Source organism: Oncorhynchus nerka, linkage group LG12 (genome assembly GCF_034236695.1).
Source record: "Oncorhynchus nerka isolate Pitt River linkage group LG12, Oner_Uvic_2.0, whole genome shotgun sequence".
NCBI lineage: Eukaryota > Metazoa > Chordata > Actinopteri > Salmoniformes > Salmonidae > Oncorhynchus > Oncorhynchus nerka.
The window spans coordinates 63,460,716-63,532,804 of NC_088407.1; the positions used below are offsets into that span (position 1 = coordinate 63,460,716).

Genomic DNA, 72,089 nt, shown 5'->3' on the forward strand with positions numbered 1-72,089 from the left:
TTGAAGGAAAGGTGATTTAATCAGTGCAGATTCTCCTTATATAAAACTCTCAAACAAGAACTTACTGTACTGTAGCCTATAGAAGAGATGAAGCCATTGCCATCGTATGTAACCTCAAATGATCTCTTTGATATAATTGTTGAGGACAATAACAGCAAAATCTGATGTGATTTGTGCTTTGCTCACACTGTATGGAATCAACTTCTACTACCCTTCTGCACCTTCCAACATCCTGATCGTTTTTGGCCTAATCACAGTCAAAATCCCCTCAGTCCCAGAGGTGACTCTCAATTAACCCTGAACTGAAAGTTGATCTTGACACCAGTGAACTAAGGTCCCTCTTTGTATACAGTACTGGGAATGGAAATCCTTTCACAATTGGTCGCCCATTATAATACTTACAGTTAAAGTTTACATACACCTTAGCCAAATACATTTAAACTCAGTTTTTCACAATTCCTGACATTTAATTCACGTAACAATTCCCTGTCTTAGGTCAGTTAGGATCACCACTTTATTTTAAGAATGTGAAATGTCAGAATAATAGTAGCGAGAATGATTTATTTCAGCTTTTATTTTTTTCATCACATTCCCAGTGGGTCAGAAGTTTACATACACTCAATTAGTATTTGGTAGCATTGCCTTTCAATTGTTTAACTTGGGTCAAACGTTTCGGGTAGCCTTCTACAAGCTTCCCACAGTAAGTTGGGTGAATTTTGGCCCATTCCCCCTGACAGAGCTGTTGTAACTGAGTCAGGTTTGTAGGCCTCCTCACACACGCTTTTTCAGTTCTGCCCACACATTTGACATGGGACTGAGGTCAGGGCTTTGTGATGGCCACTCCAATACCTTGACTTTGTTGTCCTTATTAAGCCATTTTGCCACAACTTTGGAAGCATGCTTGGGGTCATTGTCCATTTGGAAGAACCATTTGCGACCAAGCTTTAACTTCCTGACTGATGTCTTGAGATGTTGCTTCAATATATCCATATAATTTTCCTCCCTCATGACGCCATCTATTTTGTGAAGCGCACCAGACCCTCCAGCAGGAAAGCACCCCCACAACATGATGCTGCCACCCTCGTACTTCACGGTTGGGATGGTGTTCTTCGGCTTGCAAGTGTAACAGTATAGACTTTACTTCCGTCCCCTCGCCTCGACCAGGTCGCGAACCAGGGACGCTCTGCACACGTCAACAGTCACCCTCTAAGCATCGCTACCCATCGTTCCACAAAAGCCGCGGCCCTTGCAGAGCAAGGGGAACCACTACTTCAAGGTCTCAGAGCAAGTGTCACAGATGGAAACGCCACTAGCGCGCACCACCGCTAACTAGCTAGCCATTTCACATCGGCTACACAAGCCTCCCCCTTTTTCCTGCAAACATAACGATGGGCATTATGGCCAAACAGTTTCATCAGACCAGAGGACATTTCTCCAAAAAGTATGATCTTTGTCCCCATATGCAGTTGCAAACTGTAGTCTGGCTTTTTTATGGCGGTTTTGGAGCAGTGGCTTCTTCCTTGCTGAGCGGCCTTTCAGGTTATGTCGATATAGGACTTGTTTTATTGTGGATTTTGATACTTTTGTACCCGTTTCCTCCAGCATCTTCACAAGGTCCTTCCTTTGCCGTTGTTCTGGGATTGATTTGCACTTTTCGCACCAAAGTACGTTCATCTCTAGGAAACAGAACGCATCTCTTCCTGAGCGGTATGACGGCTGCTTGGTCCCATGGTGTTTATACTTGGGTACTATTGTTTGTACAGATGAACGTGGTACCTTCAGGCTTTTGGAAATTGCTCCCAAGGATGAACCAGACTTGTGGAGGTCTACAGTTTTTTTTCTGAGGTCTTGGCTGATTTCTTTTGATTTACCCATGATGTCAAGCAAAGATACACTGAGTTTTAAGGTCGGCCTTGAAATACATCCACAGGTACACCTCCAATTGACTCAAATTATGTCAATTAGCCTATCAGAATCTTCTAAAGCCATGACATCATTTTCTGGAATTTTCCAAGCTGTTTAAAGGCAGTCAACGTAAACTTCTGCGACCAAGCTTTAAACTTCTGACTCAATGGAATTGTGATAAAGTGAATTATAAGTGAAATAATCCGTCTGTAAACAACTGTTGGAAAAAGTACTTGTGTCATGCACAAAGTAGATGTCCTAACCGACTTGCCAAAACTATAGTTTGTTAACAAGAAATGTGTGGAGTGGTTGAAAAACGAGTTTTAATGACTCCAACCTAAGTGTATGTAAACTTCCGACTTCAACTGTAGCTATCCGTGATAAGAAAAGAGCAGTTCAATGCAAACATGAGGATGTGTGTGTTTGGGCGTGTGTCTCTCTGTCTGTCTTTTGGTCTGTCTGGTGAGTGGACTCCCCAAAAACATGACACTTCGCCCAAAGTGATTTTCGCAGCAGGTTAAGAAAGCATTTTTTTTAAACGAACCCTTTTCATAATCTTAACCTAATTCTCCTGCTGCCTAAATTCTCCTAACTTGCTACAAAAAAGTCACTTTCGATAATAGCTGTATAGAAATGTTTTTAGATAGTCCCATCTGGTGAGTGGGGTGAGCAGAAGGTCACAAGAGAAAAGAATGTGAAGTATTGGGGAAAGAAGCAGTATGTGTTAATTGTAGGGGTGCCCATGGGCATGATCCCCATGGGGATCAGAAGTGTCTGGTGCGAGAGAGGCAGGTTGAGTGTACCAGGGTTGGAGTAATGGAGAGGGTGTCCATATGCTGAGGCAGTGAAGAAAGTAGCGGAAGATGGGTCATTGGGGACGGATTCTGAAAGGATTTGTGTGAGTGGTAGATCTGTGCCAGTACAGAGGGATAGGCCAACGAGTGATATATGCTTCAGTAAGATTGGCTTTGTAGCATACATAGCAATGGTTATCAACTGTACCGCAAAAAAATAGAGATTGTGGTGGCAGCTGCAGGGAAGTATTTGGGTGTACGAGATTTGACTTCAAAAGAGTTACAGTTGAGTGGTGGTGTCCCATCCTTCCAGGCTGTTAGCCTGAGCTAGGACTAGATGGGTTTAAATATTGGAATAGGGTTAGATTACACATTATTTGATTTTTTTCCCCCTTTTCCCACTCAAGGTATAAGAGATTTATACCCCAGTCTAGTTGGTGGCGGTAATGCAACATTTATTGGATGCCAAACGCCGTTAAACCACGAAGAAGAAGAAGACTACTAAGAAGAAGAAGAGCGGGGTGGAAATTGATGGGTAGGCTGAGTTTGACTGTTTTGTCACAAAGTGCAAACATTGCCGAACCTAGTTGGAGCGCACGCCCTCACTTATTGTTGTGATTATTTTCTAGCCTCAAATGTTAGCTAGCTATCGTTGCTCACTGGGAACGGCACATTTAAGACAGCATTTTTGTATCTAAACAAATTGCTATACTTACTGTCGAAAATGAATAAGACAGCCGCTTAATTTAAAGGATAACCTATCTCTCCATTCAAAGGTACAATAGGTAATTTAGCTAGTTAATGTTAGCTAGATAGCTAAATTTAATGTAGCTAGCTAATTTTTTTTTTTTTTTTCTGACAATCGCCTCAGTAGCTAGCTAGCCATCCCATATATATGAATGCAGCTAGCGTATGTTATGCTGCTAGCTTGTATTTATGTTTATGTTCTTTGCAACCTTGCTGCGATAACGTTAGCTAGCCATTACTGTTTACATGTTTTAGTCAAGGTCAGTTTATACAACATGTACTAGTGTAGCTTTGCAATGTTATTGACCTGACTACGAACTTAGTCATCCGTGCGTGACTGACGCACCCAGGCAGCCAGCTCTTTGACAGCAGTTGAAAACATACCTAGCAAACCTTTTGACAATTATACATTACTGATGTTAGGTAGGTTTTCGAGGGAGTTTGTATAATAAAAAAAAATATATATATCCTGCAAGCAGCATTCCTTTTGTGGCAGACATATGACTCAAGCTGCCTCTTTGATCTTGTCCTATAGGATGACACGGATGCTAACTGCAGCCCCAGAAAGATGACCTGCACCACCCTAGGGCATGGTCAGGATGGGGCCAGATGTGCCCTTGCTCAATGAATACAAGCAGGAGTTCTGGAAGCGTTTCCCTCAGATGTTGCTGGGGGGTCCGTGCTTGAAGTTGGGCTACTGCGCCCGCCTTATATCTATGTCAACCAGGCGGTCTTGTTCTTGACACCATGGCTGTTGGGTGGCATTGGCACGCTGCTGTGCCAGCTGCAGGAGGAGCTCCACGCTGCCGTGCTGTCTGCTATGCTCATGATTGGGGCAGCAGTGGGTGTCCAGGCCCTGGCACTGTATGCAGCCCGCAGGAATGGCACGGTGGAGAGGTTGGGAGTGCCCAACATCCTGGCTGATGAGGAGGTGGAGTTCACCAACTGTGTAGGCCCAGAGACAGTGAGGTTCATCGCCCCAGGGAAGAGGTTTGGGCTGAATGTGGTGCTCCACACCATGCTGGCGGGGACCCTCTGTGGCCTGGGAACATGGTATGTGCTCCTGGGCAGGTTAACTACACTCTACGGCAGTGTGGGTGTAGCCTTGGTGGTCTTTGTCCTGAGCTGGGTGACTGTACGGCAGAGTACTCCCTTATCATCAACACGGACGCAAAGATGGCCACATTCCAGGCACAGGACACCTATGAGATCATCCCACTCATCCGACCACTCTACATATTAACTGTCATAGCTGTGGACCTTGCTGATAGGTAAGAAATAACAAAATTGGTCTTAATGACTGTTTTGAAACTTATGGATATTTTGATAGGATTGCTTACATTTTGTGATTTGCTTGTTTTTTTTCCCTATGCTGGTGTCCAGATTTACAGATCCAGTGCCAGAGTTCCAGCTAACCAGTCAGGTTCTTCATGTGGTGTTCCTGGTCCGGCCTCTGCTGTTGGCGCTGGGCATGCTGTCACCTCTGGACGCCCTCCTCCTTTGGGGCATGGAGCAGGCACTGGTGTTCGGTTTGGGCTGCTCTCCCATGTCCAGTAACCTTAGGTTTATTTTGCTTGCTACATCAGTTGTTTTTTTGTCAACATTTAGATGCTGTCTGATTATACTTAAGTCACTGATGTAGTTCCTTGAGCTCTTTACCATATGCCTGTGTGAGCGCCTATGATTCTGTGCTCTCTGTCCTTCCTAAAGGTTGCTGGGGATGTTCGCCATATCTGCATGTGTCACTGTTTGTACCTTCTTCATCCCGTCCACCGTGGGTGTGGTCGTCTTCTCCATGGCCATGGGGTTTCTGCTTAGTTTAGATCTCAGACAATTTGGGGCACATTGTAGAGGAGGGCCCAGGGTGACCCGTGGCGACAGTGGATGGCGTAGGGGGGCATCCTCTGCCAATCCCCGCTGGTTTGGCTGGCAGTTGTGCTGCAGGGAGATGCTGCTCTACCTGGGGCTACTGCCGGGGGCCATGGCTGAGGCAGGCCTCTTACATCACTTCCTCAGTCCCTCTCATTCCCAGAACCTGGCCAGGGGACCTCAAGCTGCTGTCAGCTACCTCATCCTCTTCATTGTCTGCTGGGCTCTCGGAGAGATCCAGGGAGCCTATGTTTTTGGAGGAGTATTCCTCAGCCCACTGTACCTAGGAGGAATGGCCAATGTCCGGGTGTTCAAGCAGCGCAGAAGGGGTCTCCCCGTGGCTGGGGCCATCAGGAGGGTGCTGCTCACCTTGCAATATAGTATTGCTTTGTGATTACTGAAACATACTATTCATGCATCTTAATACATTATATTTAACAGTGACTGTGTTTTACATTGCAGTGTCTCCCTTTGCAATGATTGCTTTGCTGATGCTGGATGGCGCTGTTCAGCAACTCCACACAGCCTCTCTGTGTGGGATTCACCCGGGGCTTCAGAATGGTACACATGGATTATTTTATGTATAACGTAAGCATGTACTGTATATCAATCAACCAGAGTGTCTCTCTCCGGTGACTTCATGACCATTGATCCTCTGTTATCAATATGATTTAAGTCATGTTGATTTGAGTAATGGGTCTCTGTGTTGTGCAGGTGTGGCAGAGCTTTGAGGATGCCCTGTTTTAGATGGTGATGTCAGTGAGGCTGGCTGCGACAGTATGGGCATAGGGGTCCAGCTCCTTCTGGTAACAACACATTTCAGCATTCATGACATAGGCATGATCTTTTTCCGGAAAAATATTTAAAGTTGAACATTGAAATTGAAGTCCTGGTTAAATCTTTAGTATCGCCCAAAACCAGAAATGCACAAAGTTTTGTCTTTCATTTGTCAACCCAGGTGGGCCTGCTGAGTGATAGGCTGCTCCAGTTCCTGTCCAAGCTGAAGTTTGCCCTGACCCTGCTGGTGACCTCCTGGACTGAGAAGAAACAGCGGCTTCAGTCGGCCGGGACCCTCCTGGCCCTGAACGCTTCCCTGTGTCCTCTGCTGCTCTCTGTGGTGTTCCTGTTTGCCATGATCTCTGCTCCTCTGCTGCCCCTCTTCACCCTGCCCATCTTCCTTTGGGCTTCCCTAGGCCTCAGCATAATTGGGTTGGGCCCGTGGGCACCGCCTGCCTCTGTCCAGACTCCATCTACTACCAGCAGATGAGTGGGAGCCTGGCCTTTGCTCTGAGGAGTACCTTCACCAGGGGATCACTTCGTTTGTGGGTGTCACTCTTTAGTTATTTTCCCCTGTTTCTTATTTGCATTTTCTTCCATTCATTGGTGAACAGTGTTTTCCACTAGCACTGGCTGTCGGCTAAACAGCCGACAGCCAGTGACAGGGAAACAATGCTGGCTTGACAGTGTGCTGTGGGCAGTGTGATTTGTGTGCGCTGAGGTTTGGTTGGTTTTAGTCAAATTTATTTACAAAGAGGAAGGGGAGAGCATGATGCTTTGAATGAATTTCAGGGCTCTACGATGTGACCATTATACTTGCATATGCACCAATAAGTAGATGCGTACGAACTGAAAAAGTAAGCTTAAGTATGAGCATGTGCGAGTTGTGATTTACAGCAACAACAAAAAATCCATCCGTAGCTATTTTCAATGTCTTTATGCAATTTTGTTTCATAGCTGGCAGCTAATCACACAAAGAACCATAGAAATAAGAATGATTTATTTCTATACAAAAACCTATGTAGAGTCCCATATATCCCAACTTGCACGCAGCAACAGTGCCTGGGGCGCTGTGCGCACTGAAATATACATTTTTAGAAGCGCACAACTATAGAAGTTGGTCGAATTTACCAAAAAGTCTACTGAAGTGTGACTTTGTCCTTGTGTTTTTTGGCTATTTACATTGTTTTGTTCACACGCTAGGTTGTTCAATGTTTGTTTGAGCTTGCTCAATTGGTACTAGCAAAGGAGAATCTGTCAGAGAATCCCACCGTTACCGTGGTAATGGCCCGCCCCTTAGAGGCAAGCTCAGAGACCGTTTATCTAAAAACCATCAGACTGCTGAACACTTGAACTGGACTGACCACCTGCTCTGATTCTCTGCACACAGACACATTTACAGTGCATTCGGAAAGTATTTAGAACCCTTAACTTTGTTACAGCCTTATTCTAAAATGAATTAAATACACCCCCCCCCCAGGTTAAGACATGCTTGTATATTTAATGTAAATAAGGTATGTTTTTTTATTTTAAAAGTATTCATACCCTTTGCTATGACTCAATTGAGCTCAGGTGCATCCTGTTTCTATTGATCATCCTTGATGTTTTTACAACTTTATTGGAGTCCACTTGTGGTAAATTAAATTGATTGGACATGATTTGGAAAGGCACACACCTGTCTATTTAAGGTCCCACAGATGACAGTGCAAGTCAGAGCAAAAACCAAGCCATAAGGTCTAAGAAAGTCTGTAGAGCTCCGAGACAAGATTGTGTCAAGGCACAGATCTGGGGAAGGGTACCAAAAAATGTCTGTAGCATTGAAGGTCCCCAAGAACACAGTGGCCTCCATTTTTAAATGGAAGAAGTTTGGAACCACCAAGATGCTTCCTAGAGCTGGCCTCCTGGCCAAACTGAGCAATCGGTGGAGTAGGGCCTTGGTCAGGGAGGTGACTAAGAACCCGATGGTTACTCTGACAGAGCTCCAGAGTTACTCTGTGGAGATGGGGGGGAAAATCAACCAGAAGGACAACCATCTCTGCAGCACTCCACCAATCAGTTCTTTATGGTAGAGTGGCCAGACGGAAGCCACTGCTCAGTAAAAGGTACATTACAGCCAGCTTGGAGTTTGCCAATAGACACCTAAAAGGACTCGGACCATGAAACAAGATTATTTCTCTGGTCTGATGAAACCAAGATCGAACTCTTTGGCCTGAAAGCCAAGCATCACGTCTGGAGGAAACCAGGCACCGCTCAACACCTGGGCAATCACATCCCTACGGTGAAGCATGGTGGTGGCAGCATCATGCTGTGGGGATGTTTTTCAGCAGCAAGGACTGGGAGACTAGTCAGGATAAAGATGAATGGAGCAAAGGCCAGAGATCCTTCATGAAAACCTGCTCCAGAGCACTCAGGACCTCCGACTGGGGCGAAGGTTCACCTTCCAACAGGACAACGACCCCAAGCATAAAGCCAAGACAATGCAGGCTTCAGGACAAGTGTCTGAATGTCCTTGAGTAGCCCAGCAAGAGCCCGGACTTGAACCCGATCGAAAATCTCTGGAGGGATCTGAAAATAGCTTTGCAGCAACACTTCCCATCCAACCTGACAGAGCTTGAGAGGATCTGCAGAGAAGAATGGGAGAAACTCGAATACAGGTGTGCCAAGCTTGTAGAGTCATACCCAAGGACTCAAGGCTGTAATCACTGCCAAAAGGCACATTTTGGCAGTGTACTGAGTAAAGGGAACAAAGTACTGAGTAAAGGGTCTGAATACTTATGTAAATGTGATGTTTAAAAATTATTTGCAAAAAAATATAAACCTGTTTTTGCTTTGTCATTATGGGGTATTGTGTGGGGATTGTACTTCAAACCCGGGAGGCTTGTTACTTTTTATTTGACTTGCGACTCCAGGTACTGGGTGAAGTGAAAGTACTTTGATATAACTGTTTAATTTCCAGACATGACTTTGTAACTTATGTACAATGTATGAAATGATAATGGTAAGGTAAACATTTACACCGGCAGTAACGTTGTCAGACTTCCTTATTTACCCACACTTTACAGTATAAATTACATACTGCATTAGGTGTTGGGCATATGTTTTCAGTTTAATCTTTAACCCCTATTGTTGGGAGAAGCCATTAATTTTCCAACCACAAGCAGTTAGAACAGAACACCATAGTGCACTCAGTGTTCCAGCTCCGTGTCCTTATGGTTGTTTTATTACTTACTGTGTATGTTGACTCAATCGCAGTGACAGTGAACTTTTAGATTGGTCGAGCAGTGAATGTATGCAGATGAAAGAGCCGGACGGGGGGAGCCTCTTATGGTTTCATATTAAGAGGAATGTTGTTGTGAGTTGCTCAGTAGAGACACCGGCAGTAATGTAAGCTTGCAGGATCCAGTTGTGATTCCCGAGAAGTGACCCGAATAAAATCGTTCTGATCTGTATTATTACATCCAAATGTTTCAACACCATTAACCTCATCATACTCTAAGTCTAAAGCCAGACAGAGCTTCTTCCAAAAAATGTGTTCAGTGCTCTATTTGCTGTCAGGAGGGGGGCAAGGAAGAAACTGAGCAAGTACAAGCTTAATTATTTATTCACTACTCGAAACAGAAATTGCTATAGTAATGTCATCACTCAATTTTGTTTTCTTGGCTAACTGGGGGTGCCTGAGCTGTGATGTTTAATTTAGGCTAAGCGCTTGTTGGGCATGCTATACCCAGTAGAACGAGGAGAGTTTGTAGTGTAGTGTTATTTTTTCTCTCCCTTTGCCCCCTCTGACATTGGCGGCTGTGCATCAGTGAGCACTGAGCGGGAGCGGAGAACGCACAGCGTGTCATTTCCCATCGCGAGGCAGCGTCGGTGACTATTCCGAGATGCCGCTTTAGTATATGACATTATCCTTGAACACTAGTCAAACTTAAACGAAAGCAACCATCGCTCTGCCACTACAACTTCACTAAAAATGTCTGTCCGCTCTCCCCTCTGTCGACCAAAAATGAAATGCCCCCTCGTACAAATTCCCCAAGTCTACTCCCATGAGAGGAATGAATATTTAGAGACTAATGGAAAGCCGAGGAATTCACTATTTAGATCTGTGCAGTCAGCCAGTTTAAACTGTATCATGACCTTCCTCTACAACTGAAATGGTAAGTTAATCCGACAGCCAAGTTATCCACAGCCGAAAAGACTCACTACTGATGCAAAATGAAAGGGTTCTGTGACCAGGGGGAACTTATCTATGTATATACTCCAAGCTTTCTCATCTTCAGCCCCCAGAGGATAGCATCTCTTGACTGCATGTCCTATAATAATAATTTACCACTGGGATGACTGTGACCAAGTATAACACCACTCAAAGGTTGCGATGAGAATATGCTATGAATAGGGACATGATGCATAATGGAATCAGCCTTACCCGAAATCTTAGCTGTGGATAAGTGTATGAAGAAGCTGATAGGCCTACATTTGATTTTTTTCCTTCCCTTTGAAGGTTCTCTGGCTCCTGGCTTCCACTTCCTGGGTTGCTTCCAGGACACTGCATGGTTTGGATCATGATCTTGGAGAGAAGTTATGGCTACTGCACGGTCAACATCAAGGTACTGGTTCATTAATGGTTATGTGTTTGAATCGCTCATTTGTGGTGAACTCATTTGACCATTTTGTTTCAGGGTCTGGAGCTGCAGGACACGTCGTGCCATACAGTGGAGGCTCGGGGGGTGGATGAGGTGTTTGAGGGGGCCTTTGAGCGGCTTGGTCTCAACCAGGGGTTAAACCTGCACTTGGGGTAACGCCCTCACCCCATGTGCTGCCCTGCCTGTCCACGTCTACTCTGATGCCCGAAATGTGCTCGCATGACCTGAGGAAGTCCAGGATGACTTCCTGAAGGCCCTGGTGTAGCTGCTGCTGAGGAACTCTGTCCAGAGACATAAGACTTTTACTGGGGACACCGGGAAAGGAAAGTAAGTTCCAGCCCTCCCATCTTGGCCAGTCAACTGTCACCCAGCCTTCAGAGGCTGTTATGGTGGAGTCCGTCTCCTCTCTCAAGTTTAGACGGGACAGCTCCAGTTTGACGACCTCCGGTGACTGGTCAGATGAGGATGACCTGTTTGGGGCTCAGCCAGCCAGGAGGACGGTGGTGCTGGTAAGTACAGAGGCCCAGCTGGGGGACACAGTGCTCCACACCAGCCCCTCACTGCCAGGCTGTGGAGATGGGCAGTAGGTTTGAAAACATGGCCCTCTCGTCCCTCCAGGCTCTATGTCTCCCGGCTGTGGACAAGGGCAGGAACCCTGAAGTACCCCCCACAGAGTCCTCCGGCATCTTGGCCCATGCAAACTTTAGCTGCCCCCACACTGAGCTGTTCAGTCTGCCCCCTGGGTGAAGGACATCCCCCTTATCATCCCGGTTGCAGCAGCCCTATGCTTTTGTTCCCCGAGTGGTTTCGGTTCACTCTGGGGCAGTTGGCGCTGTCCATTCAGGACAAGGCTTTGGAAGATGTGGCCAAAGCCCTGAAGGAGGATGAGGAGCTGAGGGACCGGTCATGCCTCATCTCCCTGGGGACAGAGTCTGCCTTTACCAGCCCCAGCTATGTCTACAGGGTCTACTGTGGGGACGTGCCTTGGACAGAGGGGCTGGAGTGACTCTCTGAAAACAAAGAACTTGACCAGTTTGCACGTAAGGCTTTCAGGTCAACATATGGAATCTAAAACAACGTATATACTGGATGTGTGTTACACATTAAGTGTTGCTATCCAAAGCTTGTACCTGTAACTGATCTATTTACCTGCAGGTAAAGTGCTCTACGCCCCCGGGGTACCCCATCCACTCCTCTGTCCCCCTGCTTCTAACCTCAACCCCTTGTTGGGATACGCCATCTTCACTGACTTCCCTATACCCACCCTGCCTCGTGTTTGTGTGACAGGTTAAAGGAAATATTCATAGCCTGTTATACATTCAAAAGTATTAGTAAATTCATAGTATGTGAGGATCTTAAAACATCTAAGGTTAAAAAGATGCATTCAGTATTAGTTGATAGAGATTGATAACGTTCATATAATTGTGTTAAAGTTAAAATCTGTCAAAGGGTACGAATTGTGAGAGTAATGTGTAAACGTTATATTGATTACTTTATTTTGTAGTGCCTAAAAGTGTTAATCTGTGATCTACGAAATGCTCTTAATCTATGAGCCGGAGATCGGAGATTCAATGTATTTGGGGAATTTTATTTGGTGAAAATAAATATGATCATTAGAAATTCGACAAATAAAAACAGGTGCTCATGTCTCAATGTATGAAATCATTTTTTGCATTTTTTGGGCTTAGTTGTGGTCAAGTTGCAGTTTACAAGTGTATCTAGTCGCCTACCCCTGCACAAGGGTATTTTAGGAAAGTACCTGGAAGGCAGATTAAAACATGGTTTCATTCATGCAGGAGAGACTACCAAAGGTGTGGTACTAGTTCAAACAACGAAATATCAGCTTTCTGGAGAAAACATATTTACATGGGATATAATTATTCAGAATACATTTATCATTCTGGAAAAACTATTGTATCATGTGTAAATGAAATTTAATCGTGGACAGCCAACACAGTTACAATTTCATGATACACTTATTTAGTAATTGTTTTCCCTCAAATACAGTTATGTAATGCTCCCAAAAGCAAAATGGGACAAAAATGTTGCTTTTTAAAATTATTATTCAGTGTTAAATACAAGGATGTGCCTTTCGGTTGGTCTTCATTTTGCTATAATTTTGTTTACAGTTCTTGTTTTTAAGACTAACTAATGTTCTCTTGTACATACTGGTGTGTAATTGTATAAACACTTATAAAGTTTTCAAAGAAACCTGATAGGCTATTGTTTACTGGAGATTGGTCAGTGCTATATACATTCATCACAGATCTGTGGGGAGTGCATTAATTATACTCCACCTATCAGACAATCAATTTAATGTTCCTCCTTATTCTGAAATACTTTTTTCCCCATCAACTGAGTCAGCCTGGACACATCCTAATTTCATAGGATAGAGAAAAATCTTCAATGTCTCTATTTCCACCTGCATCCCTATTCTTCTGCTTTGTGAAGAGAGCTGAAAGGAAAATGTTTTAGGACAGCCAAAAATGAGACAATTGCTTCCAGGTTCAAGTTCACCCATTTCAAGGTGGAGCTCAAGCATTTGGAATGCCTTTCAGGAAGACTTGGGCTTTGGCTTTGTGAAGTACGCAGAGTCTGCGTCCTGTAAAACAAAGCTTAATTTTAAAGTTGTTTTTTCGACTGTTAAAAAATCTGTATCACAGGCAAAATATAAACATTTTACATTCTGGGGAGACGCTCCGTCACTCAAGAAGTTAAGGCATCAGAACATGGACTTGTCAACAGGATGATGTGGGAATAGGTCATATCTCAGTTTAATGAAAGGCGACCGATTCTACTTTATCCATATATGTCCTATGTTCTGAGGCCGATCTTGCTTCATTGTCTGTTTTAGGTGTCTAGATTTCAAATACTGTTCATTGACAGATGAAGAATGAAAACCTGCAAACTCACTAAGTTACCTTTGCCTTTCCTCAGTCTGTATTTTCTCTCCTTTGTCTAATTTTATATTGACCAAACCTTGAGCATTCCTACACACAACTAAACCACCGTGGTTGGGCGACATTGTCCATTCAAATCCTGACACAAATGTCTGGTCAGTCAGAAAAGGACCTTTCTGCGTGGCCCTCAGCTGTCCAGCAGAGGCCACCAGACGTAGAAGTCAGTCACTGCCACTGGGAATCAGTCATGCCCACTGCTATACCCTGGCCAGTGTGGCCGCCCCTTCTCTTTATCAGGCTGAAGCAAGGTCAGTAACAGCTGAGCCCCCTAGCTGTTAAGAGACAGCTCTAAATAGAGTCTGCTTTACTCAAGTATTTGACTGTTCACACTGTTAGTGTCCCCTTATTCCTGGCCTGGAAAGGCAAGGTTAACCTTAGAATGTGAAAGCAAGGCCATGCATAAACGATGCCTAGTGCAGGGATGGGCAATTCCAGTCCTCTAGGGTCTGATTGGTGTCACTTTTGCCCCATCCCAATCTAACACCCGACTCCAATAATCATGATCTTCAGTTTAGAATGCAATTAGTTTAATCGGCTGTGTTTGCTAGGGATGGGAGGGAAAGTGTGACACCACTCCAGCCCAGAGAACTTGAGTTGCCCATCCCTGGCCTAGTGCGTTTCACCCAACTCGTCCTTGTGTACACCCAACAGTACATATTTTTGATGTAGCCCCAGACAAACTCACCTGATTCAACTCATTGAGGACTTGATTTGTTGACAAGTTGAATCAGGTGTGCTTGTCCGGGGCTACAACAAGTGTGTACTGTTGGGGGTACTGGAGTTGGGAAACACTGCTCTATGGAATACACTGAGCTCTAAGTTATGATCATTCTAATCGGCAAAACTGTAACAATATATAGTATGCAGCTCAGAAAACACATTCTTCAGCAAAATCATGTTGTGAGACCTACAGAAAACCAATACTAACCAGGCCAGCCTTGAAGTTCTGCACCCTCTTCCTGCCCAGCACATCAGTGATGAACCAGGCCCAGGTGGGAGCATACTGCCACACATAGTAGAACAGCAGAAAGGGCTGCTGGGCAATCCACATCTCCTTGGTGCCATTGGCTATACCCACCAGGATGAGACGCACACAACGACTAGTGACCATCTTGTGTTGCTGGTCCCCAGCAGTGGGAATGGCCTTAGATATGGAGGGGATAAGACAGGAAATTAATGTCAACACTCGTACAAAAATGTTCCGTTCAACGGAAGTTAAATCATACTTTAATGACAATTATTTGAAAGACCAATGGCTTTCCCATGAATGCGTTTGTGACATCTTGACAATAACTAAATGTGATGCAATTACAACGTAAGATGTAAAATTAAGCATGAATTCAGCAATAATGTGAAAAAAATTAAATAAAGAAATTCAATGTGAATAAATATTCATAATTTGGAAGCAAAACCCACCTTTCCCACTTCTTCTGTGAAAGCATTCTGGACTATCTGTGACTGTACAGGCCCTGGACATACTGTGCTGATGAGTATCCTTGGGTATTCAGTCAGCTCTGTTCGAAGAGAATTGAAGAAGCCCTGTGGAAAAAGTAGATAGATTGTCATCTCAAGATTTTAATCAATCTAGATGTTGTACAACTACAAACGGGCAGAGGGTGGCCCATGATTGATCTCACCTGAAGAGCGTGTTTACTGGCAGAGTATCCGGTTGCCAGAGGTGCCCCAGCCAGGCCGACCACACTGCTTACAGTAACTACACTGCCCGACCCTCGCTGTGTCATGTGGGGCAACACCTGCTTGGTAAGTGACACTGTGCCCAGGAAGTTGAGCTCCATCAGCGCCTGGTACACATCCACACTAGTCTCCAGGCACAGAGAACGCTGGCTGCGGCCACCATTGTTAACCAGGATGTCAATCTAAATGGGCATAGTACAGAGAGAGACCGGAACAAAGCAAGCCATGTATCACCAATTATCTTATTCTTCAAAGGAATTTATTGAATTCATGATACACTGGTAACAAAATCAAGACTTGGTTGTGAACATTTCTGCCAAAGGTATAATCAAAACACAGATTCCAAGTGGAAACAACCTCATGTCTCAGAATAAGAGAACACGTCTAATAAGACAGCGCTAATATTGGACTTAGCCTTGAACTGCATTTTCATGTGCATAATTTGCCTTTGGGAGCTGGTTGGTAGTAAGCTAGTCTGATTAAATCAGGCTGTAATGCACAATGAATTGGTATATACAGCAAGAAACATTTGTATACAAAATCGTTGACAGTAAATGTTCTTTACAAACCAGAATATTGAATAAAGTTACACGTGAACTTACTCTACTGGTTGTCTGTGTAGTTTGACCTTCAGCTGCACAAAATTTGAGACAAATTATCCACAGGAAAGTATTGGATAAGTGACTTTTTAGACAGCCGGTAGGTATATAGTTCAGTACAATTAAAATGGTATATTCTGAATCAGGGGAGGATGGAGAACAATCCACACCTCAGTAAAGAATATACCTACCGGCTCTCTAAAAAGTTGGGTAAACAATACTTTGCTGTGGACATTTTGTCTCAGAGACAACCGGTAGAGTTCAAATGTAATTTTATTTAACATTCTGGCTTGCAAGGAACATTTATAAAATTTGACACACAAATGTTTCAGGCTGTATATAACAATTATTTGTGTATTACAGCATGATTAATCAGACTAGTAGTGAGCATGTCTGTTGAATATAATGTATTGTCTTATAAATAAGGCCAGTCTGGTTAGACTATTAAGTAAATGCGAAGAAATTATGTCCTACATCAGTGGTTCCCAAACTGAGGGGGTCAGCAGGGGGTCAAGCCACAGTGGGAACCACAAATGCAGAGATCTTCCGTTCACCTACTCTGCATCTCACAAAGACACGGCAGTTGGAACCAAAAATCTCAAATTTGGACTCATCAGACCAAAGGACAGGTTTCCACCGGTCTAATGTCCATTGCTTGTGTTTCTTGGCCCAAGCAAGTCTCTTCTTATTATTGGTGTCCTTTAGTAGTGGTTTCTTTGCAGCAATTTGACCATAACGGCCTGATTCACGCAGTCTCCTCTGAACAGTTGATGTTGAGATGGGTCTGTTACTTTAACTGTGTTAAGCATTTATTTAAACTGCAATTTCTGAGGCTGGTAACTCTAATGAACGTATCCTCTGCAGCAGAGGTAATTCTGTGTCTCTTCCTTTCCTGTTGGAGGTCTTCTTGAGAGCCAGTTTCATCATAGCGCTTGGTGGTTTTTGCGACTGCACTTGAAGAAACTTTCAAAGTTCTTGAGATTTTCCGGATTGACTGACCTTCATGTCTTAAAGTTATGATGGACTGTCGTTTCTCTTTGCTTATTTGAGCTGTTCTTGCCAAAATATGGACTTGGGCTATCTAATGTATACCACCCCAACCTTGTCACAACACAACTGATTAGCTCAAACGCAGTAAGAAGGGTTTGAAATTAGAGTGTCTAGTTTGAGAACAGACGCCTCACAAGTCTTCAACTGGCAGCTTCATTAAATAGGACCCACAAAACACCAGTCTCAACGTCAACAGTGAAGAGGTGACTCCGGGAAGCCGGCCTTCTAAGCAGAGTTGCAAAGAAAAAGCCACATCTCAGACTGGCCAATAAAAAGAAAAGCTTAAGATAGGCAAAAGAAAACAACACAGACACTGGACAGAAGAACTCTCACTAGAAGGCCAGCTTCACTGTTGACCTTGAGACTGGTGTTTTGCAGGTACTATTTAATGAAGCTGCCAGTTGAGGACTTGTGAGGCATCTGTTTCTCAAACTATACACTAATGTACTTGTCCTCTTGCTTAGTTGTGCACTGGGGCCTACCACTATTTCTATTCTGGTTATAGCCAGTTTGCTCTGTTCTGTGAAGGGAGTATTTCACAGCGTTGTACGAGATCTTCAGTTTCTTGGCAATTTCTCACATGGAATAGCCTTAATTTCTCAGAACAATAATAGACTGACAAGTTTCAGATTTTTTTGTTGTTGTTTCTGGCCATTTTGAGCCTGTAATCGAACCCACAAATGCTGATGATACAGAAACTCAACTAGTCTAAAGAAGGCCAGTTTTATTGCTTCTTTAATCAGTACAACAGTTTTCAGCTGTGCAAACATAATTGCAAACGGGTTTTCTAATGATCAATTAGCCTTTTAAATTAGCCTTTTAAAATGATAAACTTGGATTATTGGATAAATTTGATGTTATTTTAATGGACATAAAAATTGCTTTTCTTTCAAAAACAAGCACGTTTCTAAGTGACCCCAAACTTTTGAACAGTAGTGAGTGTGTGTATATATATATATATATATATATATATATATATATATATATACACACACACACACACACACGCATACATAGATAGATCTATCTATACACACATACATACACAAAACAATTTCAAGGAACTCAGTCCAGCTTCAAACTGAACGCACAAGGTGCAATTTCAAAATTCGGTAGTGAATCATCAGTTCCTCTTGTCATTAGTCATTGCATACATCCCTCCCCTTACAGAGTGAAAATGTTTGGGAACCCCTGTCCGACATGACTAATGCCTGCTTACTTCTTCCATCTTTATTGAGTGGTTAATCAATTGGAAATGGTCAGACACTGAATTAAATTGAACTAAATTAAAATCCCAATAAAATAAAGAGCGATAAGGGAGAGTTATTACAAATGATCAAGTGTAGTGGTCTTACATTGCCAAAGTGCTGGATAGCAGTTTTCATTTTTGCCTCATGGGATGCTCTCTCCAGCAAATCAAGTGGAAGAACAAGAATATCCTTATCTTTCAAGTTGGAGCGCTCTTGGGAAAGAAAACATTTTTCATTTAAATGGTCTGCAAATGAAAGGGCTAGGTGTATAAAATCACACTTACTACTGTGACTGTGTGCGAGAGAATACTGTTTTCATTAGACGAGAGAACTAGCATCCTCACCCAAACAGTGAAGTTTCACCCTATCCAACTGATCCACACGGCGAGCAGATAGAATCAGACGAGACCCACATCCAGCTAGTTGGTAAGCCAGCTCCTCTCCTATGCCACTGGAGGCTCCTGTGACCCACACCACCAGTCCTTTCAACTTGGTATCTAGAAAACAAGCAGCAGATTGTGTTACTTTTCACAGCAAATACTGAGAAACAGTACTACAACCTTGTTTGTGGAGGGTGGTGAACAGTCATATTCACTATCACCTGGTTTCTCCAACTATAATAGAACAGGTCCTTCCACGTTGTTGTAATTTCCCCCTAATGGCCCTTGAGGGCAAGCAACCAATGTAATACAAAGAAACATTTTGTTTATATGACAAATTCTGTAGTCGGACCTCTCTGGATCTCCAGATGTTCCATTTCATTGCTGTTTTGCAACATTGTGTGGACATTGCTGTTCAAATCTGAAGGAGAATCCTGAGAGGTCAAAGTCTGCTTGGTGCTCAGAATACAGAACGTGTCATCATTGGATGGATTCTTCAACATGGAACTGCACTGAAACAATGTATGTAGATATACAAGTGAGAGCAACGTGTAACAGTCTGTATTGAAATATTGACTCCTCGTACATTGCCACATTGTGACGACTGCCTTGAGTTATTGGTCAATACAAGTTCATTAAGGGACAAGTATGTTACCTGGTTTGCTCCCAAACAAGGTTGCCCATAGTAAGGTCAAGTCAGCGTCCGCAAATAAGAAGCACACAAACTGTACAAACAAGCAAAGTGCAATTCCTGTGAGTAACGTCACACCCAAATCCATAGTCTTCTGGCTTGTGTGAAAATGTTATGAAAGTCGCAGCGCAGTACAAGAACAACAGCTATCTGCTCTCCAGCGTTAGAATAAAACGCTGTAATAAAAACTAAAATAACCCGGAAGCGACTATTAATAGAAACGAAAACACTTCCGGTTACAGTTTACTCAATTAGAAGATATTAAAGACAGATTTAGAATTTAGAAATACATGTCAGGATAAATAGACAGTGTTCATGCTGATATTTGGCGCTTTAATAGAGACAGAGCGTGATAAAGGATAATGTGACAAAAACATATATTAGTGAGAAAAATAAGATTGGCCACAGCTATTTCCATACGAAATGTATTTTTGTTTCTGTTAATTCTGTATTTGCCTTTACAATGTTTAATCCATGTATGGGTTTTTGTTTTGATATGACATGCATATCAACCAACCACTGCTAGAGGATATCAACCACTGACTGCCTCACAGGAATGATGTAACGCTTTCAAGTACGCAACCTGCAACATCCGGGTCTTTTTCGATTCCTGTTGTAAGCTGTCTGTCAAGTGAAGAGGCTGGGGCTTTCGGCTTGACGCTATTTGGCCTCAACAGCTCCGGCCTAAAGGTTTAAAGGAGGTACATTTGAAATATACTTTACGTCGCCAAATGAGAAAGTAATGTATCCCTGGTTTACTTAGAACAGGGAGTTCCGCACGTTCACAAATTAATGTACAGAGGGGTAGAGGTGCTAGATAACGTTACCCACAATCTATCAATCTTGTTGGTGTTTCTGTCGCAGCTTCTTGTCTTTACACTTTCAAAACAGCTCTTTCTGATTTTGGTAAGTCACATTTGTTTGTGTCTGTAAGAAACTGTCTACTAAGTTAGTCCGTTAACATTTGCGATTAGCCATACTCACTAGCATTGGGGGTAGCGCGATGAGTCCGTGAGGGAGTGAAGGCCTGTCAATGTTAACGTTATGTGAACGCTTGAGGTTCTTGGGGCCGAGGCCCACAACGACGCAATGTTTTATTTTAATTGTCATATTGCCGCCGGAGGATATAAGTTAGCTAGTTAGCCAACTAATAAACGCTATTCAAAACATTGTTGGTAATTTCGTGAAAGTTTTTCTTGTTCTAGAAATGTGACTAGCTCTGGCTCGGTCATTGACTTAGTAAGCCGATGACTAGTTAACTAGTGTTAGCGTGTTATAATACCAGTTTACCAGCAGACTTAGCTAGCGAACGTTAATTAACGTTACCTAACAAATATTGCCAGCTAGCTATGTTGGTTGCTAGTTAACTATTTAACAGATTGCTAAACCAGTTAGGTAGCCAACATCATTAAAACACCAAGATAGCTAGCTAACGTTAGCTAGCTACACTGTTTATTGTTTTTAGTTCACGTTAGCTACCTTAACCACACAAGAACAACACTTAACTAGTAGTGGACGTTTGCTTGGGACCTAACTAGGAATCTAGCTAGCTGGATGGGTTAGCTAGGTTTTTGCAGTACTGACTGTTTTGTAATGAACTCATGCAATCAATGGCCAACACCTATAACATAGCTCGTTTACCAGATAACGTTAGATCTTCATTGATAGCTATAGACGTTCATAGCTAGTGTAGTGAGACAAATATTTAGTTTACATTAGTCACCTATTTTTGCAGACTGGTCGCATAGACTAGAGGTAACATAGTAAACGTAAATCAGGGACAGCCAAATTGGTATGATACCTACAGTAAGTTACCAGTCAAAAGTTGACACATCTACTCATTCCAGGGTTTTTCTTTATTTTACTATTTTCTACATTGTGGAGTAATAGTGAAGACCTCAACTATGACATAACACATATGGAATGATGTAGTAACCCCAAAAATTGTTTAACAAATCTAAATATATTTTAAATTCTTCAAAGTAGCTACTCTTTGCCTTGACAGCATTGAATTCTCTCAACCAGCTTCACCTGGAATGCTTTTCCAACAGTCTTAAAGGAATTCCCACATATGCTGAGCACTTGTTGGCTGCTTTTCCTTCACTCTGCAGTCCAACTCATCCCAAACCATCTCAATTGGGTAGAAGTCGGGTGAATGTGGAGGCCAGGTCCTCTGATGCATCACTCTCCTTCTTGGTCAAACAGCCCTTACACAGCCTGGAGGTGTGTTGGTTCATTGTCCTGTTGAAAACAAATGATAGTCCCATGAAGCGCATACCAGATTGGATGGCATATCGTTGGAGAATTCTGTGGTGGCCATGCTGGTTAAGTGTGCCTTGAATTCTAAAGAAATCACTGACAGTGTCACCAGCCAAGCACCACCTCCATGCTTCACGGTGGGAACCACACATGCAGAGATCATCCGTTAACCTACTCTGTGTCTCACAAAGACACGGCGGTTGGAACTACAAATCTCAAATTTGGCCTCATCAGACCAAAGAACAGATTTCCACCGGTTTAATGTCCATTCCTCGTGTTTCTTGGACCAAGCAAGTCTCAGTCGATGTTGAGATGTTACTTGAACTACGAGAAGCATTTATTTGGGCTGCAATTTCTGAGGCTGGTAACTAATGAATTTATCCTCTGCAGCGGAGGTAACTCTGGGTCTTCCTTTCCTGTGGTGGTCCTCATGAGAGCCAGTTTCATCATAGCGCTAAATGGTTTTTGTGACTTCACTTGAACTTTCAAAGTTCTTAGAAATTTTCTGGGTTGACTGACCTACATGTCTTAAAGACATGATGGACTGTCGTTCCTTTTTGCTTATTGGAGCGTTTTTTAAAATTTATTTTATTTTTTAAAAGCTTACCAAGGCAAGTCGGTTAAGAACAAATTCTTATTTCCAATGACGGCCTACACTGGCCAAACCAGGACAATGTTGGGCCACTTGTATGCCGCCCTATGGGACCCCCAATCACAGCCGGTTGTGATACAGCCTGGATTCGAACCATGGTGTCTGTAGTGACACCTCTAGCACTAAGATGCAGTGTCTTAGACCGCTGCGCCACTTCATGTCTTAAAGTTATGATTGACTGTCATTTCTCTTTGCTTATTTGAGCTGTGTTTGCCATAATATGGACTTGGTCTTATACCAAATAAAGCTGTCTTCTGTATACCACCCCTACCTTGTCACAACACAACTGATTGGCTCAAACGCATTAAGAAGGAAATTCCACAAATAGAATTCCAGCTTTCCAACAAGTCAGTAAGTAAAATTTCTGCCCTGCTAGAGCTTCCCAGGTCAATTGTAAGTGCTGTTATTGTGAAGTGGAAACGTCTAGGAGCAACAACTGCTCAGCCGCGAAGTGGTAGGCCACACAAGCTCACAGAATGGCATCATCGAGTGCTGAAGTGCGTATCGTGTTTAAATCGTCTGTCCTCGGTTGCAACACGCACTACCACGTTACAAACTGCCTCTGGAAGCAACGTTAGCACAATAACTGTTTGTCAGGAGCTTTATGAAATGGCTTTCCGTGGCAGAGCAGCCGCACACAAGCCTGAGATCACCATGCACAATGCCAAACTTTGGCTGGAAGGGTGTAAAGTTCGCTGCCATTGGACTTTGGAACAGTGGAAACGTGTTCTCTGGAGTGATGAATCACGCTTCACCATCTGGCAGTCCGACGGAAAAATCTGGTTTTGGCGGCTTCCAGGATAATGCTACCTGCCCGAATGCTTTGTGGCAACTAAAGTTTGCTGGATGAATAATGGTCTTTGGCTGTTTTTCATGGTTCGGGCTTGGCTTGTTAGTTCCAGTGAAGGGAAATATGAATGCTATAACATACAATGAGATTCTAGACTATTCTTTGCTTCCAACTTTGTGGCAACAGTTTGGGGAAGGCCCTTTAACTGTTTCAGCATGACAGTGCCCCTGTGCACAAAGTGCGGTCCATACAGAAATCGTTGGTTGAGATCGGTGTGGAAGAACTTGACTGGCCTGCACAGAGCCCTGAGCTCAACCCCATCGAACACCTTTGGGATGAATTGAAATGCCGACTTCGAGCCAGGCCTAATCACCCAACATCCAGTGTCCGACCTCAATAATGCTGTTGTGGCTGAATGGACGCAATTCCCCACAGCAATGTTTCAACATCTAGTGGAAAGCCTATCCAGAAGAGTGGGGGCTGTTATAGCATGTAAAGGGGAACCAACTCTATTAATGCACATGATTTTGGAATTAAATGTTTGGCGAACAGGTGTCCACATACTTTTGGTAGTGTATGGTTACATGCAAAATACTTACTACTTTTCAGCTACCCCTAACCTCAACCCTTTTAGCTAACCCTTCCCCTAGAGCTAGCTAGCATCAGCCACCTAGCAAATGTTAGCCATAACAAATTGGAACTCGTAACATATTGTACGTTTTGCAAATTCGTAACATATTGTACGTTTTGCAAAATCTTAATGTTGAATGAATTGCAATTTGTAACATTGTACGAATTTCAATTAGAAGATATCATATGAAATGGAGTGTCTAGGATTTACCTGCAGAATAATACGAAATACTCTGAGACCACGTTGCAATGCATGAGATCAGCCCTAAAGTGCTAGTTAATAATTTTGCAATAAAATAATTGCAGATATGTCATCTGCTTCTAAATAATCCCTATCTTAACATTTATCTGGCTAATATTTAGGTGTTTATTTATTAAAGTTGTAGCTAGCTGAGCTTAGCAGAATAACAAATGTCAATATTATAAACACGCAAATTGAATAGAATAATTGTTTCATTCTTGTTTTAAGGGGGATACAATGGGGGCGTTTTTGGACAAGCCAAAGATGGAGAAGCACAATGCTCATGGTGAGGGGAACCGTCTGACCTATGGCCTGAGCAGCATGCAGGGCTGGAGGGTGGAGATGGAGGATGCCCACACGGCAGTCATTGGCCTGCCTCATGGGCTCGACCCTTGGGCCTTCTTTGCGGTTTATGATGGGCATGCTGGCTCCCAGGTGGCTAAATACTGCTGCGGGCACCTTCTGGAGCACATCACCAGCAACCCAGACTTCCAGAGTGCTCTGGAGCCGGAACCCAACGTAGAGAGTGTGAAGACCGGCATCCGCACAGGTTTCCTGCAGATTGACGAGCACATGCGGTCCATCTCTGAGAAGAAGCACGGTGTGGACCGCAGCGGCTCCACCGCGGTGGGGGTCATGATTTCCCCAGGTCACATCTACTTCATCAACTGTGGAGACTCCCGGGGTCTTCTTAGCCGTGGAGGAGCTGTGCACTTTTTCACACAGGACCACAAGCCCAGCAACCCACTGGAGAAGGAGAGGATCCAGAACGCAGGTGGCTCTGTCATGATCCAGCGAGTGAATGGCTCTCTGGCAGTGTCCCGGGCACTGGGAGACTTTGACTACAAGTGTGTGCATGGCAAGGGCCCCACGGAGCAGCTGGTTTCACCAGAGCCTGAGGTGTATGCCATTGAAAGGTCTGAGGTGGAAGATGAGTTCATCGTCCTAGCCTGCGACGGCATCTGGGATGTCATGGCCAATGAGGAACTTTGTAACTTTGTCAGGTCCAGGCTTGAGGTGACCGATGACCTTGAGAGAGTCTGCAATGAAATTGTTGACACTTGCTTGTACAAGGTGAGATTTGTCAATTTATTGTTCACAGAATTGCTAACAATTAAGCATTTGCATGCACTTGAATGTTACCACTCGCATGTAGACAGTTCATTTTTCAAACTTTTACAACATTTTGTCACACGAATAGGCATCATGGATAGCACATGCTAAACGTTTTACTTTAAGTCTGTCTGTATTGCACTCGCTCTATGAACAGGGGAGTCGGGACAATATGAGTGTTGTGCTGATCTGCCTCCCAGGGGCTCCAAAGGTGACTGCAGAAGCTGTGAAAAGGGAAGCAGAGCTGGATAAGTACCTGGAAAGCAGAGTAGAAGGTGCAGCATCTTAATATGCGTATAGAAACCTAGATAATACAAGAACCTTGTCATGAATTTAATGTGATTTGAAGCTCGGATCACAAATTGTGTATTTCATAGATTGTTTTCCACTTAGAGAATGTGTGGTTCTGCTCATTTCCACAGAGATCATAAAGAAGCAGGGAAACGAAGGGGTTCCAGACTTGGTCCACGTGATGCGGACGTTAGCATCGGAGAGCATCCCTAACCTCCCTCCTGGGGGAGAGCTGGCCAGCAAGTGAGTGAGCTCTTTTGACTGTACCTCAGCCAACTAAATGTTTTTGATGTCGATGAAGTATTAGCAAAATAGAGTAGCATGCTTTGCACGGTAAGGTTTCTTTAGGGGGAGGAATCTATTTCTGATCTCAGGTGCACAGGCACTCAAGACTTTTCACCTAAGTGGTTTTGATAGCTTGGACTTGCTTGAAAGTTTGGGCTTTTAGTTGGGCTAATTGAATTTTGCCCTTCAATTCCAGCCTTCTGTTTTCCCCTCTTATGCTCAGCATTTAGCTCGCCTGTATAAACTGTTTTGTTTTCGTTGGACTTGAATACAATGATTTTGTTATTGCTTGACTAGCTAAACCTGCATGGTTGGTAACTTTACTTTTTGTGTTTTAGACGAAGCGTTATTGAAGCAGTGTACAACAAACTAAACCCATACCGAGGTGATGACGCAGTAAGTATCACCCGACAATTGCTATCCTCTCACGAAAGCTTTTTAATTTGTATGTATGTACATACGTTTGTGTTTTTCGGTGTGTTTGTGCACATCTGTTTGTATGTCGAGGGGAAAAAATACCTTTTTTTTTTATCAGCTCAATTTGGAAAGTTCAACATATTTAACACTTTTTAGAATTTGGACCCACCCCCCCAAGAAGAAATCTTTTTTTTTTAAATGAATAAAAGAGAGGCAATATGTATTAAAAAAAATATGTATATATACACACAATTATTCAGACATGATGAATAATAGGATGACATATAGCATGACAATGACATAGCACAGGATAATCCTCATGTTTGCATTGAACTGCTCTTTTCCTATCATTGCCTTATGGATAGCTGCAGTTAGGTTGGAGTCATTAAAACTCGTTTTTCAACCACTCCACACATTTCTTGTTAACAAACTATAGTTTTGGCAAGTTGGTTAGGACATCTACTTTGTGCATGACACATCATTTTCCCAACAATTGTTTACAGACAGATTATTTCACTTATAATTCACTGTATCACAATTCTAGTGGGTAAGAAGTTTACCTACACCAAGTTGACTGTGCCTTTAAACAGCTTGGAAAATTCCAGAAAATTATGTCATGGCTTTAGAAGCTTCTGATAGGCTAATTGACATCATTTGAGTCAATTGGAGGTGTACCTGTGGATGTTTTTCAAGGCCTACCTTCAAACGCCGTGCCTCTTTTCTTGACATCAAGGGGAAATCAGCCAAGACCTCAGAAAAATAATTGTAGACCTCCACAAGTCTGGTTCTTCCTTGGGAGCAATTTACAAACGCCTGAAGGTACCACTTTCATCTGTACAAACAATTGTACATAAGTATAAACACCATGGGACCACGGCGACGCGTTCTGACTCCTAGAGATGAACGTACTTTGATGCGAAAAGTGCAAATCAATCCCAGAACAACAGCAAGGGACCTTGTGAAGATGCTGGAGGAAACGGGTACAAAAGGCTGCTCAGCAAGGAAGAAGCCAATGCTCCAAAACCGCCATAAAAAAGCCAGACTACAGTTTGCAACTGCACATTGGGACAAATATGTCCTCTGGTCTGATGAAACAAAAATTGAATTGTTTGGCATAATGACCATCAATATGTTTGGAGGAAAAAGGGGGAGGCTTGCAAGCCGAAGAGCACCATCCCAACCGTGAAGCACGGGGGTGGCAGCATCATGTTGTGGGGGTGCTTTGCTGCAGGAGGGACTGGTGCACTTCACAAAATAGATGGCTTCATGAGGGAGGAAAATTATTTGGATATATTGAAGCAGCATTTCAAGACATCAGTCAGGAAGTTAAAGCTTGGTCGCAAATGGGTCTTCCAAATGGACAATGACCCCAAGCATACTTCCAAAGTTGTGCAAAATGGCGTAAGGACCACAATGTCAAGGTATTGGAGTGGCCATCACAAAGCCCTGACCTCAATCCTATAGAACATTTGTGGGCAGAACTGAAAAAGCATGTGTGAGTAAGGAGGCCTACAAACCTGACTCAGTTACACCAGCTCCTTCCTGAGGAATAGGCCAAAATGCACCTAAATTATTGTGAGAAGCTTTTTGGAAGGCTACCCGAACTGTTTGACCCAAGTTATACAATTTAAAGGCAATGCTACCAAATACTAATTGCGTGCATGTAAATGTCTGACCCACTGAGAATGTGATGAAAGAAATAAAAGCTGAAAGAAATTTCTCTATTATTCTACATTTCACATTCTTAAAATAAGGTGATGATCCTAACTGACCTAAAACAGGGAATTTTTACTTGGATTAAATGTCAGGAATTGTGAAACTGAGTTGAAATGTATTTGGCTAAGATGTGAACTTCCATAACATCCCAGAATGCATTTAGTTCTTCCCACAGTTAACAGCTGTTTCATGCGTATTGTTTAGTTCACTTCTGAATTGACACTGCAGCCTTTGATGTAAAGATACCAAAATGCTTTATACTGTATTGAGCAGATGAGATTGCATGAACACAGCCAATGTTCTTCTCGACAACAGGTTCTGTACTGTAACTCAAACTTTTTTATGGAACTTAGCCAGTGTACATATCTAGCCGAGGTCAGCCATGCCCATGAAACAGTTTACTAAATTGTATTTTCAATTAAGATAATGTTAAGACTAGGCCTAACCTAGGTCTATGAAACTAAACCAGCACTTGCAATCACATTTGTCGTGCTTGATTAACTAGGTGAATCAGTATTTAGCTAGCCTCCAGATTGATTTAGGGTTTCTATTACTGGTTGGGTACTGTCATGATCAAATAAGCTTTTTGCTTGAAAAGGAAATGGTTATTTTGTGGATCTGTTTATACAGGGGTCGCATGAGCGTTCAGAGATCTGCATTTTCAAAACATAGACCAAACATAGACCATCAAACCATTTCTCCTGCATTTTATATTGAAAGGCAACACTTTTTGTTGCTATAAATTGGGTGATAAGTGGCGTGCAACTAGTTTTTCATCACACAAAATAAAGTAATGCAAAACATTAGTCCGAAAATGGCTTTGTTTTCATCCGATGACAACAGAAGTGCAACAATATTTGGCTAGCAGACAAACAAACGTTTAACTTAGACACAATGAAAAAGCAAGGTATTTTTTTGCAAAGACAATGCATAGCTATTAGATTTCTTATGTTTACCATAGAAAGCTAGCCAGCTACATTTCCTAATGTTTTGCCAAAACGACCAGCTAAAAGTAACCATTATTCCCCACTGCCATCAGTCGGCTTGCTGTCTGCTGATCAAATGCTGTTCTTGAATGCAGGAATTTGATTGGTCTGAAGGCCAGAGGAAAGATTTCTCTTCCGAGTGGAGATGTGCAACTGAAGCACAAAATTTGTCTGACGTCGAGCAGAAATTAGATCTTTTTACAAAACACAGCAATGTTTTTCTTATTTTTTTCTTTCAGAGTGAAAAATGCAGAATTCATATCTAAACATTTTCATGACTACTCACTCCTACAACTTGTTGTTAGTGAAATGTTCTATTCAAACTAACCATAAATAAAATTCTATAAGAAATTTAGGCAAAAGGGAAGACTTCAAGAAATTGCTGTTTATACCAGGGATCTCAATCTCAATTCCCAGAAAGCTTTGCTCATGCCTAAATTATTTTCTGGATGCCTGTCCAAGTTCGTAACTAGTTTAGGACAAAATTATCCTCTTGGGTGCAAAGATCAGCACATCTCCAGGAGTTGAAATAGAGACCCCTTGGATGTTGATCCACTATCTGATGGGTTTTTCCTTCCTTCAAGGACTCCGCATCGACAGACGACATGTGGTAACACAACCCCTACCACTAACACAGCACAGAGTTTACAAACCTCTACCCTCAAGAATCACAGTAGCTCCATTCAGCAGCTTGTCTCCCCACCACTCTGAGCGTTCCATTTGTAAGAAGGGAATATGATGGGAGGAGGAGGAGGAGATGCGCACACACACCCCTACACCCCAGATAGAGCAGCACCAGTCAGCTCTGGAGTTCAGGATCCCCTCCATTTTTGTCTCACCTTTATTTTCAATCCCACCCTTAACCTGTTGGGACTCTGTAGTTATGTTTTAGGTTTTCTTTTCTTTTTTTAATCAGTTAAAACAACTATTTTGGGCTGTAATTTCCTTGTTTGTATATTTCTGTTTTGGTGAAGTGCAATTGTCCTGTACAAAGCCTGTATTTAATACAGCTTGAGTTAAAGTTAAAAGAAGAAAAAAAAACCTTTGTACACTATCAGCCCTTTTCCTGCTCTTCTGGAGTTCCAACAAATGTCTATTCAGTGAATATTACTGTTTGTCCTCCAGGTGATATTATCCTCTTGCTCTTTTTAATTTTTTTTGTTTGTCTTTGCTCTTTAAGAAACGGGTAAATTGTATAGGTTCACAGCACAGTAAGCTCTCTAAACCATAAATTCTAATATCTACATTTCTTTTGTTTTGTATTTAAAAAAATCTACGTAGTGTAGTAACTATGGTACTACAGTCTTTCATTGTGTGTTCTGTCTTTTGGGGGCTATTCTTGTTCATCACCTGTAAACAACGCAACAAAGCAGTTCCTAAATTTGTAAGTCGCTCTGGATAAGAGCGTCTGCTAAATGACTTAAATGTAAATGTAGATGCAAATGAAGATGAGCTCACCTGACACCTTTTAACACTTGTGGTGTGTGTGCCTGCCTGTGGGTAGTGGCAAGTGTTTCTAGGTGCTTGTGTGCGTGCACATGTTTGTATAGAGGTAGATCTGTATATCTGTAGCTGTTAGCTAATGTTTGCTATGGTGGTGCAGATTATGGCAAATGTTTCTCCATTACTCCTACATACCTATTGTGCACCTGTCTTGTATATCAGTACGATACTACCCTTCACTTCAGAGCTTTGGAGAACACTTTATATGACACTGGATGGATTAAGTTGACTTTTTGCTATTTTTAACTTATGACATCTGCCACAACCATTTTGTAATTCTACTGACATGCAGTGATTTATGCTAGTCTGACTAGTTTACATGTTCATGTAAGAATTTTTTTAAATAAATGTAATATGTCACAGATGCACATATTTCAGCTTTATGATGGCCCAGCATGCCACGTGAAGTTTTCTGAGATTCAGTGCATTTTATTTGTTAAAAGCCTGCGTTTGGTACTGAGAGGAGTTCAAATCACAACATCTATATGATAATCTGATTTTACAAGTGTATAAGTGCCGATTTTGTTAAAAACCCTAATTACCACCATCGGTCTGAGTGAACCTTCAATCTTCCCTTAACAATTTCGAGGTGGTATTTTTTTAAATTGTTGCGATATTCAACTATACAACCAAGAACAAATCCACTGAATGCAATGAGCTGTCCTAGAGTACCTTATATTTACTCTGAGTGGTTCGGGGGGCTCTGTGTAGAGTCCTCAGCCACTGCACCAGGAGCCTGTGCACAATATGGTATGCTTCTAAAGTGTGTATTGTTTTGCTGTAAATCTTTCCCTTAAAAAAAATCTAATGAATAGTTAGACTAAATCTGTATTTTACATGCAGATGTATTTCTTGGTGAGATGTTTTTTATTTTGAACTGCATTGCTGCAAGTCTTTTCTGACCTATTGTCAAGGAATAAATCATGTCACTTGAGTTAAATGCTTGGTTAGCAAGATACTCTTGTTTTTGAATGTTGAATCAATTAGAATTGAGCTCTGTAGGTAAATGTGTCCTAATCCCCTTGGGTTCTGTCCTGTTTGTCTAAATCAGGTTTTCCCAAACTTGGTCCCCAATGCACGTTTAGTTTTTTTTCCCCTAGAACTACACAGCTGATTTCAAATAATTAAAGCTTGATGACAAGTTTTTTATTTATTTTTTTTATTTTTTTATCAGCAGCAGAGTGCTAGGGCAAAAAACAAAATGTGCACCCAAGGGACCCAGGACCAAGTTTGGGAAACACTGGTCTAACACAGGGTAACGTACTGAATTTATCATTTCTCTTTAACCAACTGACAATCTAATGATGTAACTTCTAACAACAAACTACCACGTTGACTCCTGAATTTGACCCCAAGATAAACAGTTTAGAGATGGCTTGATATGCCACCCTTGTTGTTGTATTTTATCCGTACCTGCAGTTGTTTTTTAGAAATTATAAATAATACGAAGTACATCCCAGATTAACTCTTCAAAATTGTATTTTTTCTGAGCTTGCCATATGGACAATTGATACAGCTGTAATGTCAATTATACATACAATTTTGTTAAAGGGTAAACAAGTCTAACAATGCCTTCATAATTTTAAGCAATGAATCTGATGAAGTGATTATGTAGTCATTGTTGAGATGCAATATATGGTTCAACTGTCACAGCTACCCAAGTCACTTTTCCAAATTGAGAAAGAAATGTGGTTAAATTGGTAAATGTCTTTCTTTACTGTGATTTTGTGTGAAGGGAACCAAGTTTTAGGATTGCAAAGAGGCGTGAACAACCGTAATACAAGCCCTAGCTTTTTTTAACGTATGTATAGTTGTTTAGGATCTTAGCTTAAGGAGTGCAAACATTCGGTTACGCTGTTGTCCTTTTTATAAGCTAAAGTATTTTCTACAGAAATACTACAGTATGTATATTGTTTTTCATTTACGAAATGATGTAACCAAGGAAAATCTGTCTTAACCTGTTTTGCAGGTTTATTCTTTTACTGTCAGTTTTTTTTTTTTTTTTTTTTAACAAGACTTGAAATAAATACTTTTTTATTTCCGAAATGCATTAACTTAATCTTTTGGCTAGCCAGACATTTTTCTGTTATATGTACAACTTAACACTGATTTTGTGCTGCCCTGCTGTTGTTTAAGGAGTCAGCTTTAAGTTCAGCGTTCTGTTGTCAACACACCAGTTTTAATGTGGGCTACTCGCGTACTGTCGGACTTGCGCAGTGACTAAGGTTTTAGGTTCATGTAAGGCGTCATCTCTGTCATATTCTTATTTAAGCCTCATAAGGAATATATTTATATTGGAGTAAGAGATTTTAATGCTTGTGCCCATATTGTACATAATATTGATGTACCTCAGTTGTGGTGATACTGTGTGACCCTTTGGCAGTGGTGGGTTGTGTCCCCTTTAACAGGGGGCCTGAACCCAATGTTGCTGACCTTTTCAGCTCACTAATAAGCTCACCGATTTGCCTTACCCAATCTAACTCAACCCCCTAAAGTACTTGTTCATTGGAACACTTCAATGAGTCATTTCAAATTGTGTTTCCAAGTTAGGGTACTTCTCTACAAAGTGGCATACTATGTTGGTAGTCACATGGTACACCTTTTCATTTCTGGTTTATATTAAAAACAAATGTTACTTATTGAATCTTTTGAAATATTATTTGAATTGTTCAGTCCTGCAGATGTCCTACTTTCAGCAAATGCAAGTGTTAAACAATTGGGTAACCTTGTAAGCATTTGAAATGTGCGTACATGTCTGCTATATTTATGAATGCATTCAAGAATAGCTTTAGTGCTGTAGATAAGTATTGTCTATGTTGATTCAACTGCTTCTCAGAGGCCTCTGTGATTGACTACAAAGTTCAAAAACTGTATATTTTGTATTATGTTCTAGCTCGGATAAAAGAAAATGTTAAAGCTTTGTTCCCTGAACTTTATTGTGCTATGTGAGTCGATTGAACAAATTGCATTCCTTGCTTGTGAATTTATGCGTTCTCGTATTTCCCTGATCTTCTCCTTAGTTTTTTTTTGTTGCCTTTTTGAATTTTGAAATAAAATTTCTAGTTTGCAGAATGTACCACAAAATAAATGGGTTGTTACCTTGTATCGCTCTTCTCATTTCATCTCTCTTGATCTGCTCAATTCATTGTCCCATTTTTAACCAGAAATCTAAAGCTCAATGTCAGACCTATCAATTCCTTCATAAAAGACTAATGTTTTCAATCACACAATATACTGTAAGACTCAACACACAAAGTACTGATTTAGTGTTTTGTTGATCCAATAATGACAAAGCGAAAAAACGGGGTTAGAAAGTTTTGCAAATAAAGGGAAAAAAATAACTTAAGTATTCAGACCATTTTCTATGAGACTTGAAATTGAGCTCAGGTGCATCCTGTTTCCATTTTTTAAAAATCCTTTGTACAACTTAATTTTAGTCCACCTGTGGTAAATTCAATTGATTGGACAGGATTTGGAAAGGCACACTCCTGTCTATATAGGGTCCCACAGTTGACAGTACATCTCAAAGCAAAAACCAAGCCATGAGGTTGAAGGAATTGTCTGTAGAGCGCTGAGACAGGATTGTGTCTGGGGAAGGGTACCACAAAATTGAATACATTTTAGAATAAGGCTGTAATGTAACAAAAGGTTGATAAAGTCAATGGGTCTGAATACTTTCCGAAGGCACTGTATTCCTAGACCTGTGATGGCGCATGAGGCCATGTTTTTGCATGCTATCTAGATTAAGTGATGTGTTTTTACCAGTCCTCTATAAAGCCTTCCAGATTCTGAACATATTAGTGTTCATATATTTGCCCCGCCCCTTGGTATGGAATTAAGGTGGTCTCTAAAAGATCAATTCTAACTGCAAGTGATCCTAGCCAACAGATTGGACCTTTTTTCTTAAACTGATTATACCGTAGCAGCACCCTATTTTGGACTGCTGCTGTATGCAGCAGTATAACATTATCCACTCATGCATGGACAACAGGAATGGAGTCAATGTCACATAGGTGTACATTTTGTGCATCCATGTTTGTGGGGTGTTTTACCCTGAAGTGGGGGACGATATAGTGTGTAGTACAGTAGACTGGTGATGAATTGCAGTTTTTACTACTGCTTTTATGCAGTGTTACACACTCACCCAGCTCAAATTAGGATGGGAACGTAGGGTACACTCCCCCTCTTACACAATGCTCACATATTTCATATTATACACATTACTAGCGTTTCCCAAACTCGGTCCTTGGGTCCAAGTGGTGCAAGTTTAGTTTTTTGCCCTAGAGCTAACCAGTTGATTCAACTAATCATCAAGCTTTGATAATTTGAATCTGCAGTGTAGTTTTAAGGCAAAAACCAAAACGTGCATTCCTTGGGGTCCCGAGGACCGAGTTTGGGAAACGCTGCATAATACACATGCATATGTCCCAAGCACTAATGCTTGGGACATGTGGCCTCGAGCTTAGTGTTGAAGCATTGGCCCTGCCATGGATGTGGCTTGTCTGTGTTTGCCTGTCTGCATCCATGGGGGAGATGCAGCTTGGGATGGTCCAGGGCCGTGGCAGGGATTACATTAAATGTCAACATAATGTCATGAGCCGGGTTAGGTTAAACGGTGCTAAGTGCCATGCAATTGATGTATCGGGTATAATTTGCATTGTTATGATGCGTTGTGAATGGTCTGGTTGGGGAGGGGAGGTTTTATCTTGTATCCCTGATTTAGCCAATATACAGTTGAAGTCTGAAGTTTACATACACTTAGGTTGGAGTCATTAAAACTCATTTTTCAACCACTGCACAAATTTATTGTTAACAAACTATAGTTTTGGGAAGTCGGTTAGGACATCTACTTTGTGCATGACACAAGTAATTTTTCCAACAATTGTTTACAGACAGATTATTTCACTTATAATTCACTGTATAACAAATCCAGTGGGTCAGAAGTTTACATGCACTAAGTTGACTATGCCTTTAAACAGATTGGACATTTTCAGAAAATTATGTCATAGCTTTAGAAGCTTCTGATAGGCTAATTGACATCATTTGAGTCAATTGGAGGTGTACCTGTGGATGTATTTCAAGGCCTACCTTCAAACTTAGTGCCTCTTTGCTTGACATCATGGGAAAATCAAAAGAAATCAGCCAAGACCTCAGAAAAAGAATTGTAGACCTCCACAAGTCTGGTTCATCCTTGGGTGCGATTTCCAAACGCCTGAATGTACCACGTTCATCTGTACAAACAATAGTACACAAGTATAATCACCATGGGTGTACGCCAGTATAAACACCATGGGTGTACGCAAGTATAAACACCATGGGTGTACGCAAGTATAAACACCATGGGTGTAAGCAAGTATAAACATCATGGGTGTACGCAAGTATAAACACCATGGGACCACGCAGCCGTCACACCGCTCAGGAAGGAGACGCATTTTGTCTCCTAGAGATGAACGTACTTTGTTGCGAAAAGTGCAAATCAATCCCAGAACAACAGCAAAGGACCTTGTGAAGATGCTGGAGGAAACCAGTACAAAAGTATCTATATCCACAGTAAAACGAGTCCTATATCGACATAACCTAAAAGGCCGCTCAGCAAGGAAGAAGCCACTGCTTCAAAACCGCCATAAAAAAGCCAGACTACGGTTTGCAACTGCACATGGGGACAAAGATCGTACTTTTTGGAGAAATGTCCTCTGGTCTGATGAAACAAAAATAGAACTGTTTGGCATAATGACCATCGTTATGTTTGGAGGAAAAAGGGGGATGCTTGCAAGCCGAAGGACACCATCCCAACCATGAAGCACGGGGGTGGCAGCATCATGTTGTGGGGGTGCTTTACAAAATAGATGGCATCATGAGGCAGGAGAATTATGTGGATATATTGAAGCAACATCTCAACATCAGTCAGGAAGTTAAAGCTTGGTCGCAAATGGGTCTTCCAAATGGACAATGACCCCAAGCATGCTTCCAAAGTTGTGGCAAAATGGCTTAAGGACAACAAAGTCAAGGTATTGGTCATCACAAAGCCCTGACCTCAATCCTATAGAACATTTGTGAAAAAGCGTGTGCGAGCAAGGAGGCCTACAAACCTGACTCAGTTACACCAGCTCTGTCAGGAGGAATGGGCCAAAATTCACCCAACTTATTGTGGGAAGCTTGTGGAAGGCTACTCGAACTGTATGACCCAAGTTAAACAATTTAAAGGCAATGCTACCAAATACTAATTGAGTGTATGTAAGCTTCTGACCCACTGGGTCTTCTGACCCACATTTGATGAAAGAAATAAAAGCTGAAATAAACCATTCTCTCTACTATTATTCTGACATTTCACATTTCAATTGGTGATCCTAATTTACCTAAAACAGGGATTTGTTACTAGGATTAAATGTCAGGAATTGAGTAACACTGAGTTTAAATGTATTTGGCTAAGGTGTATGTAGACTTCCGAATTCAACTGTATGTACTGAACAAAAATATAAACGCAACAATTTCAAAGATTTTACTGTGTTACAGTTCATATAAGGAAGTCAGTCAATTGAAATAAATTCATTAGGCCCTAATCTATGGATTTCACATGACTGGGAATACAGATATGCATCTGTTGGTCACAGATACCTTTAAAAGTTAGGGGTGTGGATCAGAAAAACTGTCCGTATCTGGTGTGACCACCATTTGCCTCATGCAGTGTGAATCTTTTCCTTCGCATAGAGTGATTGTAGCCTGTGGAATGTTGTTCCACTCCTCTTCAATGGCTGTGCGAAGTTACTGGATATTGTCTGGAACATGATTGTCGATTCAGAGTGAACATGCTCAATGGGTGAGTATGCAGGCCATGGAACAACTGGGACATTTTCAGCTTTATTTCAGAACTTTCAATTTTCTGGCAATAGCTCTGGTAGACATAATTGTAGTCCACATGCCAACATGCCAACTTGAGACATCTGTGGCATTGTGTTGTGTAACAAAACTGCACATTTTAGAGTGGCCTTTATTGTCCCCAGCACAAGGTGCACCTGTTTAATAATCATGCTGTTTAATCAGCTTCTTGATATGCCACACCTTTTAGGTGGATGGATTATCTTGGCAAATGAGAAATACTCAGTAATGGATATGAACACATTTGTGGCACAAAATTTGAGAGAAATAAGCTTTTTGTGCATATGGAACATTTCTGGGATCTTTTATTTTAGCGTTTGAAACACGGTACCAACACTTTACATGTTTCATTTTTTTTTTCAGTGTAATTGAAATGTATGTACCGGTACTCTGAATATAGTCCGGTTTATTTGAGAGGAATAGACTAAATGTATCAGATTTAAAGTAACATAATACCATCAATGAATTAATACTTTACATACCAAAGATTTTTGGGGGATGCTATTCCGTCTGTTCTGTCTGTTTCTTTTAAACAATCATGTTAATCATCTGTAAATGTCAGTGTAGTTAGCTGTTTACTATCACCCTTTTGGTGCATCTCAATTTCTGGAATTGAAGTTAAATAACGAAGGTCATTTTTCATTCATATTGCATCTCTTTCACCCCTCTTCCAATAGAGCCCCACAGTGGAGGTGTCATAATACCCATAAAACCTAGCAGTCAAACAGGGAAATGGTTCCAATCGCCGGGGTAAGCCTACACAAAACACAGCCCTTATTTTAAGTGTTTCTAAAATTGGAACCATTTCCCTGTGACCACTAGGTTTTATGGGTATTATGACTCATACTGTGGTACTCTATTCAGATCTGTGAATGTGACCAGAGGAATGACCAATGTCCCAGTTACTGGTAGAGCTGCATTAAGCCAGCCAGAGGGGGGGCAGTGTTATTAACTGTGTCAATTAGAGTTCTCACAGACAGTAGTGGACTATGAGGAGAAATTCCACTAAAGTGATTGATCAGAGTTTTCAGAGTGGTGTCTGAATTATTTGATGGTCAACATTGACATGTTATGAAGTCTCTGAATCCTTAAACACAGTTCTCAAAGACCGTGCCAAGAAGTCCCATATTTTAGCTTTTGCTTAAAGTCCAGAAGAGACCATAACTCACCATTGGGTGAATATACTGTGAATGTTACGGTACATATTTCCTGTGGTTATTTGTCGATTTGCATTTTGAGGTGTGTGTAATATGGCAGACTCATTAGATCCGAATCCACCTACATCTCATAATTAATCACGCTGCCCTGATATTCCTCCAAATCAAAAAGCGGGCTCATCAGCAGCGGCCATCATCAAACGGAGCTGTCCTGTCATCTGCCTGGCGTTGTTTAGCGACTGTCATGCTCTGTTACTCATGGCAGGAACCCATTTGAGCCTGACTAATGCAGACATAGCAGAAAGAGGCGGGGCGGCAGGGCTCAATGCATACTCTGCATTTGGTTTTATACACTGAGGTCACCGAGCCTCTGTATTTGTTAGCTGACTTCGGAACGCAGTGCAAGAATATTTTCTCTGGGTAGTCCGGTAAGAAAGACTTGAAACTGATTGCCATCCCTTTAGTTGATCATTTCTCCTTGATAGTATATAGAATGCTCATGGACAGGTAGACATGCTGACCTTACTTCATTGATACAGATTGAAGTGGGCCATAGCTCCTAGTAATGCAGTCAACCAAGGTCAATGCCAACAACACTTAATGTCAATGAAAATATTGCAGTGAATCAACATTCAACCTTTTTTAGGACTGTATGGCTTTTTCTCTTATTTGCTTATACTCCTCTCTCTCGTCTTGCTCAGACTCCCTCCCTCTCTGTTTCCTCTATCCGTGAGTCTATTTGTTGCCCGAGGTCAGTTTGTCATAGAGAGCACAAGCTTTTCTCACTTGGTCACGGTGATTCAATGATATGAGTGTATAAACAAGCGTATCAGGCAGGGATGACATCTAGCTGTTCTCTTCCCCTCCTCTTCTCTCGCCCTTTCCCCCTCCCACAGACAGACATACTGTACCTCTCTCTCTCATACTCACACACACACTGTTTCCCTCCCGCTTTCTCTATCACACTCTCTCACATACAAACACACACACATTGTGGGAGTTCGCGTCCTCCTTGTGAGGTGGATTATTCCTGCCCTGGGAATCCCAGCCCAGCTCATTTTATCCTGAATCCCCTGAGATGTGACTCATTTTAAATTAAGATGTCAAACAAGACAGCCTCGTTAAGGCGCACTGATGCACTCATTAGCATCAGCACTTTCCTCGTTAGACCCCGTATCAGGATTCTCTCCCACCAAATGATGTCCTGTCATTCCTTCACGCTGACTGGAAGGTTCAGGATTAATGTCAGATATGGCCCACAGCTCACCACTGTTTATATTCTCCAGTTATGGGACTGATTGATTTCCTTCCGGTTTCAACTTTTATATGTGACACCCCCTTTGTCCGCCCCCCCCCCCCCCCACTTTCCCCTACAAATGGCACTGCAGGGAAATACATCCATTGTTAGGATCCCCCTTGTTTTGATGCAGCATGACAGTCAAGTTGCATCAGTGATTCTTTCTGTGTTGGGGCATGAAAACCCTCTTCTTATCACCTCTCCTATGTTCATTCGGAGTTTACAGCTTTCTCTGCCTTGTAAAAAAGCCTGGTCCTTAGTCCCAACTTTATGGTTGACCATCAGGGCTGAGTTCACCTACATTAAAATTCCAGTCAACTCAAAAAGTGAACTAAATTCAAAATGTTTGTCATTGAAGAGAATTTGATTTTTTTTATTCTTGCTGATTTGACTGGAATTTAAATGGAATTGACTGCAAACCTGTTGCCCATTGTCTCAAATTTATTGAGTTTATTGTGATGGTTATTTACATGTTTTCTTCATGTAAACTGCACCATTCAGCCCGACTGCTTATTACAACTTTAAAGGCCCAATGCAGCAGATTTGATCTCAATATCAAATCATTTCAGGGTAACAATTAAATACCTTACTGTGATTGTTTTCAATTAAGATGGTCAAAAAGCAACAAAAAAATAGCTTCTTAGCAGAAAGCAATTTCTCAAGCAAGAGTTTTGCTAGAACTGTCTGGGAGTGATCTGAGTGGAGAGGGGAAAACGAGCTGTTATTGGAAGAGAGGTTTGAAAATCTCTTTCTTATTGGTCTATTAACTAATTAACCGCCTGGTGATGCCACATAGTTGTTTGAAATATATATAAAACACAGAGAAATCACGGTTTTGACTGCACTGGGCCTTTAATCATATGCTTCCCATATGCTTGCACAAAAGAGTGACAGAAACTGCCCTTGCATGTCCGGTATCATTTCAAGCTCTACCTGCTATTTTGTATGTTCTTTTTTGTGTACTATACTGTTGGTTCTTGTTATTTAAATGTATTGATGAATACATGGCACCTGTTCGGACTAAGCATGATCCGTGTCTTTCTGCCCGTCTGTCAGTTTGTGCTTTCTGCGCTGTGGACTATGCTGTAGTGAGGTGGAAGGTTTTCCCTCTGTTTGAATATATTTAATTTAGAATTTTTTCATCGCCTTTCCCGCTACCTCTGGCCTTCAGTCAGTGGTCGTTTTATTCCTCGGAATGCAGAAAAAATGTTCTTTCTTAGTACATCTGAGAAGGTATGCTTTTCTGTCCCTCAGAATGCAGACAGTTGTTACTTTTTTGTGTCTCTTGTTAACATGCATCAATAATGTTCAGTATCCATGCCCCTGCATGCAGTTAGTTGCTTGTGCTATTTCTCCATCTTTCACCTACATCTTCCCCAGGAGATTCTCTTCTTTCGGGGTTTCAGCTAAACCAATGATCTCCGCCCACCTACTGAGGTGTTTGCTGTTGTCTATTGTCAGACCTTGAACTGTCTGTGATCAGTGATTTTCTCTCACTGTTATATTTTATGACTTTGAATACTGTTCAAAATGTTGACCACCCCCCTCCTCCCAAACAGGCTGTGAATTGTTAGAAAATCCATCAATGTTTTTCTGCACCCTGTTTTGCAAGAACTGAAGATATATTTTGGTAATTGTTTCACACATTTCTCCTGTCTGATTCGAACACTTAATTATGCGTCCCGCTAGCGGGAATACATCCGGTGAAGCTGGAGGGGGCACAATTTAAAAAATAATCATACAAATTATGGATATTAAACATTGAGGTACATACAAGTGTCTTATATCAGTTGAAAGCTTAAATTCTTGTTAATCTAACTGCACTGTGCGATTTACAAATCAAATTATATTTGTCACATTCACGTGGTTAGCAGATGTTAATGCGAGTGTAGCGAAATGCTTGTGCTTCTAGTTCCGACAATGTAGTAATAACCAACGAGTAATCTAACCTAACAATTCACAACAACTACCTTATACACACAAGTGTAAAGGGATGAAGAATATGTACATAAATATATATGAATGAGTGATGGTACAGAACGGCATAGGCAAGATGCAGTAGATGGTATCGAGTACAGTATATACAGTGCCTTGCGAAAGTATTCGGCCCCCTTGAACTTTGCGACCTTTTGCCACATTTCAGGCTTCAAACATAAAGATATAAAACTGTATTTTTTTGTGAAGAATCAACAACAAGTGGGACACAATCATGAAGTGGAACGACATTTATTGGATATTTCAAACTTTTTTAACAAATCTAAAACTGAAAAATTGGGCGTGCAAAATTATTCAGCCCCTTTACTTTCAGTGCAGCAAACTCTCTCCAGAAGTTCAGTGAGGATCTCTGAATGATCCAATGTTGACCTAAATGACTAATGATGATAAATACAATCCACCTGTGTGTAATCAAGTCTCCGTATAAATGCATCTGCACTGTGATAGTCTCAGAGGTCCGTTAAAAGCGCAGAGAGCATCATGAAGAACAAGGAACACACCAGGCAGGTCCGAGATACTGTTGTGAAGAAGTTTAAAGCCGGATTTGGATACAAAAAGATTTCCCAAGCTTTAAACATCCCAAGGAGCACTGTGCAAGCGATAATATTGAAATGGAAGGAGTATCAGACCACTGCAAATCTACCAAGACCTGTCCGTCCCTCTAAACTTTCAGCTCATACAAGAAGAAGACTGATCAGAGATGCAGCCAAGAGGCCCATGATCACTCTGGATGAACTGCAGAGATCTACAGCTACAGGAGACTGTCCATAGGACAACAATCAGTCGTATATTGCACAAATCTGGCCTTTATGGAAGAGTGGCAAGAAGAAAGCCATTTCTTAAAGATATCCATAAAAAGTGTTGTTTAAAGTTTGCCACAAGTCACCTGGGAGACACACCAAACATGTGGAAGAAGGTGCTCTGGTCAGATGAAACCAAAATTAAACTTTTTGGCAACAATGCAAAACGTTATGTTTGGTGTAAAAGCAACACAGCTCATCACCCTGAACACACCATCCCCACTGTCAAACATGGTGGTGGCAGCGTCATGGTTTGGGCCTGCTTTTCTTCAGCAGGGACAGGGAAGATGGTTAAAATTGATGGGAAGATGGATGGAGCCAAATACAGGACCATTCTGGAAGAAAACCTGATGGAGTCTGCAAAAGACCTGAGACTGGGACGGAGATTTGTCTTCCAACAAGACAATGATCCAAAACATAAAGCAAAATCTACAATGGAATGGTTCAAAAATAAACATATCCAGGTGTTAGAATGGCCAAGTCAAAGTCCAGACCTGAATCCAATCGAGAATCTGTGGAAAGAACTGAAAACTGCTGTTCACAAATGCTCTCCATCCAACCTCACTGAGCTCGAGCTGTTTTGCAAGGAGGAATGGGAAAACATTTCAGTCTCTCGATGTGCAAAACTGATAGAGACATACCCCAAGCGACTTACAGCTGTAATCGCAGCAAAAGGTGGCGCTACAAAGTATTAACTTAAGGGGGCTGAATAATTTTGCACGCCCAATTTTTCAGTTTTTAATTTGTTAAAAAAAATTGAAATATCCAATAAATGTCGTTCCACTTCATGATTGTGTTCCACTTGTTGTTGATTCTTCACAAAACAATACAGTTTTATATCTTTATGTTTGAAGCCTGAAATGTGGCAAAAGGTCGCAAAGTTCAAGGGGGCCGAATACTTTCGCAAGGCACTGTACATATGAGATGAGTAATGTAGGGTATGTAAACATTATATTAAGTGGCATTGTTTAAAGTGGCTAGTGATACATGTAGTACATAAAGTTGGCAAGATGCAGTAGACGGTATAGAGTGCAGTATATACATATGAGAAGAGTAATGTAGGGTATGTAAACATTATATTAAGTGGCATTGTTTAAAGTGGCTAGTGATACATTTTTTACATCCATTTTTCCAATATTAAAGTGGCTGGAGTTGAGTCAGTATGTTGGCAGCAGCCACTCAATGTTAGTGGTGGCTGTTTAACAGTCCGATGGCCTTGAGATAGAAGCTGTTTTTCAGTCTCTCGGTCCCTGCTTTGATGCACCTGTACTGACCTCGCCTTTTGGATGATAGCGGGGTGAACAGGCAGTGGCTCGGGTGGTTGTTGTCCTTGATGATCTTTATGGCCTTCCTGTGACATCGGGTGGTGTAGGTGTCCTGGAGGGCAGGTAGTTTGCCCCCGGTGATGCGTTGTGCAGACCTCACTACCCTCTGGAGAGCCTTACGGTTGTGGGATGAGCAGTTGCCGTACCAGGCGTTGACACAGCCCGACAGGATGCTCTCGATTGTGCATCTGCAAAAGTTTGTGAGTGCTTTTGGTGACAAGCCGAATTTCTTCAGCCTCCTGAGGTTGAAGAGGCGCTGCTGCGCCTTCTTCAAAACGCTGTCTGTGTGGGTGGACCAATTAAGTTGGTCCGTGGTGTGTACGCCGAGGAACTTAAAACTTACTACCCTCTCCACTACTGTCCCGTCGATGTGGATAGAGAGGTGCTCCCTCTGCTGTTTCCTGAAGTCCAAGATCCTTTGTTTTGTTGACGTTGAGTGTGAGGTTATTTTCCTGACACCACACTCCGAGGGCCCTCGACTCCTCCCTGTAGGTCGTCTCTTCGTTGTTGGTAATCAAGCCTACGACTGTAGTGTAGTCTGCAAACTTGATGATTGAGTTGGAAGCATGAATGGCCACGCAGTCGTGGGTGAACAGTGAGAACAGGAGAGGGCTCAGAACGAACCCTTTTGGGGCCCCAGTGTTGAGGATCAGCGGGGTGGAGATGTTGTTACCTACCCTCACCACCTGGGGGTGGCCCGTCAGGAAGTCCAGTACCCAGGTGCACAGCTTGATGACGAGTTTGGAGGATACTATGGTGTTAAATGCTGAGCTGTAGTCGATGAACAGCATTCTCACAAAGGTATTCCTCTTGTCCAGATGGGTTAGGGCAGTGTGGTTGTGATTGCGTCGTCTGTGGGGCGGTAAGCCCTATTGGGGCGGTAAGCAAATTGGAGTGGGTCTAGGGTGTTGGGTAGGGTGTCGGTAGAGGTGATATGGTCCTTGACTAGTCTCTCAAAGCACTTCATGATGTCAGAAGTGAGTGCTATGGTTGCGGTAGTCGTTTAGCTCAGTTACCTTAGCTTTCTTGGGAACCGGAACAATGGTGGCCCTCTTGAAGCATGTGGGAACAGCAGACAGGGATAAGGATTGATTGAATATGTCCGTAAACACACCAGCCAGCTGGTCTGCGCATGCTCTGAGGACGCGGCTGGGGATGCCATCGGCTGCAGGTTTTGGTTTCAGGCCGTGTCAGTGGCACTGTATTGTCCTCAAAGTGAGCAAAGAAGTTGTTTAGTCTGTCTGGGAGCAAGACATCCTGGTCCGCGATGGGGCTGGTTTTCTTTTTGTAATCCGTGATTGACTGTAGACCCTGCCACACACCTCTTGTGTCTGAGCCGTTGAATTGCGACTCTACTTTGTCTCTAGACTGACGCTTAGCTTGTTTGATTGCCTTGCGGAGGGAATAGCTACACTGTTTGTATTCGGTCATGTTTCCGGTCACCTTGCCCTGGTCAAAAGCAGTGGTTCGCGCTTTCAGTTTCGCGTGAATGCTGCCATCAATCCACGGTTTCTGGTTTGGGAATGTTTTAATAGTTGCTGTGGGTACGACATCGCCGATGCACTTGCTAATAAACTCGCTCACCGAATCAGCGTTTTCATCAATGTTGTTGTTTGACGCAATGCGGAACATTTCCCAAACAATGTGATCGAAGCAATCTTGAAGTGTGGAATCAGATTGGTCGGACCAGCGTTAAACTCCTGAACGCGGGATCTTCCTGTTTTATTCTCTGTCTATAGGCAGGGAGCAACAAATTGGATTCGTGGTCAGCTTTTCCGAAAGGAGGGTGGGGAGGGCCTTATATGCGTCTCGGAAGTTAGAATATCAATGATCCAGGGTTTTACCAGCCCTGGTAGCACAATCGATATGCTGATAGAATTTAGAGAGTCTTGTTTTCAGATTAGCCTTGTTAAAATCCCCAGCTACAATGAATGCAGCCTCAGGATATGTGGTTTCCAGTTTACACAGAGTCAAATAAAGTTCGTTCAGGGCCATCAATGTGTCTGCTTGGGGGGGGTGGATATATGCGGCAGTGATTATAATCGAAGAGAATCGAAGAGAATACAGTAGCTATTACAGCAAAAGCATGCCATGCGATTGTTTGAGGACGGTGCCCCACATCAAAATATTTTTCCACCGGCACAGGTTTAATAAATTCACAAATAGTGAAAAGTCTGTTTAGTTGGCGCTATCGATTTGAGTAACCCGCTCGTTCAACATGCAGAGAAAGGAATACGAAAATCTACCCCTAAACTTTGTTTCAACAAGTCAAAATAAGTTTCTATTTCCTCCTCAGATACCCTAAAATGTAATAAAACTATAATATTTCTTACGGAAAGAAGTATGTTCAATAGGAAACCGATTTCAGCAGGTGCGTCTTGTCTTCATCGCGAGTCCAAACATGAATTTCCAAGACTGTGTCCCTGTACTAAAACTGATATTTCTTATTCGTTTTGGAAGTTACAAGCCTGAAACCTTGAACATAGCCTGATGACACCCTGTGGAAGCCATAGAAATTGCGTGCTGGTAGCTAGAATTCAGTATGCCCTTATGCTTTCCATTGTAAGAGCATGGTCTCTCCCCCAAAAAAACTTCTGGTTGGTTTTTCTTTGGATTTTCTCCTACCATATCTATTGTGTTACATTCTCCTACATTATTTTAACATTTCTACAAACTTCAAAGTGTTTTCTTTCCAATGGTACCAATTATATGCATATCCTGGCTTGAGGGCCTGAGCAACAGGCAGTTTACTTTGGGCATGTCAGTCAGGTGGAAATTGAGAAAAAAGGAGCCCTAAAGACATTTTAAATCATTCCAAACAATGGGCTCAATCGTGAATTGAGATGCATTGGTGCAACCTCTGGTTTCAAGGGCATATGTGCTCAATCGTCAGGAGTTTGTGTGCTCAACTCAAGTCAGTGTATGGCCCATTTGTGAATAGTGTGTCGAGCACATCAACTTGGACAAGACCAAGATATTCTATGTCGTCTCAGGGATGTTTGAGTAAAGAGGAATAGGATTATTCAAGAGTAGCCTGTGGCCCCTTAGAGGTTTTATCTGCTCGCTAAGTACAATAATATTTTCATGGTAACTAAAAGGACTGGCTGATGCAGACATGGTTCCCTATCATCTCCTTCTAGCTTCTAAGCCACAAGACCATCCAATGGTGCTGATCTGAGAGGCTTCCAAACAGCCAATCAAGCCGACCTTCTCAGAAAAATAGGGACCCTAAAGATGTGATATCTGTTCTGATGACCACAGTATTTGGGTTAGCACTTAAAACTCTAAATGGTTCTCTCTTTATGATGTACTGTATTTTCACAAGTGCTTTGAATGTTCATTTCAATTTGTTGCAGGCACACTGATGAAACTACGTCGGCTAGTTGATAAACCGCCTCTACCCTCCATTCTATTTTCAAACGTACAATCACTGGAGAACAAACTGGATGAGCTCCATTCAAGACTATCCTATCAACTTGACCTGAAGAACTGTAATATCCTATTTTCTCAGAGTCGTGGCTGAACAAGGACAGGTGTAATATGCATCTGTCTGGTTTTTCTATGCATAGGCAGGACAGAACGGCAGCTTCGGGTATGCTCAAGGTGGGAGGTGTGTGTCTCTTTGTTAACAATAGCTGGTGCGCAATCTCTAATATTAAGGAAGTCTCTATGTTCTGCTTGCCTGTTTAGAATACCTCATGATAAGCTGTAGACCATACTATTTTCGAAGAGTGTTTTCATCTATTATTTTCTTAGCTGTCTATTTACCACCTCAAACCAATGCTAGCACTAAGACTGCACTCAATGAGCTGTATAGTTATAAGTAAACAAGGAAATACTCCTAGTGACCAGTGATTTTAATGCAGGGAATCTGAAATCCATTTTACTTAATTCCTACCAGCATGTATTCTGTGCAACTTGAGGCGAAAAAACTTTAGATCACCTTTCTCCACACACAGAACCGCATACAAAGCTCTCCCTCACCCTGCATTTGGCAACTATGACATAACTCTATACTCCTGATTCCTGCTTACAAGCAAAACCTCAAACGGGAAGTTCCAGTACAGAAGTGGTCCGATGAAGGACTGTTTCGCTAGCACCGACTGGAATATGTTCCGGGATTCATCCAATGGCATTGAGGAGGTTACCACATCAGTCACCCACTTCATAAGTGCATCGACGACATTGTCCCCAGAGCGACCATACATGCATATCCCAACCAGAAGCCATGGATTACAAGTAACATTCACACTGAGCTAAAGGCTAGAGCTGCCACTTTCAAGGAGCGGGAGACTAATCCTATCCCTTATATGCTCGCTTTGAGGCAAGCAACACTGAACCATGCACGAGAGCACCAGCTGTGTAATCAGGCTCTCTGTAGCCAATGTGAGTAAGACCCTGAAACAGGTTGACATTCACAAGGCCGCAAGGCTAAACAGATTACCAGGACGCATAATCTGACCATCTGGCAAGTGTCTTCACTGACATTTTCAACCTCTCCCTCACCCAGTCTGTAATACCTACATGTTTTAAGCAGAACACCATAGTAACTGTGTCCAAGAACGCCAAGGTAACTGGTCTAAATGACTATTGCCCTGTAGCCCTCACATCTGTAGCCACAAAATGCTTTGAAATGCTGCTCGTGGCTCACATCAACACCATCATCCCAGACACCCTGGATCCACTCCAATTCGCATACTGTTCAACGACGCGCACAACTCCAACACCACCATCAAGTTTGTTGACGACCCGGTGGTAGGCCTGATCACTGACAACGATGAGACAGCCTATATTGAGAAGGTCAGAGACCTGGCAGTGTGGTGCCATGACAGCAACCTCTCCCACAATGTCAGCAAGGCAAAAGAGCTGAAAGTGTCACGCCTGCTCCTGCTCTCCCTCTCTGGTGCTCTCTGGTGCTCCTCACAGAATGCTGACACCACTAAAGGAAGCATCAGGGAGTGGTTGGTAATGTCGGGTCCGGGTGCCGTCGCCGATAGAACTGGGGGTGCCTCAGCTAGTTCGTCGGGCTTCCACGCCTTAGCTGGCTCGAGAGGTCTTCTCGTCTCTTTGGGCTCAGCAGGCGTCCACCCCACGTCATGTTTCAGCTGGCCCGTCAGGCTTTCACACCTCAGCCGGATCGCCAGGCTCCCACGCCTCAGCCGGCTCGCCAGGCTCCCACGCCTTTGCCGGCTCGTCTGGCTTCCACGCCTCAGCCAGCTTGTCCAGCGCCACGCCCATGCCTCGGCTGGCCCGTCAGGCTCACCCAGGTGGGATGCCGGGTGGCGCCCCTAGAGGGGGAGGGGGTACTGTCATGCCTGCTCCCACTCTCCCTCTCTGGCGCTCGAAGGCGCCAGGCTGCCCTTCATTACGCACACCTGTCACCGTCATTACGTGCAGCTGCGCAGTATTGGACTCACCTCAACGGGTGTGGTTGAAATAGCCGAATCAACTAATTTGAAGCGGTGTCCACATACTTTTGTATATACAGTGGGGAGAACAAGTATTTGATACACTGCCGATTTTGCAGGTTTTCAAATCAAATGTATTCATATAGCCCTTCGTACATCAGCTGATATCTCAAAGTGCTGTACAGAAACCCAGCCTAAAACCCCAAACAGCAAGCAATGCAGGTGTAGAAGCACGGTGGCTAGGAAAAACTCCCTAGAAAGGCCAAAACCTAGGAAGAAACCTAGAGAGGAACCAGGCTATGTGGGGTGGCCAGTCCTCTTCTGGCTGTGCCGGGTGGAGATTATAACAGGTGGAGATTAACACAGTGGAGGTCAAGTAGGAAAACCTGCAAAATCGGCAGTGTATCAAATACTTGTTCTCCCCACTCTATAGCGTACATATCTACCTCAATTAATCCCCTGCACATCGACTCAGTACTGGTAACCTGTGTACAGTATATAGCAAAGTTATCATTACTAATTTTGTATTTATTGTTACTATTCCTTTTATTATTAAGTGTTATTTATTCTCTATTATTTTTCTTTTTTCTTTCTCTCTGCATTGTTGGGAAGGGCCAGTAAGTACGCATTTCACAGTCTACACCTGTTGGTTACGAAGCATGTGACCAATAACATTTTATTTGATGTGAGCAGAAAACGCTTTCTCCAAATTCCTTCTTGTGTGGTTGGTTGAATGGTTGGTATGTGTGACACCCATGCCATGCTAACAGTCATTGGTTTTCGTGGTGGGTAAGTATCTGGGCTGAGAAAAGGTCACTTTTCACCCTTTCACCAAGGGGTCAAGGGTCCTCATTGTGAAGGGCAGGCTACACACACAAACATCTAATGTACACTATATTGCACCAATGATTGGTTATTACAAGTCATTTGCAGTATGTATTAATATTGTATAAAGAAATATAACCTGGTCTCAGAGCATCCCCAAATCCGTAAACTCGGCACCCTCATAGATATCATCCTAACCAACTTGCCCTCCAATACACCTCTGCTGTTTTCAACCAAGATCTCAGCGATCACTGCCTCATTGCCTGCATCCATAATGGGTCTGCGGTCAAACGATCACCCCTCATCACTGCCAAAACTCCCCCTAAAACACTTCAACGAGCAGGCCTTTCTAATCGACCTGGCCCGGGTATCTTGGAAGGATATTGACCTCATCCCATCAGTAGAGGATGCCTGGTTATTCTTTAAAAGTGCCTTCCTCACCATCTTAAATAAGCATTCCCCGTTCAAAAAATGTAGAACCAAGAACAGATATAACCCTTGGTTCTCTCCAGACCTGACTGCCCTTGACCAGCACAAAAACATCCTGTGGCGTTCAGAATTAGCATCAAACAGCCCCCGTGACATGCAACTTTTCAGGGAAGTTAGGAACTAATATACACAGGCAGTTAGGAAAGCTAAGGATAGCTTTTTCAAGCAGACATGTTAATCCTGTAGCACAAACTCAAAAAGGTTCTGGGACACTGTAAAGTCCAAGGAGAATAAGAGCACCTCCTCCCAGCTCCCCACTGCACTGAGGCTCTTGACCCAAACTGTTGACCCAAACTGTTACAGACCTATATCTATTCTACCATGCTTTTCTAAGGTTTTCGAAAGCCAAGTTAACAAACAGATTAAATCAAATCAAATCAAAGTTTATTTGTCACGTCCGCCGAATACAACCTTACAGTGAAATGCTTACTTACAGGCTCTAACCAATGGTGCGAAAAGAAAAAAAAGGTGTGTGTGTAGGTAAGTAAAGAAATAAAACAACAGTAAAAAGACATTTGAAAAAAGAGTAGCAAGGCACCTGTTAGTCAGGCTTATTGAGATACTGTGTACATGTAGGTAGATTACCGACCATTTAGAATCCCACCGTACCTTCTCCGCTATGCAATCTGGTTTCAGAGCTGGTCATGAGTGCACCTCAGCCACGCTCAAGGAACTAAACGATATCATAAGTGCCATTGATAAGAGACATTACTGTGCAGCGGTATTCATCGACCTGGCTAAGGCTTTCGACTCTGTCAATCACAACATTCTTATTGGCAGACTCAACTGCCTTGGTTTCTCAAATGGTTGCCTCGTCTGGTTCACCAACTACTCTCTGATAGAGTTCAGTGTGTCAAATCGGAGGGCCTGTTGTCCGGACCTCTGGCAGTCTCTATGGGGGTGCCACAGGGTTCAATTCTCAGGCCGACACTCTTCTCTGTATACATCAATGATGTCGCTCTTGCTAGTTATTCTTTGATCCACCTCTACACAGACGACACCATTCTCTATACCTCTGGCCCTTCTTTGGACACTGTGTTAACTAATCTCCAGACGAGCTTCAATGCCATACAACTCTCCTTCCATGACCTCCAACTGCTCTTAAATACAAGTAAAACTAAATGCATGTTCTTCAACCGATCACTGCCCACCCGTCCAGCATCACTACTCTGGACGGTTCTGACTTAGAATATGTGGACAACTACAAATATCTAGGTGTCTGGTTAGACTGTAAACTCTCCTTCCAGACTCACATTAAACATCTCCAATCCAGAATTAAATCTAAGAATCTGCTTCCTATTTCGCAACAAAGCATCCTTCACTCATGCTGCCAAACGTACCCTCGTAAAACTGACCATCCAACCGATCCTCGACTTCGGCGATGTCATTTACAAAATAGCCTCCAACACTATACTCAACAAATTGGATGCAGTCTGTCACAGTTGCAGTTGCAAATGATAACTTGGTCTCAACTAGCCTACCTGGTTAAATAAAGGTTAAATAAAAAAAATATTTTTAACATATATCTGAGACACTCCATTTGGTATGATATGTTATAATTTACAATTAGTATTATATGTTACGAATTTAAAATGGTATGTTATGTTGCGAATTCTAGCTAGGTGGCTAACATTAGCTAGGCTAGGGGTTAGGGTTAAGGTTACGTTTAGGAGTTAAGTTAAAGTGTTAGGGGAAGAGTTAGCTAAAAGGGTTAGGTGAAGGGTTAGCAATCATGCTAAGTAGCTGCAAAGTAGCTAAAAAGTAGTAGTAGTTCAATAGTTCCTAATTAGCAAAAATGAAAAAGTTGTCTGTTGAGATTCAAACTCACAACCTTTGGATTGCTAGATGCTTGGGTTATATGTCCACCCCGACCAACCACCCTACATTAGTTTTGCCTTAAGTAACCATCTGTCTTGTTTAATCATACCAAAATAACATTTCATACTAATTTGAGTGGCCCGAATTTACATTTACTATGTTACGTCTAGTATATGAGACCAGGCTGAAAAATATGACGTGGGTAAGAAAGGATAGACTGGAGTCCAGTAGGAATATCAACACTTGTTCACAGTTGTCCTATTTGTGCTATTTATTTACCAGGTTTGTGACCATTTTCCTATCGCAGTAGTCTTTTGTTCTACATTTCCCAGTGCAATGACATACCATACACATAAACCCAAACAGTGATTAGGTGACAACTACCATTAGACTTGGTGTGATTATGATTAGAATGGGTGGTTACTTCCATTTGTATTCAACCTAAAAGGCAGTTGTTGAATACAAGGCAGTTATTTTGCTACAGCCCCTTCAGTGTTCTCAGTATAGAACTGCTTCAAGTAAGATAACTGCATGAGCCCTTTTTTCAATATCTATGGTCATCCATCCAGTTTTTAAAGGTAATTGGTTGAACTGCCTGTCTGACTGAGGTCCCTTCATTGAGAGGGACACACACACAGGCCTACAGTGTTTAGAGATCTACAGTGTTTGGAGAGAACACATTTCAGGGCCAGGTGTGGGAAGACGACATCTTTCAGCACGAGGATGTGGGTTAAAAAGCAACAGTGTCAGAGAAGAAAAGTCTCTTAAGATGGGCATTTAGCTTCCCAATGCGGAATCCTCCGCTCTCCACTTTAGGAATGGCTTGGACAGTCTGGCTGAGTAAACAGACAGTGTGTGAGGGAAAGAAGGAAGGAGAGAGGAGGCAGAAATACTACATCTTGAATGCTAACCTGAACAAGCGAGAGTTATTGTAGACAGGTGAGAAGGATGAAACGGGTGAGTTAGAGCAGTGGGGATTCCTGAACAAATTTTCAGGGACATACATATTACCCATTGATATGACAAAACAAATGTTTTTTTAAGATATTGAAAAACTAATCATCAGTCTTTCGAATCATCATCTTGTGTAAATGTTATGTTTAATTTGGGTTCACTATGAATGATGAATGCCAAACCTGGTTGAAAGTTCAAAGCCTGCTCATCAAGGTTAACATTTCAATTAATAATACTGTCCCTTCATATTGATGAGTGTATTTTGGAAATGTAGTATTTTGTATCCTGGAGGAAAAACCTTTCAACAAGATTATAGCCTTTGTGTTTTATACTTCACTGGTCTATCTTTGTGAACTGTTATAATGGAAGACAATTTTCAATTTAGGAGGTGGTGAAAGCATGCGCTCCTGCAAAAAAAGTATAATTCTTTATTTTCTGATAAGAACCTGTGGCAGGTTTTTGAAGTAAAACTTTTTGGGGAAATAACTTTTTTGAACTAAGTTATTAATCAATGAAGTGCACTTTAAAAGACCAAATGCAGGAGAACGTAGGACTAGTTGAATGTGATTTTTGGTGAGTGACAGATTGATATCATATTTAATTGTGCTATTCAAAGAGTTCATAAAAAGTTCAAATATATAATAGTTTTAAAAAAAAAATCTTTACGCTTTATAAATCATAGGCATATTCTGGAATAATGGTAGGTTAATTAATTATTGACTGCCTGACGTTTCAGTCGGCCGTCTCAATATTGTGATTATGGTCTTGCATTTCTTGGAATAGTAATAACAACTTAATGAGCTTTTGGAATGAGGTCTTGGAGATATTGAGATGTTACAACGTGATTTGTCGCCTACTTTATACTATGAAATAAAATAAACTTTAAATGCTTTATTTTGAGCTCTAAATAATCACATGATAACACACCGGAGAGAAACTACCCCAACGTTCCAATGTCTGTGAGAAAGCATTCAAACAACTCAGCACTCTGAAGAAACACCAGGAGATACACATTGTGGTTTAAGAGGACAAATAGCTTTCAATAGCTCTGGATACGAGCGTCTGACTAAAAATGTAATGTAAAAATGTTTTGGCAAAAAACTTTCAGTCTTTTATAGATATGTATTATATATATATTTTTATTAGGCCTTTATTATGATATTTTTGTCCGATTAAAAAATAATAATCCTATTAACAAAACAAAAGAGAAGTTGATAGCAGACGGACCAAAGGCTTTCTTCTGAAACTGTTAACCAATTGTATTGAAATGTGTATAAGTTTAAACAACGTGTTCCCTCGTTTGAAATTAGCCCAATTATGCACCAAGGATAATTGGTGTTTTGTAAAATATCACTTATTCAAATATTGTATGGCAATGGCATTCACATTTCCCCACGATTTTAAAAATCTACGAAACAGTTTATTGCACAGCCACTAGGCCCGTCCCTCTTGCATTGTTGTTCAATGCAATTGCACACCTTTCATGATTTGGACAAACATATGGCATGTCAAATAAACAAATTTGTTGAATTTTGTGTCCAAAATACTTCAGCTTTGTGAAATATTTTTTTCAGTTGTAGGCCTGCACCCCGCCACAGGCCTGTATTGGAAATGTGACAGTAGGAGACCATTGATCTTGTGAATGTTCATTAATGGTTTTCAGAGCGTGGCAGGGTTGAGTATCCTTACATTGTCCATCAAGAAACTGGGGATAAAATGGTGTCTTGGGTGGTCCAACTCATTAATACACTCCGTAGTGCTTGATTTACGACTCCCATTGCAACCACCAATTAACGTGAAAACAGACAAAAAGAGAACTCCCATGATAGAGGAAGCCAGCTTTAACTTTCATATAAAATGTCAAATAAATCATACACTCTAAATAAAGGTCATCATCAACCTTAACGTCAAAGTATCAGGCAACCACTGTTAACTGTTTATATTTTAAGCTGACCCCCGGGATAGGCGAGAAATTATTGGAGCCTTCAGTCTATATGCTCACTTTGAAATTGTAGGTAACTGGTTACAGGTTAATTAATTTGGTCTTAATAAATGTTGGTCCAAAATGTGTCTGTTCTATTTATATGTGACTTTGTTTAGCTAGATTAACGAAATATGATATTTGATTTGACATCATACTTTCAAAATCTTAGCAAGCAGTCATCATCATGAATCAAAACAACAATTTACTGGCAAATCCCTTCATAATCCTTGTCATATGAAGATAAATAGTGAATAGAAATGATAGATAAACATATCGGTGCTCATCGGCCTTTAGATATAAACATTACACAACAAGTTGGAAATCGCAAATTCAACCATGACTGGTTTGGAAGGAATCAGCTGCTATAACTGCAAGCATTGCAAAGCAATCATTAGCCTGCTATTCAGTGGAGTTACTGTATGATCCCAAGTCTAAGATTAAGGGTCTCTTTTCCTATTTTAAAATGATAAACATTCAACATTGGCCATGCTGTCAATGAAGCATGATTTGTGCCACGCTCAAAACAACTTAACTTGGAACTGCAAAATCTGACTTTAGTGAGTTCAAGACAACTGGGAACTCTGGAAAAATGAGCTACGACTGGGAAAATAGGTTTTGAACTTTCATCCAACTCGGAATTGTACATTTGGAACTTGGGACTCTTTCTAGATCTACGACCTGAAGATCACTGACATCATCATGATCAGCCTTTTTTTCCAGAGTTCCCAGTTGTCTTGAAAGCACTATAAATCCAGAGAATGCCAGGCTTTGATGACAAAGTTTTATGACAAAATTTACCCAAAAGGACCACCACACCACCTTCCTGTTCAAGTGAGCACAGCACAACAAAGTGAGTCCAAAAATGTATTGTTTGCTGATGCATAAATTATGTAATATGCCATGGAGATATGTATAATGTAGCTAAGAAAGTAAGATGAAGTGTATGTTGTGTAGTAAGCTGTTAGTAGCCCATGTGCCTCACCCTAATCATTTGGTCTATTTTCACCTCTTAATTTCGCCTACTGTTCTGACTTGGTGGTGAAATTGTAGCCTATAACCTGTTTTTGAGAAATGTAATCATTGAATATTGTAAGAGCTTTCATTGTCTGCTTATATGCCCCCATTATTTATCCTATGGTTCTGACTTGGTGTACAGGGAGAACACTGTGAGAACGACCTATGTTCTGAATTCTATTGCTGTACATTTCAAATGTGCTTAACAAATAGTTATATTGACTACGTCCATCCTAGCTCGCTCATTAATGTCTTAATATCAAATTGCAGATTGTCTCTTGTCCACTTGTTGTCCCATTACGTCATAGTTTGTACATCTCAATTGTCAGTAGAAACCACATTTGTTTAAGCAAGTCATTCATATCAGCTATGTTTTTTTGAAAGGCAGTAAATGAGGCTGAATTAACTGTTTCGCTGCCAGACAAGACTCCGCTGATAGTTAGGTGTAGCAGTGGTAAGATGTTGGGACTGCTGTTGGGACAGCTTTATGTAGGCTCTAACAGTTTGTGGGCACCATTTGTCACCGTTATAGTGCAATTAATGTATTGTTTAGTGTTGTGTAGTGGCTTTTCTGGCATGCATCCCACTTTTTTCCCCCCTACCAAGATTTACATGCTAAAATCTCCACTGTTCGTGTATTATTGTAAAGTAAAACATTGCCAAATAACTTAGCTTCAACTTGAACTGAAAAGAGATGAGCCGCTCTGGTTTGCACACACACACCATTGTGAGACGAGATGACCATGAATCTATATCCTCCAGCCATCTATATGTTGAACTAGACATCGCAAACATTCAAAATAACAAAAGATACTAATGTATGTAGCCTACAAGCAGTAAATTACATTCCCAACGAACATGGCATGTAGTAGGTCTATGTCCACAACATGTATATTTCACTAAACTTGAGATAATTGAATAGTCTACCTGTGGGAAGACATGACGTTCTTAATTAAAACCTGTAAAGAACCCATCTTGCACAAAACTCCTATACCAGTTGGACTGTCTGAAGGTTGTCTGATTGGCATAAGATCAATTATTATTTTCCTCTGAGAATGCATGTTCGGAGTCATTAAAGGGGCAATCTACACCGTTTCTGTAAACAGCCGAGGGGTTGGGGCTGTAGAAATGTAACCATTTTCAAATTCATAGACAGAGCTATGGGTGCAAGGACTGACCATCCATGATATCACAATTATATACAGAACAAAAATATAAACGCAACATGCAACAATTTTAATGATTTTCCTGAGTTACAGTTCATATAAGGAAATCAGTCAATTTAAATGAATTCGTTAGGCCCTAATCTATGGCTATCACATGACTGGGCAGGGGCACAGCCATGGGTGGGCCTGGAAGGCCATAGGCCCACCCACTTGGGAGACTGGCCCACCCACAGGGGAGCAAGGCCCAGCCAATCAGAATAAGTTTTTCCCCACAAAAGGGCTTTACAGACCGAAATACTCCTCAGTTTCATTAGCTGTCCAGAGGGCTGGTCTCAGATGATCCCACAGGTGAAGAAACAGGATGTGGAGGTCCTGGGCTGGCATGGTTACCTGTGGTTTGTGGTTGTGAGGCCAGTTGGACAAACTGCCAACTTCTCTAAAACGGCATTGGAGACGGTTCATGGTAGAGAAATTAATATTCAATTCTCTGACAACAGCTCTGGTGGATATTCCTGCAGTCAGCATGCCAATTGCACGCTCCCTCAAAACTTGACGTCTGTGACAAAACTGCACATTTTAGAGTGGTCTTTTACTGTCTCCAGCACAAGGTGCAGCTGTGTAATGATCAGGCTGTTTAATCAGCTTCTTGATATGCCACACCTGTCAGATGGATGGATTATCTTGGCAAAGGACAAATGTTCACTAACAGGGATTTGAGAGAAATAAGCTTTTTGTGCATATGGAAAATGTCTGGGATATTTTATTTCTGTCACGGATCCCTCCGGAACTTTCATCACGGACACCTGTCCCCTATTTACATTGATTAGTATTTGTATATATGTGCCCTTTGGTTTCCATTGTCTTGTGGGTGATTGTTCCCATGTCCGTTGGTGGTGTGAGTACCTATGTGTTGGTGCAGCTGTTATGCTGTGTGCTTTATATATATTGTGTGTTACGGGTGTCGGTCAACGAGGTTTACCCTCGCTCTTTTTTTGGGGGTACAGCCCAGTGTTTTTGTATACATGTTTGTTATGGGTGTATTAAAAAACCCTATTGTGTATTCCTGCGCCTGTCTTCAAAATCCTTTAAACCAGCATGACATTTTCAGCTCATGAAACATGGGACAAACACTTTACATGTTGTGTTTAGAATTTTGTTCAGTATAGTTTTAACTATGTTTTTAGGCCATATAGAGTTTGTTTAGGCTACCATTAGCCTACATTGTTTACAAACAAAGACGTAGCTTATAAATCTTATATTTTGGATTCTGATGGGGTTAGACAATTGATTCATGAGCCATTTATAAGTTATATTCTTCAAGAATCAGTCTATATATCATGAATGAAACATTTTGCCGGGCCATCCCTCAGCTGTTTACCAGAACCGGGACCACTTTGTTATTGTTTCAATTAAGGATTCTAGGTTTAAGAAATGTATATAAATTCAAAATATAACAGGATTTTTCAGAGCACTTAAAAAGGCTTCTGCACATGTTTTATTTATGACAAGAAGGAATAGCAAGACATCTAACCTATTCCAACCTTTTTTATAAACTGGCATGTTCACAAACAGCGTGAAAAAAAATGTCACCATATTTTTTCACTTCTGATTTTGTTTTCATCACAATATGGCTAATAACATATTGTTTTGAGTGGCAACAGTTGAAAACAGATCACCCTTTTCAGTTGTGTCCCTTTGTCTATCATATGTGCAGGTGTGTCCCTTCGTCCAGATATATGCCAACCGTAATTGGGTATTGGAAATTGCTAAATGCAGAGAGGAATATTAGTTAAATTGGCATTTGTGCAGCAAAGTAAATTTCTGTTAAGGTCATGCACTGTTGCATGGCACCCCATGACCTTGTCAAAAGCAATCACCGTGGTAACAGACAGGGCTATAGCTTTCCTCTCAGTTTAAAACATAATCTCTTTAATTGGTGTCAGAGTTGGAGTCTTGATGGTGAAAGAGTTCCAAAAACACCCACAGACCCACACTTCTGCTTGTTTCCACTTTTAAAAACAAATAAAACAGGCTCTGGTCAATGTGGTGGAACTCGTTAATTCCGTGAGGGTTGTCACCGCAAGCCCTCAAGCAAGTCAAGTGTGACCAAGCCCCTAAGACTGAGACCCCTCACATCTGACCTCACAGACTATTAATCCTTACTTCATACACCCGTTGAACCCTACATTAACTATAGTGTTACAGAGATTAGGGAAATGGACTAAAAGTTCTCAGGTATAGTATTTGTCTGAAATCCCACTGCGGTTGTGCTCATGAGAGAGACACTTATAAGTAAATACATCAGTAATAACAATGTAAGACATGTCCTGAAAGAAGTGTCCTCTTCTGTTTGTGCAGTTGTGTGTGGCTGTAGAGAACCATAAAGTCGTTTTTTTCCCTTCTAACTGGGAAAACTGAATAAGTTTGCAGAGTGCTAGTCTGACATTAGTTTACGTAAGCAAAGATGTGGACACTATCAAAGAAAACAGCTACATGTGTATGAAAAGCAACATACATGGAGCAGGGTTACGTAAGCCAGTGGCTCAGAGATATGCATTAACAAACTGCATATCAATGTCTGAACCAGAAATGATGTCTCCTTTCTCCCCGTCTCTTTGAAAAGCCTCATGTTCACTCATTGCTGTGCAATGAAGGCGAGAGATGGGACAACATCCAAAGCAATTATGTAATTCAATAGCAATCTATATGAGGTGTGAGGAGAAACCTTGAGGAATACAACAACCTTTGCTCTTTGATGGCCACAAGTTTCATGTTACATGTCATCAGTCATGACAACAATGTGTGGCTGTACATTGGAGAAAAACATGCTGACCCCTTGGAGAGAGTGGAAGGTTGGGTTTTTTGATTAGGAACAAAATTCTCTCAAGCTTAATTACAACCTTTTCAAATAACAATCAAACTAAGGGGTCTTTCAATGTGAGGGTTTTCTCTTTGTTTTTTACTTTTTCTCCCTTGTACATTCACCTGTACATTCACCTTTCCATTCGTTAAAGTGAAGGAGAAATGGAAGAAAACCAAGTGGATGTGGAATGAGGAAAAGTCCAGTTAATGAAACAGGAAATTAGAGGCTAACATCTGCAAATCACCAGTGGTTGTGAATGTGTCCATTGAGGCAGTGTTCTGGTGTTAGCCCGATGCTTCCCCTAATGGCCTGTTTATCTGAAGTAGCACAAGGAATGCTACCTCCTCAATACCTCCCAACTCACTGCAGGTTTTAGAACCGGATGACAGAGCTGTGTGAGTGAGTGTTTGTGTGCACACCCTTTTCCTATCTGAAAACCCAAATTCCGGCATCCTGTCTCCCATCCTGTAATGAACCAAGTGTTCATATTTATGTTGTTCTCACTGAATACTTGAAACACAAGAGGGGTTATAGTAAAGAGCCCCTACAGGGTGGGGGAGGGGGGCTTCTTTAAAATAATCAGGTGACCAGAGGAAAATAGTGTGGCCTTAACAAGCCCAAATTAAAAAAGAACATCATTTTCATTACGCAGTCAAACACAATTACAAGCAAATGTTTTCTCTGTGGAGCTGGCCTTCTTTCAGGGGCTTTGTCCCCAGCTCCTTAGTGTGTGCAGAGAAAGGCCCCGGTGGTCAATGGGCAGCTGAGTGGCGTGTTCAGCGGAGGCCCACATCCTTAGCCCCCAGCACAGAATGCGTTTTGTCAGGAGAGCAGCCATACATTCTGAGCAGATTTGTTGAATTAGAGAGCACAGCGGGAGATGGGGGGGATAAGTGATGGGGACAAGTTGTTGCTAGGTGACTGACACACAACTGCAGCATGCCAGTTCTCATTGCTTGGCACTTCTTTCTGTTTTCCTTTTTATTCTGTTTTATTCCTTCCCTCCTCCCACCAATTTACTTGTCTGTCCCTCCTCATTGATGAAGTGTTGATAATGAAGGTAAAGAGAGAGTGGCTAAAACAGGCAGGAGACGTGCTGTTTACCGACCACTACTTAAGAACCCAGTCATCATCTTTTTAACTATGCAGAGGTGAGTATAGAATCTGGCATTAAGTATTAGCTTCATAGAGACACTTTGCAACATCAGCAGAAATATGGTATTTTCTAGAAGCTGATAAGTGACATACAAACAGTCTGAATTTCCCTTTGTCCCCACTCTCCTCCATAGCAGGGCTGCTACCAGGGAATATCGAGGCTCTATCTGCTCCTTATCATACAAATACAGCATCAATATCAAAGGGAACGAACGGTAAGATACATTGGACCTGTCTCTGAATTTCAAAGTATATTATATTCAACATAATATAATACAGTGTGGTGCTCTGTATGGTTAGTTTTATCTTCCACTATAATATTTAACTTCTGCTAAGATCTATGAATTATAGACAGTCATTTTTGTTACCAAGGACATTTCATTGAATTAATCTGCACAGCAGCGACATTATGCCTTGTATAAAGTATACCTTTGCTACCTATTTCTACTAACAGTAGAATAAAGATATGCACAAACTGGCGCAGAAGGAGAAGGCTGCCGTTTCACGATCCCACAACCAATTGTGCTATTGAGTATGTTTTTTCGCGTTATTTGTAACTTATTTTGTACATAATGTCTTATTACCGAAAAGAGCTTCTAGATATCAGGACAGCGATTACTCATCCCGTACTGGAGGAATACTTTTTCTTCAACGAGACGGATGGGAAGGATATACTTCAGACGCCCGACAAGGCCCACATCCCCGTCATTCGCAGGAGAAAGAGACGGAGGTAACGTGGACGACGGTCCGAGTGCCTTGTAAGGATCCATTGCAGAGAGGGGAATCTACCTTTACCATCGGTCCGATTAGCCAACACACAATCAATCGATAATAAAATAGACAAACTACAATCAAGTATATATTACCAACAGGACAATAAAATAGTGTAATATCTTATGTTTCACCGAGTCGCAGCTGAACGACGACATGAATAACATACAGCTGGCAGGTTTTAAGCTTGTTCGGCAGGATAGAACAGCGGTAAGACAAGGGGTGTCGGTCTATGTATATTTGTAAACAACAGCTGGTGCACGAAATCTAAGGAAGTCTCGAGGTTTTGCTCACCTGAGGTAGAGTATCTTATCATAAGCTGTAGACCACACTATTTACCAAGAGAGTTTTCATCTGTATTTTTCTTAGTTGTCTATATACAACCACAAACCGATGCTGGCACTAAGACCGCACTAAATGAGCTGTATACGGCCATAAGCAAACAGGCAAACGCTCATCCAGAGGCGGCTCTCCTAGTGGCCGGCGACCTTAATGCAGGGAAACTCAAATCTGTTTTACCTCATTTCTACCATCATATTAAATGTGCAACCAGAGGGAAAAAAAACTCTAGACCACCTTTACTCCACACACAGAGACGCGTACAAAGCTCTCCCTCGCCCTCCATTTGGCAAATCTGACCATTATTCTACCTTCTCCTGATTTCTGCTTACAAGCAAAAACTAAAGCAGGAAGCACCAGTGACTCGGAAGCACCAGTGACTCGGTCAATAAGAAAGTGGTCAGATGAAGCAGATGCTAAGCTACAGGACTGTTTTGCTGGCACAGACTGGAATATGTTCCGGGATGGCATTGTGGAGTAGACCACATCAGTCACTGGCTTCATCAATAAGTGCATCGATGACATTGTCCACACAGTGACTGTATGTACATTCCACAACCAGAAGCCATGGATTACAGGCAACATCATCACTGAGCTAAAGTGTAGAGGTGCTGCTTTCACGAAGCGGGCCTCTAACTCAGAAGGTTATTCAAAATCCTGCTATGCCCTCCGACGAACCTTCAAACAGGCAAAGCGTTAATGCAGGACTAAGATTGAATCGTACTACACCGGCTCTGAGGCTCGTCGGATGTGGCAGGGCTTGCAAACTATTACAGACTACAAAGGGAAGCACAGCTACAAGCTGCCCAGTGACACAAGCCTAGCAGAAGAGCTAAATTACTTCTATGCTCGCTTCGAGGCAAGTAACACTGAAGCATGCATGAGAGCATCAGCTGTTCCAGACGACTGTGTGATCACAGTCGGCTTGGCCGGTAGGGGTATCCTTGTCTCATCGCACACCACCGACTCCTGTGGCGGGGCCATGAAATTGGGGAGAAAAAGGGGTAAAAAAAAAAGAAAGAAAATAAATAAATATTATTTGTTACTTTTATTTTTTTTTAAACACTTTTTTTTCTTAAAAACATCTTGAAGCATTGTTGGTTAAGGGCTTGTAAGTTAGCATTTCGCTGTAAAGTACCTGTTGTATTGTGCCAAATAAAATTTGATTTGAAACTGTGTTCTTTCCCCATTTTGGTCAGCCATTTTAACAAACCTAGGTACACTAAGAGCCTGTTTCTTTATTCTGCATAATAATTACAATGTCCTGTGCAGAATCTCTTGCTCTTCCATCCTCTGTGTGCCTGGCTCCACCCCCCACCCCCCCATTACAGCATGACAAGCATGGCACCTCTACTGCTCAGGGGACAATCTAAGGCCAGGGATGGAGAGGGAGATGGCGGGAGGGATGAGTGTGAGCTTGAGATGCATATGAGAACAGTCAACATGGCAGATAGACTCCTGAGATAACTCCATTACACTGTAGCCATCATTGACATAAGCTTCTGCAGATTGAAGCAGCATATGTACAACAGACTGTTGATTGAAAATGTTGAAGTCTGTAGTAGCATCTGCAGCTTGCTCTTTTGATATTTCACACAAGGATGAGTGTGTGTGTGTGTTTGTGTCTGCGTGGTGGGGTGGGGTGACCTAGGGCTAGAGACGTCATCTGGCCCCTAACTGTATGAATATTAAGGGTGGGTCCAAGTATCTTTAAAATGCTGACAGCACCCACTGAGACAGGGAGCATCTTAATAGTTTAGCTTCACTATGATGTGCCAAGGAGGACTGGGCCACAGTGAAGGGTTACGCTGTTTATTAGGTGCAATTTTTTGTTTTGCGGAACTATGTGAATGTCTGTCATAGTGGAATTCTAGTGCTTGTACAGAATTTACCCAGGTCTCTTATTTGTCAAAAATGTAACAAAACATTCAGAATTTGTCAAAAAAATCTAATCCGTCTTTGAACATCACGTATTCACCCAAGGCATAGTGCATGGTACAGAAATTCAGGGCAATGCCGATGTTGTGTATTACCCCTTAGTGTTGCATTTATTTGAAGCTCAGCTTGAAAGTCTCAACCGAATACACCAAGAGGGGAAACCCATTGTGGATATGCTTCCCCACCTCGCTCTGCCCTCCTCTTCACATCGAAAGGATCTTCTATTCCTTTGTGATGCCGGAGGCTGCTTAGACTATCAAGGCACACCTAGGCTATGCCCATAGAAAAATTCCCCTGCTTACTTGAAAGCTGAGTATTAAGCGCAAGGCCATGATAAGCAATGTTTCTAAAAGCATTCAAGGTATAGAAAATGGAGATGAGAGACTCCTGGGCTCTCAGTTACTTACAAAGACACAACAAGATATCAAATAAATACAATGATCTCATCTGGCACACAATTTCTCTGGAACTACAGTTAGGCAACTCATCTGACAGTAACCCTTCTGATTCACTGCACAATACAAAGGGAGCGATAAGACCAAACTGTCTCTAGGTAGATTGTCTATATGTCACATTGTTAAATGATTTAACAATGTGACATAGTGACAGTTTGGTCTGACCTCTCCCTTTGCATTGTGCAGAGAGGCAGACACGGATAAAGTGTATGTCTCCTTTGATATCATATCAAGATCCATTCATCTTGATTTGAGACACGTATGGGCTTAGAGTGAACATACACTACACTACCAAAAGTATGTGGACACCTGCTCGTCGAACATCTCATTCCAAAATCATGGGCATTAATATGGAGTTGGTCCCCCTTTTGCTGCTATTGCAGTTTCCACTCTTCTAGGTAGGCTTTCCGCTAGATGGTGGAATATTGCTGCGGGGACATTAGTGAGGTTGGACACTGATGTTGGGTGATTAGGCCTGGCTCATAGTTGGTGTTCCAATTCATCCCAAAGGTGTTTGATGGGGTTGAGGTCAGGGCTCAATGCAGGCCAGTCAAGTTCTTCCAAACCGATTTCGACAAACCCTTTCTGTACTATCCTAGCTTTGTGCACGGGAGAATTGTCATGCTGAAACAGGAAAGGGCCTTCCCCAAACTAGTAGGAAGCACAGAATCCATCTAGAATGTCATTGTATGCTGAAGCGTTAAGATATCCCTTCACTGGAATTAAGGGGCCTAGCCCAAACCATGAAAAACAGCACCATACCATTATTCCTCCTCCACCAAACTTTACAGTTGTCACTATGCATTCGGTTAGGTAGTGTTCTCCTGCCATCCGTCAAACCTAGATTCCGTCGGACTGCCAGATGGTGAAGCGTGATTCATCACTCTAGAAAACGCGTTTCCACTGCTCCAGAGTCCAATGGCGGTGAGCTTTACAACACTCAAGCCGATGCTTGGCTTGCGCATGGTGATCTTCGGCTTGTGTGCGGCTGCTCGGCCATGGAAACCCATTTTATGAAGCTCCTGACGAACAGTTCTTGTGCTGATGTTGCTTCCAGAGGCAGTTTGTAACTCGGTAGTGAGTGTTGCAACCCGAGCACCCCAGCACTCTGCGGTCCCGTTCGGTGAGCTTGTGTGGCCTACCATTTTGCGGCTGAGCAGTTGTTGCTCATAGAGGTTTCCACTTCACAATAACAACACAGACAGTTGACCAGTGGCAGCTGTAGCAGGGCAGAATTTTGATGAACTGACTTGTTCGAAAGGTGGCATCCTTTCACGGTGCCAAGTTAAAAGTCACTGATCTCTTCAGTAAGGCCATTCTACTGCCAATGTTTGTCTATGGAGATTGCATGGCTGTGTGCTCGATTGTATACACCTGTCAGCAATGGGTGTTGCTGAAATATCCACATACTTTTGTAACTCAGGCATCTGCCGTAGATCTTTACTGACCTCATCTGTCTTAATACTGTCTCATTGTTCTACAAATGTGTCTATAGAAAGTCAATGTGCACAGGGATACAGGTATGTACTGTATACGTGGGGGGTTTGAAACTCACGTTCGTTCTGTGTAAATTAAAACAGTAAAGGCTTTCTCAAATGGAACATACCACCCTACATTAAAAAATACTACAGTTTACTATAGAATACTATAGTAATTTATATAGAACTGTGTAGTAAACTAAAGTATACTGTAGAACTCTATACTCCACACTGTAGTATCATTCAATCATGTGTAGTACTTACTATAGAATGTTTTAGTATACTGTAAAATACTATATTCCACACTGTAGTATCTCTTGATCATGTGTAGTACTTACTATATAATTTTGTAGCACACTTTCTAATACTATAGTAAATACTACAATATTATCCACAATAAACACTGCAGTAAATACTACAGTAATGTCCACCAAAACCCTACAGTGTATGCAAAGACACTACAGTAATACGTTTGAAGGTAAGACCCAGGTGCAGACAATGTCGAAGTAACAAAAGTTTATTAATTCGAATACGTGCAGTCAAAGGTACAGGACGGCAGGCAGGCTCAGAGTCAGGTCAGGCAGAGGTCGGTAATCCAGAGTAGAGGGGCAAAGGTACAGGACGGCAGGCAGGCTCAGAGTCAGGTCAGGCAGAGGTCGGTAATCCAGAGTAGAGGGGCAAAGGTACAGGACGGCAGGCAGGCTCAGAGTCAGGTCAGGCAGAGGTCGGTAATCCAGAGTAGCGGGGCAAAGGTACAGGACGGCAGGCAGGCTCAGAGTCAGGTCAGGCAGAGGTCGGTAATCCAGAGTAGAGGGGCAAAGGTACAGGACGGCAGACAAGCTCAAGGTCAGGGCAGGCAGAAAAGGTCAAAACCCAGAAAACTAGAAAACAGGCACTATAGACAGGACAGGAGCAAGGGGAAAACGGTGGTAGGTAGGAATCAACAAAACGAACTGGCAGACAAACAGATAACACAGGTATAAATACACAGGGGAAGATGGGCGACACCTCAAGGGGGGTGAAGACGATCACAAAGATAGGTGAAACAGATCAGCGTGTGACATAACGTTTTTTTTACTATAGTAATACTACAGTATTTAATTTGCATATACCCTACCCATTCCCCTCCCCCACGTCCCAATTTGTGCCACCACTGAGTAAGTAACCTACATACAAAGTATAGACCATAGGTTGTGTTCCCTATAGGTTATAGAAAAGAGCAGAAGCTCTGAACTATCTTTTCGGACTCCAGTCCTACCTATTAGTATTTATACCATAGTATACTATCGTATTTTTCCTCCTTATCCCATATCAACTGTCCCAACAACTATTGCTGAATTGAGTATTTTACTCTCTCTCTGTCTTTTCTTTCTTGCCCTCGCTCAATGACTCTCATCAATGTCCTCGTTTGACTACTTCATAGAATACATTTATATTTTTCCCCTTGAAGGGTTGTTGGTCAGAAAAAAAGTTCACTTTGTTCTCCTAAAGAAAAGTTATTCCACATCGAGCTAATTGCATACTGTAGAGAATGGGAAAGCACTCAATATTGCATATTAGTTTTTCTACTTGAGTTCCAATGGATCATAATTTCTGTATGAAAGTAAAAGGCTTGCGGACAAAAAGGGGGAGATTGGTGTGTGGTTGTGGTGCAAACTGTGTGCAACATAATATGTTTTCTGAGAGAGGACATACTGAATTGTGAGTGATTTTCCTTTTCGGATCACAACAGGAATAATTAAAGGCCCAGTGCTGGCGTCATTAGAACCAGGAAATAGATGTGGAGGGAGAAAGAATTCTCAACAGCGATATCAAGGTTAGATTATATTTCAGCCCATAAAACAAAACACAGGGATAAGTTCACAGGACACTGTACACTGAACACTTTAAGTTCATTGTTGTAAAACGATAGGACAAATTTCTACCTTGGAGAAATTCTCAATTTACATTAATCGTTTGCTGTAACAGTACTACGGGCGTGCTACTGTAGCAGGACTGATCTGTGTGTGTGTGTGTGTGTGTGTGTGTGCGTGCGTGTGTGTGTGTGTGCGTGCGTGCGTGCGTGCGTGCGTGCGTGCGTGCGTGCGCATGGTGTATGGTGTGTAGTAGCATATTGTTGCTGCATATTCAATCAGTGTTTTTTCAGAATCTTGGCAATGCAAGGAACTGTTGGATAGGAGAGCAGGGATTCTACATCTGCATTGCTTGCTGTTTGGGGTTTTAGGCTGGGTTTCTGTACAGCGCTTTGTGGACTCTGCTGATGTAAAAAGGGCTTCATAAATACATTTGATTGATATTGATTGGCTCAATTCAATGCCTGGTTCAAAGCATATGGGCTTGTCTGTTAGCTGATTGGATTAGTAGCCACATCCCCTTGGCCACCCTGCATACCTTAAAAGGACTTTAGGATGTACCAGGATGAGATTCTCTAAACTATAAAGGCATTATCACTGCCAAGGATTTTACTTCTCTGTTTGTGTGTCTGTCTCTGTTGTGGGCTACAGTAATGTAGAGCAGTGTGCCAAACTATTTGGCAAGGCTTCCATTGAACTTAGACGCCTGTGCGTCTTCTATCATCTCCAAGCCAATGGGAAGGGACATTTTTAATGTTATTAGCTATATTCATTTACACTCAAAAGGAAAAAATAAACGTGACTAATACTGTTGACAAAAAAACTGTGGTATATTGTTAGTTGAATTTATATGAAATTGTATGGTAGTATTATGCTGGTACATTGGATAAAGGAAACCGAGTTGGGATACATTTTATTTATATTCCATGAAATTAATGAAATAATTTAGCAGGTTCATTTAATCAAGGATTTGTTTTGAATTGACTGCAATTTAGATGAAAAATATTCCGCCCTATAAGGTAGACCCATGTGATTCAGTTACAGTTTGAACATATGCACCCATGTACAATGACTTTTATCATGCATTTGTCATTATCTTTATGCCCCCTTTTGTAGAGTTATCTGGGCGACTGATGACTTTGGCATCTGACAGCAAATTTATATTGACACTGGTCCTGAGAATGTATTTTAATTCAAATGATTTCATCTGCTCTGGCAGGACCTCCCAGTGCACCCCTCTGCTTGCTCTCCAAACATACATTTTCTATCAGCATATTAGAAAAACTCCTTAAGATGTCAGTTAAGATGTAATCCCTCATTACACTAACAGACTCATCAAACACACTGCTTCTTGTATTATTGCCGAGGACTGTTAGTGTAATGAGGGATTCTTTTTAGTGACCACAACACTGGAGAGGCTCTACACAGATAGATATTTGAATATATGTGTGAGGGGTGAAAGTGAGATGACTCTCAGCCTGTCAGTTGTGATCGGAGTCATGGCATCAAGCAGGGGACCTGCTCTGTGACACAGTGTGACTCAAGTAGTCACACGGGCACACACACACACACAGACCTGTCAGCAAAGCCCTGTCAAACTCATCACCACATCAACCCCCTGGTACTGGTACAGCAGGGTTTGCACAGACAGTGATCGGGCATCGCACCAGCTCTGCCTTCCCCTGCCTTCCCTCTACCTAGCAGAGCCTCTCAGCCTAATGAACTCTGGCAGAATGGCATTTGACATAAGCCATCAATAAAGCACAGTTGACAGACATTAAGACTGTGGAAATCCAGGAGATCCCTGGCCTCCTGAAGAGTAAAAATACACAGCAGTAATGCTAACCTTGTAATCTGGGCACAAGTCCCTCTTCGGATGTTCTGATCTAATGCACAGCTGATAGTTATCCATGTAACATCACTCAGATTGAAATCTGGGTTCTGTGCTGCCACACCTATTACACGAAAGTGCATACTTTATGCATTCCCATAAACGGTATGCTTATGCAATGCATACATTGTTGATTGCAAGCTTAAACACTGCCTTCTATTTGGTTACCACACTGCACTCTCAGAAAAAAAGGTACTGAATTGTACTTAAGGCAATATACCACAGCTAGGGGCTGTTATATTGGCCATATACCACACCCCCTTGGGCTTTATTGCTTAATTAACATAACCATAGACCATTTAAACTGGCACAACGGTTCCACTCATGAGTGCCCAAAAATATCTAACTAAAAGCCATGCCTCCACTAAGCCATGCCTCTTCACTACATTGTCAATTTGTAGCTATTCTGCTAAGCAAAGGGACAGATCAGTACCATGAACACTCATTAGTGTACCCTTGAGGGTACACCAAATAAGTTTGTACCCTTGGAAACAGAAATGTACCTTCTCTGTACCCCTTTTTTTGAGAGTGTGTGATGATTGTACCTTATATATTCAAAATATTGGGTACAAAAATGTACTATTATTTTAGATTATCCTCACATGTACCCAACAGTACCATATGAGATCATATGTGTACCTCTGAAAGTACATTATGTGTATTTTGATATTTTTGCACCACAGGGAACAATACAGTACAATAACTGTACAGTTTTTCTAATAGTGTGGGAATGCTTTTTTAGTGCTGCAAAATGTAGCTTTTACGTTATGTTGTATTTGAAAAGAACAGTACCAGATGAAATATGTATTTGATGGCCTTTCCCTGTAATACTTGACTAGTGATGTCCAGGAATGTACAACATGTTCCAGACACCTATTCCAAGACAGGATCATCATGCTTTACTGTTAAGGAACAGATTGGTGTCTGTAAGCTACACGTCGTGACATATGTTACACTGCTTTTGTTGTCTGGTGATGTTGCTCCTGGACTTACTATGCAAAACCCAAATACCCATTCCCGCTACAGAAGGCCACGTCAGGTGCCTGACTGTACTACGGCTGAGTCTATTAAAATACTTACTCCTAAATAGGAAGCAGAACAGTGCTATTTTTAGGGAGACTGAACTAATTAAGGGAGCCTCTTAAGTCATGGAAGAAGTGGGGACGGAGTCTACAGACCAAAGTGTAGTGTACTGTAACTCTGAGCTCAGGGAGTCATTGTGCTACCAGGGGCCTGCCATGAATCACACACCATTTATCAAGATATACAAATTCATGCATATAGAAATCTAACCATAAGAAAATATCACTATTTCTAGTATCTAGGAGATATCCCCAGTTTGGGTGTCTAGAGGTCGTTGTTGCTGAAAAGCTGGGGTCTGCAGACAATAAAAGAGCAAATGAAATCAAATGTTATTTGTCACGTTTCATAAACAACAGATGTAGACGAACAGTGAAATGCTTAGTTATGGGCCTTTCCCAGCGATTCAGAGAGAAAAATAGATGTGTAGAGTATGAGGGAATTGAGGTAGATAAACTATATATACAAAAGTATATGGACACCCCTTCAAATTAGTGGATTCGGCTATTTAGGGCACACAGCCATGCAATCTCCATTGACAAACATTGGCAGTAGAATGGACTTACTGAAGAGCTCAGTGACTTTCAACGTGGCATCGTCAGAGAATGTTTGTCAAATGTCAGCCCTGCTAGAGCTGCCCCGGTCAGCTGTAAGTGCTGTGATTGTGAAGTGGAAACATCCAGGAGCAATAATGGCTCAGCCGCTAAGTGGTAGGCTACACAAGCTGACAGAACGAGACCGCTGAGTGCTGAAGCGTGTAGTATGTAAAAATAGTCTGTCCTCGGTGCAACATTTTCTACCAAGTTCCAAACTGTCTCTGGAAGCAACATCAGCACAAGAACTGTTCGTTAGGAACTTCATGAAATGGGTTTCATGGCCGAGCAGCCGCACACAAGCCTAAGATCGCCATGCACAATG

The 72,089-nt window shown here is 42.0% G+C and overlaps 3 protein-coding genes across 5 annotated transcripts; 2 read left to right on the forward strand and 1 right to left on the reverse strand.

Annotated features, from left to right (window-relative positions):
- The first annotated feature begins 3,246 nt into the window (after positions 1 to 3,246).
- LOC115138807 (pecanex-like protein 4) lies at positions 3,247 to 11,901 on the forward strand. Its single transcript, XM_065025725.1, is given in 19 exon segments — positions 3,247 to 3,475; positions 3,982 to 4,145; positions 4,148 to 4,576; positions 4,579 to 4,717; positions 4,830 to 5,009; positions 5,157 to 5,695; positions 5,778 to 5,847; positions 5,849 to 5,876; positions 6,030 to 6,084; positions 6,087 to 6,121; positions 6,274 to 6,493; positions 6,496 to 6,633; positions 10,591 to 10,637; positions 10,640 to 10,696; positions 10,769 to 10,879; positions 10,881 to 11,038; positions 11,040 to 11,300; positions 11,302 to 11,521; positions 11,523 to 11,901. Coding segments are annotated over 18 exon segments (3,078 nt in total). The 5' UTR covers positions 3,247 to 3,475; positions 3,982 to 4,036; the 3' UTR covers positions 11,805 to 11,901.
- Positions 11,902 to 12,299: 398 nt separating this feature from the next.
- dhrs7 (dehydrogenase/reductase (SDR family) member 7) lies at positions 12,300 to 19,562 on the reverse strand. Its single transcript, XM_029675513.2, has 7 exons — positions 19,322 to 19,562; positions 18,631 to 18,783; positions 18,392 to 18,498; positions 15,330 to 15,569; positions 15,109 to 15,231; positions 14,621 to 14,836; positions 12,300 to 13,334 (listed from the first exon to the last, which is right to left on the reverse strand). Exons 1-7 carry the CDS (start codon positions 19,443 to 19,445, stop codon positions 13,287 to 13,289), a joined length of 1,011 nt encoding a protein of 336 aa, XP_029531373.1. The 5' UTR covers positions 19,446 to 19,562; the 3' UTR covers positions 12,300 to 13,286.
- A 388-nt stretch (positions 19,563 to 19,950) lies between these two features.
- Positions 19,951 to 33,343, forward strand: LOC115138566 (protein phosphatase 1A). 3 transcript variants are annotated; one of them, XM_065025727.1, is made up of 6 exons: positions 19,951 to 20,263; positions 24,158 to 25,003; positions 25,200 to 25,317; positions 25,465 to 25,576; positions 25,957 to 26,014; positions 29,322 to 33,343. In XM_065025727.1, the coding sequence occupies exons 1-6, from the start codon at positions 20,150 to 20,152 to the stop codon at positions 29,349 to 29,351; spliced, it is 1,278 nt and encodes a 425-aa protein (XP_064881799.1). In that variant the 5' UTR covers positions 19,951 to 20,149; the 3' UTR covers positions 29,352 to 33,343. The 3 variants fall into 3 exon arrangements, with proteins under 3 accessions (XP_064881799.1, XP_064881798.1, XP_064881800.1); XM_065025726.1 differs by having other exon boundaries at positions 31,415 to 33,343; XM_065025728.1 differs by having other exon boundaries at positions 19,952 to 20,058; positions 31,415 to 33,343.
- Positions 33,344 to 72,089: the final 38,746 nt, after the last annotated feature.

Excerpts from the sequence above, each read along its gene's own strand:
- dhrs7 (XM_029675513.2), bottom strand. The coding sequence starts at position 19,445 with ATGGATTTGGGTGTGACGTTACTCACAGGAATTGCACTTTGCTTGTTT. Across the intron at positions 15,570-18,391 it reads CTATCCAGCACTTTGGCAAT|ATTGACATCCTGGTTAACAA; the intron begins GTAAGACCACTA and ends ATGCCCATTTAG. Across the intron at positions 15,232-15,329 it reads CCAGTAAACACGCTCTTCAG|GGCTTCTTCAATTCTCTTCG; the intron begins GTGAGATCAATC and ends CTTTTTCCACAG.
- LOC115138566 (XM_065025726.1), top strand. The coding sequence starts at position 20,150 with ATGTACAGAGGGGTAGAGGTGCTAGATAACGTTACCCACAATCTATCA. Across the intron at positions 25,318-25,464 it reads CCTGGAAAGCAGAGTAGAAG|AGATCATAAAGAAGCAGGGA; the intron begins GTGCAGCATCTT and ends TCATTTCCACAG. Across the intron at positions 25,577-25,956 it reads GGGGGAGAGCTGGCCAGCAA|ACGAAGCGTTATTGAAGCAG; the intron begins GTGAGTGAGCTC and ends TTTGTGTTTTAG.